Source organism: Nicotiana tomentosiformis, chromosome 11 (assembly GCF_000390325.3).
Source record: "Nicotiana tomentosiformis chromosome 11, ASM39032v3, whole genome shotgun sequence".
Lineage (NCBI taxonomy): Eukaryota > Viridiplantae > Streptophyta > Magnoliopsida > Solanales > Solanaceae > Nicotiana > Nicotiana tomentosiformis.
Genome location: NC_090822.1, coordinates 36018282 through 36090370, shown reverse-complemented (window position 1 = coordinate 36090370; position 72089 = coordinate 36018282). Strand labels below are relative to the sequence as shown.

General features: G+C 37.2%; 1 protein-coding gene and 2 long non-coding RNA genes across 4 annotated transcripts; 1 reads left to right on the top strand and 2 right to left on the bottom strand.

Annotated features, from left to right (window-relative positions):
- Positions 1 to 19463: 19463 nt before the first annotated feature.
- LOC117280743 (uncharacterized) lies at positions 19464 to 22261 on the bottom strand. The gene is made up of 2 exons (XR_004511318.2): positions 21142 to 22261; positions 19464 to 21058 (listed from the first exon to the last, which is right to left on the bottom strand). It is a non-coding gene; the product is annotated as an uncharacterized lncRNA (long non-coding RNA).
- Positions 22262 to 34985: 12724 nt separating this feature from the next.
- Positions 34986 to 37488, top strand: LOC138900959 (uncharacterized). Its single transcript, XR_011412351.1, has 3 exons — positions 34986 to 35245; positions 35313 to 35449; positions 37272 to 37488. It is a non-coding gene; the product is annotated as an uncharacterized lncRNA (long non-coding RNA).
- A 100-nt stretch (positions 37489 to 37588) lies between these two features.
- Positions 37589 to 57900, bottom strand: LOC104113048 (homogentisate phytyltransferase 1, chloroplastic). Of its 2 annotated transcripts, none has more exons than XM_009623131.4 (12): positions 57586 to 57900; positions 56299 to 56585; positions 55808 to 55891; positions 55652 to 55726; positions 54987 to 55070; positions 53947 to 54036; positions 51790 to 51891; positions 51252 to 51347; positions 40217 to 40288; positions 40026 to 40121; positions 38873 to 38977; positions 37589 to 37807 (listed from the first exon to the last, which is right to left on the bottom strand). In XM_009623131.4, the coding sequence occupies exons 1-12, from the start codon at positions 57668 to 57670 to the stop codon at positions 37766 to 37768; spliced, it is 1218 nt and encodes a 405-aa protein (XP_009621426.1). In that variant the 5' UTR covers positions 57671 to 57900; the 3' UTR covers positions 37589 to 37765. The 2 variants fall into 2 exon arrangements, with proteins under 2 accessions (XP_009621426.1, XP_009621427.1); XM_009623132.4 differs by having other exon boundaries at positions 57595 to 57896.
- Between the last annotated feature and the right edge of the window lie 14189 nt (positions 57901 to 72089).

Here is a 72089-nt window from a genome sequence, read left to right as displayed (position 1 = left end):
ATACCACAATTGTAGTATTATTATATCACACATTGAGGGTGTGATAAAATACTAAAATAAGAAAAATACCCTTTATATTAGCAAAATTTACCCTTTCCACATGGTAAGAAGGACCCCGGAATGGATATGGATGACGGACAATGTTACAGAGTTCGATAACCCTTTCTGTTCCGGAACCTCTGGTTATTGGAGGAACGAGTATTCGAAAAATAAATGTGTGCACTCATAGACTCAGTCAAATGTGCTCGGAGATCGTGGACATTGGGTTTTATGCTGATGCGGTTACCACTATTGAGGATTTCGCTGCCCGCTACCTAATTCACTGGCATCATGCCCCAAAACTCGAAGCGGCAATGCTCTCCCCTGCTTCTATAAAAGCTATCATCCTATTTTGAGAAGGGATCATCGAAAAACATAGAGAAAAAAGTATTCATTAGCAAATTATCAGCGACCTTCTTTATTTAATTGCCTTCAAGCTTTGCTCAACCATTGCAAAGTTAACTTACATTGTAGTCGATACGGCCCATTGAAGCTCGTTTATAATAAGATTTTTCTTATTATTTCTTTTATTTATTTTTTAAATATTAGTTTCCTCGCTTGAAATCTGGATCGAACATATTGCTTAATGCCCTAGAATATAAATTTAATTAATTTTTCCAAAATTGGATCTTGGGTCAAATAATTTGGCACCCATCGCGGGACCCTGACAATTAAGCTTTTGACTCCTTGAAATTTTTGATAATCGTCTGTTTAGATGAAATAATCATGTTTGGAGTCCAGGAACAACTCAATGTAAACGTCATTGTATAAGAGTTGAACGATCTGAGGGGACTCAAACCCCTGACAATCGATCTACCAGATCCACACCGCCTCGTGGTCAAAATGAATCTCCGACTAGATCCAGCAATAGCCACTCTGATGTCCGATGGCTGAAGAAAAAGGTGGACAATTTCATGTCAAGGCAGCAGAAGTTGAATGCCCAAATCAAAGAAACCCTGAAAGTCTGGACCAACAGAGCAACAGTGATGATGCCAACTCCACCTACGAGAACCGATGCTGCTGACGGGACCCCATCTATAAAACGGCACACATGGCAGATCGAGATCTTCTCGGGGATTCCAAAGCTGGATGATCATGTATGACCTTGAATGTTTAATGGAAAAATAAAAATCTAACCCTATAGAGGCAGATTAAGGAGCAAAATGAGAGAATTGAACAAATTCTGGGAGTGCCACCAATCGTGAAAGGGATCAATGCTAATAAGTATTCGCAACAGGCATAGAAGCCTAGCCCTGCCCCGATGCCAATCCTGAAGAAGTTCAAGATGCCCAACATTCTAAAGTATGAAGACACATGGGATCTTCGTCACCACATCATGGCATATAGGACTTAAATCAAAGGGAACGACCTCAAGAAAGAAGAGATCGGATCGGTTCTAGTTAAAAGGTTTGGAGAAACACTGACGAAAGGAGCCCTAACTTGGTATTCTCACTTACCCGAGCATTCTATTAGTTCTTTAGTTGAACTTACAAATGCTTTCATCAAAGCCTATTCCGAAGCAAAAAAAATGGAGAAGCAGGTGGAAGATATTTTCAAAATCATACAGAAGAGGAAGAAGATGTAATCGCTTCGAAACTTCATCAATCGATTTCAGAGGGAAAGGATGCTACTACCAGAAGTGGAAGACAATTGGAAGGACATGGCTTTCACCAGGAACTTGAACCTGAAGAGTTCGAAAGTTTCGAGGAGGCTGAAGGAGAGATTGGGAGAATTTTCTGTAAAAACATAGAATGAAGTGTACCACTGATATAGCATGAAACTCATAATAGAGGAAGACATCTTGGTGCTTCCTGGATTCAAAGTAAGAGACACTACCGAATATTGATTGACGACCAGACACACCTCATAGACGATATGAACCTAGATGTCGGGATCCTAGAGCACAACAAGAGCCATATCCCAGACCCATGTGGCGAGACATCGATCAGTGGCCCAGACCTTCTCGAGACAAGAAGACTCATGGAAAAAGAGATGAAGTAACCACATGCCGAGCCGACAAGGAAACTAAAACATCCAAAAGTAGTGTCTACCAACTTTGGCCGACGCTTGCCCACTACAGCTTCTGCGTGAACGTGATAGAATTAGTAGCAGCACTCAAAGACATGAGAGACAAAGTAAGATGGCCAAAGGAGATGCGAACGGATCCGAGTAAGAAGAGCCAGGAATTCTGGTGTGAATTCCACAATGACCATGGACACAAGACCTATGAATGTAGGCTTCTTCAAGGAGAAGTTGATTGTCTACTTAGACAAGAATACTTGACGAACTTTTCATTAAAAAGTCAAAGTTGTCTTATATGAATGAAAGAAGCAAGTAGGAGCCGCCAAAGGTTTCGACCCCCAAGCGAATAGTGAATGTCATCTTCGGAGGGGAAGAAACGAACAGAATAACGTTTACTATAGCAAAGAAATTCACCAAGATGTCCATTTCCCATGAGAAGTAGACGCATCAAACATTTATTGGAGAAAGCACAATATTCTACGACGAGGATGCTGATGGCTTTAACATGCCTCATACCGACATACTTGTAAACACTTTACAAATTTTTGACACTGCTATAAGAGGGTTTTTGATTGATCCAGGTAGCTCAACAAATATTTTCCAACTGAGAGTGATCAAATAGATGGAGATCACTGGTCAAGTTATCCCTAAGGTATGGCTACTCTCGGGGTTCAATAATTCCAGTGAGATGACCGGGGGAGAAGTGATCTTGACGACCAATACTGAAGGAGTGGTCAAAGATATCCCATTCCAGGTGATATCAAGAGACATATCTTACAACGCCATCCTAGGAAGGCCTTGGATTCATGAGATGGACGTGATTCCCTTAACCTTACATTAAGTGATAAAGTTCCCATCCAAATAGGGAATACGAATAAACTCCGAGGAGAGCAACAGGCATCCAAAGAAATCAACACTATAGCAGTAGAAAGGAGCATCCCAAAGAGGAGCCGCCTAAATAGAAACTAAAGCAAGATGAACCGCGTGGTACCGAGAACACGCTAGAAGAATTCAAGGCAGGCAACTTCGAATCAGATATCGACGCATATGCGGACAAAATCTTCAAACCATAAAAAACCAATGCTACAGAATGAACCACCGAAAAATAAGAAGAAGTAACTCTCTTTATACATTGTCCAAAAAAGAAGGTTTACATTGGGTCAGGGATAACCCCTGATCAAAAGTATGAGTTGATTGAGTTCTTGCGTAACAACGTTGACTGCTTTACGTGGTCACACACGGATATGACGAGAATTCCTCCAGAAGTGATGACTCACAAGCTTAATATGTATCCCAATTATTGTCCAGTAAAATAGAAGAAGAAAAAGCAGGGGTTGTATCGATACCCAATCATCAATGATTAGGTAGCTAAGCTGTTGAAGATCGGTTTGATAAGGAGGTCAAATACCCAGAATGGATGACAAATGTTGTGGTTGTGCTGAAAAAGAATGGAAAATGGAGGATGTGTATTGATTATTTGGACCTGAACAAGGTGTGTCTAAAGGATTCCTTTCCGTTTCCACATACTGATCAGCTCATATATACAACGATTGGTCACAAGCTATTATGTTTTTATGCTTACTCCGAATACAATCAGATCTGCATGGACCAAGAACATCAAGAGAAAATTTTCATCATAATGGAAAAAGAACCTACTTTTATAATGTTTTGTCATTAGATTTAAAGAATGCAGGGGCTACCTATCAGAGACTGGTTAAAAAAAATTTAAAGACCTTATTGGAATGACTATAGAAGTTTACATCGATGATATGCTCGTTATGTCCTTGCAAGTGAAATATTACTTGCATAGGAATATATTTTCTATACTCCAAAAACACAACATGAAACCAAATCCATAAAAATGCGTCTTTGGAATGGCCTTAGGTAAGTTTCTCGGTTTTTTGGTGTCTAACAGGGGAATTGAAGTCAACATAGTGTAAATCAAGACATACCAAATATATTGATCAGCAAAAAGGAGGTGCAACAGTTAACCGGCCGAATAGCAGCTCTAGGACGGGTCATAGCCTGATCCTCGGAATGGTGTCACAAATATTTCTTGATTCTTAAAAAGTAATGAAACTTCGAATAGCCACTAGAATGTCAGCAAGCATTAAAGGAATTAAATAACTACTTGACAAACCCACCATTTCTAGCTAAACCACGGGAAGAGGAATGACTGATGAATTACGGTATCCAAAGTCGCGGTAAGTGTGGTATTATTCCGAGAAGACAAAGGCTTGCAATCTTCTATTTATTATGTAAGTAAAACAGTACTAGACACTGAAATCAGGTACCCACAATTGGAGAAGTTAGCATTAACACTCATAGTAGCTGTATGAAAACTAAGACCTTACTTTCAATGTCATCCTATTTTTATAGTCACTACTATCCCTTTACGAAATATTTTGCACAAACCAGAGCTCTAAGTGTGGCTCACCAATTGGACGGTTAAACTGAGTGCTTCTTATATTTCATATCAACCCCGTTGTGCCATCAAGTCATAATTCCTAGTAGACTTTTGTCACTGACTTCAGTACGGGTATACTCCTCAAAACCAAAAAGGAAGCGATCGTCGCTTCGCTTTCGGAATGATTTCGGGAACTTGGACCCTCTTTATAGATGGATCATCTAATGTGAAAGGGTCTGGGCATGGCATTTTTTTATCACACCCACAAGGTAAGCGGTAAGACAAACCATCAAATGTCCCTCTATAACTAACAATGAAGTCGAGTATAAGGTTATTGCTGCAAGACTTGAATTGGCTTGAGGATTAAAGGAAGATCATATTGAGCTAAGAAGTGATTCTCAGTTGGTGGTGAACCAAATTCAGGGGACTTAAATAGCATGAGAGATCCACATGCAACTATACCTATCCAAGGTTACGGGACTCTTAAGCTATTTCAAGGAATAGAAAGCAATGCAAATACCCTAAGAGGAGAATGTTACAGTCGATGCTTTGGCCAATCTTGGATCTGTTATCTACATCATTGAGTCTGGGACTAACTGGGTCGTACACTTGCTTCATTCCTCCATTGACAAAACCTAAGATGAGGTAAACACTACGAACATAGTTTGGGATCGGTATAACGAGGGATTCTAGTAGAGCGATATTTCCTCATTAACAGGAACTTGTATCGAAGAATGTTTGGAGCTCCATTCGCTAAGTGTCTGGGACCTGCTGACATAGACTATGTAACGCGGGAAATTCATGAGGGGTATTACAGTAACCACTCTAGGATAGATCAATTGTACGAATGCTACTAAGGGTCGGGTACTATTGGCTTAGAATGGGTGACAAATGCAAGTGGTTTTCCCATCAATTGTACCAGCCAGACGAACCGCTTCACTCTGTTATTACCTCATGGCCTTTTATGAAATAGGAGATGGACATTGTGGACCCTTTACCGCAGGTGCCCCGTCGAGTAAAATTCTTGCTTGAGTTAACTGATTATTTCTCTAAATGGGTAAAAGCATGCGCATTCTAATAAATGAGGGAAAAGATGTTATAGACTTTGTGTGGAGGCACATCATCTGCAGATTTGGAGCACTAAAGGGAATCGAGTGTGACAATGGCCCACTATTTCTCGAAGCCAAAGTGACTAAATTCTTTGAAGAGTGGCAGATTAAAAGAATTACTTATATCCCGTATCATCATAAAGGAAATGGACAAGATGAGTTATCGAATAAGGTCATACTCTACAATTTAAATAAGACACTTGAAGCTGCTAATAGGAGGTGGCCAAAATAACTGCCCGAAGTTTTATGGGCCTACCGGACGATAGCAAAATCGAGTACGAGAGAGACCCCTTTCTCCCTATTGTATGGGTCAGAAGCACTCATCCCAGTTGAGGTAGGAGAACCCAACTTTAAGTTCACCCATGCTATCGGAGAGTCGAAAAACGAAGCTTTAAATCATGACTTGAACTCAATGGAAGGACATATAGAGCTGGCCTTAATACAAATAGCGGCACAAAGCGTAAAGGCTGGAGAAATACTACAATAAAAAGATGAATCTTTGGTAGTTCAAAGTACGGGACTATGTGTTGCAAAGCATATTTTCAGCGTTTCAAGAACCGAATGTTGGAAAACTCGGGCTTAAATGTGAAGGACCCTACCGAATCACTAAAATAACTGGGAAGGGGTTATACAAGCGCGAGGAAATGGATGGAAAGCATGTGAAGGAAAACTGGAACGTGGCACACCTTAAACGTTTGTACTTCTGAAGCACATGCAGTTCTATTTCTTTCCCTCCTTGCAAGTTTTTAATTATTATTATTAGCACTAATATTTTTAGATGATAGGAAATGACTACATAGGATCTTGGAAAATATAAATGAACTACTGTAGTTTACAGCCAAGGCCAAAATGTCATATCAGAAAAGGGTTCCAGGATAGACTTTATCTAGAAATACTTCCCCTGTCCCCTTTGTTTTCTTTGTAGAGTGTAGGACCAACGAGAAGAGCTGCACAAGCCATGTACCATGTCACACCAGTGTCCAAGCCTTTATTCCTCAAGCCCAAACGCAGGGGTGACCGACACCCCTTATCGAGTTCATACGCGAACACTCGAGAAGTGGAAGCCAAAGTAAGAACATCTCAAAAGATCAAAAGACCTGTGAACGGAAGATCTAAGGGGAAAGTGGAAGATTCATCATTAGAAGAAATATTTCAAAAGACCGGGATGTCTTGATGAAATCCTACAGAGGTCTTTAGAAAAGAATTTATCACGCCCCAACCTACGAAGGCGTGGCTGACACCCGGTATTGTACTGGCCCGAGTGAACCACTTTATAACTCATAATTGTTGGACAGAAACTAGAACATACATAGGCCGACTTGGTTGAACTCATTCTTTCTGTAACTATCATGGGACAACATAGCCACAACTTGTACTCTGTAACTATAAGTGGGAAAATGTTGTTTCAGTGAGCCATCATATTCAGAACATGAATACACATGGGATGTCAAGGCCTCTGACATATTGTACATACTAAACCTGTGTCTACAAAGCCTCTAAGAGTATCTAACATCAAAATATGGCCAGGACAGGACGCTAACCTACCCATAGGTACATATATACATAGAAGAGTTTGATAACCTCTAGATTCGGCTGTACTCCGGATGAAATGGAGCTTTGCCAATCCTCAACTAGATATTAACTCCGTCTACGATAAGAGCCCGTCAAACTGGATACTTGAACCTGCAGGCATGATTGCAGTGCCTGATGATGGGACATTAGTACAAAGAAATGTACTAAGTATGTAAGGCAGATAACATATGAATAACTTAATTGATACTTAACTGACATGTATATATGATATACTGAAAGAAATTTGGAGGGTCAATAAGGCTCGGGAATCATACTTACCTTATTCGGACTTGTAACATATCTAAGTATTGAATTATCCAACTTACCTTACAAAGGATGTAGACCGAAAATGGAAGGCTTTATTGGCCGAGAACATCCAATGTCGTATATACGTCTAATTCGTGTCATGTTATACCTGAACCTGTCCCATATTGTAAAGATCTGACTTGTCGTTTTAAGAATTAACACCCCATTCAGTGACTTAAGGTCTCGAGCAGCTTTGTAATATGTATTATGACCCGCGGGTGTGGTCGCGTTCGATTTTCGGAAGATTCGAAATTTAATTAAAAGAACAATTCTCATTTTTGAAGCTTAAATGAAAAGAGTTTACCGGAGATTGACTTATGTATAAACGACCTCGGATTCGAATTCTGATAATTCTAATAGCTCTGTATGGTTATTTTGGACGTAGGAGCATGTCCGAAAAATTATTTGAAAGTCCGTAGTGGAATTTGGCTTGAAATAGCGAAAATGGAAAATTTGGAAAGTTTGGCCGGGGAGTTGACTTTTTGATATCGGGGTCGGAATCTAGTTCTGAAAATTTGTATAGGTCCGTTATATCATTTATGACTTGTGTGCAAAATTTGAGGTCAATCGGACGTGATTTGATAGGTTTCGACATTGAATGTAGAAGTTGAAATTTTCTTTAGTTTTATTAATCTTGAATTGGGGTATGATTCGTGGTTCTAACATTGTTCTCTATAATTTGATATTTCGACTAAGTTCGTATGATGTTTTAGGAATTGTTGGTATGATTTGACGGGTCCCGAGGGACTTGGGTGTATTTTTTGTTCATTGGTTAAGAGACTAGTAAAGTTAAAAAATTTGAGAGTTTGACCATGGTAAATATCGGGTCAAGACGACCTCTTTTCAGTGTTTTAAGTGTGCGAGCAAGTCAGTAGTATATTTTATGATTGAAATTCATATATGGTTTGTGTCCGGGAGGTTCCGGATGAGTTGGTTTCAGATCTGTTCATTCGCAATTGCGACCTATTTATCGCAATTGCGAAAACACTGTTCACACGCAATTGCTAACTATTTGTCTCAATTGCGAAAACATTGTTCATGGGAAGTACTGTTCATTCATAAATGTGAAGTTTTTGTCCGCAAATATGAACCTCGGCAGAAACTTAAGGATTGAATATCTGTCATTTCTTCATTTTCGATTGAGATTTTTTGGAGCTCGGTTTTTTGGACGATTTTGACGATTTATTCACGACTTCGACTGGGATAAGTGTTCTATATCCTAAAGTGATTATATTTCATGAATCTATGGTTATATTCATCGTTTAATTCGGATTTAAATGGAAAAATTAAGATTTTTGAAAAATCTTCCAAAAACAAAAATTCAAGATTTGGAGGACGATTTATTGTTGGAATTTGATAAAAATGGTATGGTTGAACTCGTATCAGAATGGGTGTTCGGATTTCGTAAAAATTATGTCGGGTTCCGAGAGGCGAGCCCCACGTTGACTTTTGTTGACTTTTTAGGATAAATTTCTAAGTCGACGTTTTATTATCCGGAATTATTTTTGATGAATTTTAATGAAGTTATACAATTAATTTAGATAGATTTGAGCGGTCCAGAGGTCAATTCAAGCAAGAAGACGATTTTGGAATATAAGCATAACTTCAAAAAGGTAAGTATCTTGCCTAACCTTGAGTGGGGAATTACCCCTTAGGCATCGAGTCTTATGTGCCATTTGTGAAATGTGAAAAGCCGTGTACGCGAGGTGACGAGTACGTACTCGGGATTATATGTGCAAAATTTATTGAGTTAAAGTTTCGGGCATATTGTGTAGTAAATTGGATAATTATTTGTATTTATTTAATCATCTATTTGCCATGCCTCAAATCACATTTATTGAATTTATTTTTATATGACAATTTGATGTAATTATTACTTGTATATTTATGTGAATTCCGTGAGTTTGATACTTTGATATTTCTTGGAATTTAATTTCATTGTGTATTTTCCCTATGCAAATAATTAATTAAGCAAGCTTAAGAAGAAGTGTTAATATAATTATCAAAATTTGGATTAATGAAAGTGTTTCCCTATGCTGATTATTTTATATCTTTGTTGATTGTTTTTGAGGTTTTATATACATTGTGTGGAGCCTTGGGTTATTTGTTGTGTAATTAATTAATTTTGTTATATCCTTGGAATTGGTTGTGGCCATTGGGCAAATTGTGATATGAATTGATTTTGTTACGTTGTCATGATAATATTCCGTGTAAATTATTGTGTTAATTGAGTTATTATTTTGAGGATATAAGGGTGGCATTTCACTGTTGATATTATGTGGGCATAAGGGAGGCATTTCACTGTTGTTATGTGTGTTGGGATATGGTCTGGGCGGAGCGATAAGGGTGGCTATATGAGAGATAAGGGTGGCTATAGGAGCGATAAGGGTGTCTATAGGAGAGATAAGGGTGGCTATATAAGCAATAAGGGTGGCTATTGATATTGTCAGGGCGGAGGGATAAGAGAGGCTATTATAGGAGTGATAAGGGTGGCTATGGGAGAGATAAGGGTGGTTATTGTCAGGGATGCTATGTGATGATGTGAAGTTATTGTGTTGGTAATTTTCATGTGATATTGGGGTATTCCTTGTGTTTATTTTTATATCTTGTGCAACTTGTCTTGTTGTTTCAGTAAACTTGATAATAGCCTAATTTATGTTGAAAATGTGAGCTTGTGGCTATTGCCGAGCAGGTAATGTTATATGGGATCGGGTTGCATGCCGCAACGAATATGAAACGTGGGCACAAGGTGCCGAAAAAAATATGATGGTTTTATTATTAGCACGTGAAATGTCCGAGTAACTGAGATATGAAAATTGGGCATGAGGTTCCGGAAAAATATGATGATTTAATTATGGGCACTAAGTGCCGTGGAAATATGAAAGTGGGCTGAGACCCGTATTTACGAAAAATATAAAAATGTGCAGAAGTGTAGTATGAGTACACCACGGTCAGTACCCAGTAAATATCAAGACTAACCTCAGTGGAGTAGTGACGAGGTACAGTCAAGACACTCACTAGTCTAATAACCTGTTCAATATAGTATACAAAATAATAGGAAACAAATAACAATATGGGCAACACAAATCAACCAGTGATATGCACAGCAGGGCAACAAGAACACCATTAATATCGCTCAACAAATAATAAATACAAGTACACCCAATTAAATCAAGTCCTTCAAATAAATATCTTTCACATATAATTCTATCAATAAATCTCTTTCAAATATAATTTCCTCAAATAAATATCTTTCCGATATAATCCTTTCAAATAATATTTTTTTGAATAAAAATCATTCCAAATAAATATTTTGAATATAATTTTTTTAATTAAAAGTCACCATGTGACACCCCATTTCATAATCCTTCCAAATAAATATCTCTCAAATATAATCCTTTCAAATTAGCACGTCATGCACCAATCTTGGTTCCTACAGTTAGAGAGTGAGTCTGTAGATTCATTAAGGGGCTCGATTATGATCTTAAAATATGCATGGCTCATGAGTTGCAAACTGATACTCCATTTCAGCAAGTATTGGAGATTTCGAGGAGGATTGAGGGTGTTGTAAGTGAGGAAAGAAAGTCTAAGGAGACCAAAACTTTCTCGAAACTCTGGAGGGTTCAATGGATTTTACTCTTCATCTATGACCCATTATGGCGGAGGCTCGAGCAGTCGGCCAGCTCAGTCCGCACATCAGATTACTCGGGTTGCTCCAGTAAGTTCTTATAGTGTACCACCGACACGAGATTCTTACAATAGTTATTCCAGTTATCCGGTACAGACTCAATACGAGCAGTCGTGACCTCAGAGGGGTTGTTATGAGTGTGGTGATACTAGGCACATTATGAGAGATTGTCCTAGACTTAGGAGGGGTGGCTTTCATCAGAACACTCAGGCTACGGGCCCCAATGCAGTTACTACCCCACGTGCACAGCCAGTTAGAGATAGAGGACGGGCGGGTAGAGGGCGCCCTAAAGGGGGAAACCCAGCCCGTTGATATATTTTATATGGTATGGCTGAGGCCACTACACCAGAGAGTGTCGTTACAGGTATGATCCTAATTTGTTATAAAAAGGGTATTTTCCCTTAATTTTATTCGGTTCTGAATATTGAGGTGAGTCCTCCTGTTATGCTCCGCTTATGGGTAAATTTCGTAATTTTGTGACCCACTTACATTTTTATCCCTGTTGGGAGGTTTGATGATGTTAGCCCATGTCTATCATTTTTATTTTTGTATACCATTGAGGGCTATAAGTCCAAACGTGACTTTGTATTACTCACTACAGTGGGTTTTGATGTGATTTCGGAATAATTGATTTTAGTTTTATGAATTATATGCCTTACCGGGATGAGGGTTCATTATGTGTTGTAAAAACTGTTTACGAAATATATTGAAAAGAAGAAAGAAAGGAAATTGAAAATTTCAATTGGCACAATGTGCAAAATACTTGTGATTCGGAGTTGAGGATGAGATCCTCGCATTTTTATATATGTTGTGAAATATTTAAACTGGGCTACAAGCCACGGTAGAAGTTATATAGGGATGAGGTCCTTGTGGTGAAAATTTTTATGAGTTTAAATTCTCCCTTTGTGAAACTAAATTTGTACTATAGTAATAATAGGGAGTCATACCTGTTAGGCTTATTTGATAATTCTTGTATATTTTTCTGTGCATATTTAGCCATATTCGTGCTGTAAACATTGAGGTTTAGCCTATAAGGTGGGTGCCCAGGTGGCGTTAAATGTGACTCGTTAATTCGGGTAAATAATTATGAGGTATTCATGCCTCGCGTGTTGCTGTTAGTGTTACGAAAAGTTGAAATGAGATTTTGTTGAATATGAGATTAATTGAAAATGCTGAAAATTAATTATAAATAATTATTATGACCAGAGATGTGGTTATAGACATACATATGTCGTGTGTTGATATGAAGAATTTGAAATTTGATTGGAGTGTAAGGAATTGGCTTTAAAGCTTATAAGTGTGAATAAAAGAAATAATCTCTACTGAGATGATATTGTCGGATCCCTGTTAAATTTACGGTGACGTAGAATCACCCGTGAGCATGTGTGAAATAATGCACTCAGTAATCTAATGTCATCGGAATAGTTCTTGGCACGTTCGAGGACGAACGTATGTTTAAAAGGGGGAGAATGTAACGACACGACTTTTTATTTTAAGAATTATCGTCTCGTTCAGTGACTTAAGGTCTCAAGCATCTTTGTAATATGTATTATGACCCGCGGGTGTGGTCGAGTTCGATTTTTGAAAGATTCGGAATTTAATTAAAAGAACAATTCTCATTTTTGAAGCTTAAATGAAAAGAGTTTACCGGAGATTGACTTATGTGTAAACGACCTCGGATTTGAATTCTGATAATTCCAATAGCTTCGTATGGTGATTTTGGACGTAGGAGCATATCCGAAAAATTATTTGGAAGTCCGTAGTGGAATTTGGCCTGAAATGGCGAAAATAAAATATTTGGAAAGTTTGACTGGGGAGTTGACTTTTTGATATCAGGGTCAGAATCGAGTTCTGAAAATTTGTAAAGCTCTGTTATGTCAGTTATGACTTGTGTGCAAAATTTGAGATCAATCGGACCTGATTTGATAGGTTTCGGCATTGAATGTAGAAGTTGGAATGTTTTTTAGTTTTATTAAGCTTGAATTGGGGTATGATTCCTGGTTCTAGGATTATTCGATGTAATTTAAAGTTTCGACTAAGTTCATATGATGTTTTAGAAATTATTTGTATGATTTGACGGGTCCCGGGGGACTTGGGTGTATGTTTGGATCATTGGTTGAGAGACCAGTAAAGTTAAGAAATTTGAGAGTTTGACCATGGTCAATATTGGGTGAAGACAACTTCTTTTCAGTTTTTTCAGTGTGCAAGCAGGTCCGTAGCATGTGTTATGATTGAAATTCATATATGGTTTCTATCCGGGAGGTTCCGGATGAGTTTAGGGTGATTTTGGATCATTTCGGAGAAGTTTGAGTTTGCTGGTTTATTTTGAGGTACTAGTCATTCGCAAATGCGAACCATTTATCGCAATTGCGAAAATACTGTTCACTCACAATTGTGAAAACACTGTTCAAGAGAGGTACTGTTCATTCGTAAATGCGAAGTTTTCGTCCGCAAATGCGAACCTGGGCAGAAACTTAAGGATTGAAAATCTGTCAGTTCTTCATTTTCGATTGGGATTTTTTGGAGCTCTGTTTTTGGGCGATTTTGACGATTTATTCATGACTTTGACTGGGGTAAGTGTTCTATATCCTAAAGTGATTATATTTCATGAATCTATGGTTATATTCATCGTTTAATTCGGACTTAAATGGAAGAAATCAAGATTTTTGAAAAATCTTCCAAAAATAAAAATTCAAAATTTGGAGGATGATTTGTTGTTGGAATTTGATAAAATTGGTATGGTTGAACTCGTATCGAAATGGGTGTTCGAAATTTCGTAAAAATTATGTCAGGTTCCGAGGCGGGCCCCGTGTTGACTTTTGTTGACTTTTTAGGATAAATTTCTAAGTCGACATTTTATTATCCGGAATTATTTCCGATGAATTTTAATGAAGTTATACAATTAATTTGGATGGATTTGAGCGGTCCGGAGGTCAATTCAAGCAAAAAGGCGATTTTGGAATATCAACATAACTTCAAAAAGGTAAGTATCTTGCCTAACCTTGAGTGGAGGAATTACCCCTTAGGCATCGAGTCTTATGTGCCATTTGTGAAATGTGAAAAGCCGTGTACTCGAGGTGACGAGTACGTACTCGGGCTTATATGTGTAAAATTTATTGAGTTAAAGTCTTGGGCATATTGTGTAGTAAATTGGATAATTGTTTGCATTTATCTAATCATCTATTTTTCATGCCTTAAATCACATTTATTGAATTTGTTTTTATATGATAATTTGATGTAATTATTACTTGTATATTTATGTGAATTCCGTGAGTTTGATGCTTTGATATTTCTTGGAATTTAATTTCATTATGGATTTTTTCTATGCAAATAATTAATTAAGCAAGCTTAAGAAGAAGTGTTAATATAACTATCAAAATTTGGATTAATGAAGGCGTTTCCCTATGCTGATTAATTTCTATCTCTGTTGATTGTTTTTGAGGTTTTATATACATTGTGTGGAGCCTTGGGCTATTTGTTGTGAAATTAATTGATCTTGTTATATCCTTGGAATTGGTTGTGGCCATTGGGCAAATTGTGATATGAATTGATTTTGTTACGTTGCCGTGATAATATTTCGTGTAAATTATTGTATTAATTGAGTTATTATTTTGAGGATATAAGGGTGGCATTTCACTGTTGATATTATGTGGGCATAAGGGAGGCATTTCACTGCTGTTATGTGTGTTAGGATATTGGCTGGGCGGAGCGATAAGGGTGGCTATATGAGAGATAAGGGTGGCTATAGGAGTGATAAGGGTTGCTATAGGAGAGATAAGGGTGGTTATATGAGCGATAAGGGTGGCTATTGATATTGCCAGGGCGGAGGGATAAGGGAGGCTATTATAAGAGTGATAAGGGTGGTTATGGGAGAGATAAGGGTGGCTATTATCGTGGATGATATGTGATGATGTAGAGTTATTGTGTTAGTAATTTGCATGTGATGTTGGGGTATTCCTTGTGTTTATTTTTATATCTTGTGCAACTTGTCTTGTTGTTTCGGTAAACTTGATAATAGCCTGATTTATGTTGAAATTGTGTGGCTATTGCCGGGCAGGTAATGTTATATGGGATCGGGTTGCACGCCGCAACGGATATGAAACGTGGGCACGAGGTACCAGGAAAATATGATGGTTTTATTATTGGCACGTGAACTGTCCGTACTACTGTGATATGAAAGTGGGCACGAGATCCCGGAAAAATATGATGATTTAATTATGGGCACGAAGTGCCGTAGAAATATGAAAGTGGGTTGAGGCTCGTGTTTATAAAAAAAATAAAAATGGGCTGAGACCCGTATTTTTATGATTATGAAATGGGGTGTCACATTGTGACTTTTAATTGAAAGAATTATATTCAAAATATTTATTTTGAGGGATTTTTATTCCAAAAAATATTATGTGAAAGATATTTATTTGAGGAAATTATATTTAAAAGAGATTTATTGATAGAATTATATGTGAAAGATATTTATTTGAAGGACTTGATTTAATTGGGTGTACTTGTATTTATTATTTGTTGAGCGATATTAATGGTGTTCTTGTTGCCCTGCTGTGCATATCACTGGTTGATTTGTGTTGCCCTTACTGTTATTTGTTTCCTATTATTTTGTATATTATATTGCACAGGTTATTAGACTAGTGAGTATCTTGACTGTACCTCATCACTACTCCACTAAGGTTAGTCTTGATACTTACTGGGTACCGGTCGTGGTGTACTCATACTACACTTCTGCATATTTTTTGTGCAGAGCCAGGTATTGGGGATATCGGACTCGGATAAAGTTAGAGGGTAATCTCAAGGACTTAAGGTAGAGTTGATTGGTCGTCGCAGTCCCTTGGAGTCCTTCTATTTCTATTGTACTGTTAATTTCTTATTTGAACAGTATTGTATATTCTGTCCTCTTGATCATTCTATGTATTCAGTTAGAGTTCGTGACTCAGTATTACCAGTCTTGGGAGGTTTCATATATATTTGTTTCCGCTGTTGGTTTTGATTACCTATTTAATTCATATTCAAAAAAAAAATGGCTTGAAATGTAATTGTAATCGACTTACCTAGTCTTAGAGACTGAGTGCCATCACGACGCCTATGGTAGAATTTTGGGTCATGACACATATGCTATCTGTAATGGAAACCATCATATTATAGAACTTCATCTATAACATTCTTCTAGCCATCATACCTTATATCTGAATACTTACCTCAAACATTCTAGGGTTACATTGAAACATAAAAGTGGCACTTACGCGTTTCATAAGAGACCGTCTGTAAGGCTCGCTCGTAAACATGAATAACCAATGGCTCATACGCCATCTGTACAGCTCATAATACTAAGGTCTGGCTATGCGTTCAACTGAGATGTCCATAACCAACCTTCATTATAAACCTATGCGTTCATAGACCGTCCATAGGGCTTCACTGTACATCTATGCGTTCATAGACCGTCCGTAGCGATCATGTCCTATGCATATTCATTTCATATCACTCATGCAGACATCATTCAATCATCAATAGATACACTCATATTCATAAATATATAAGTTCGTAAGTAACGTCATTGTAGTAACCAATCCTTATTCCTTAGCCGCTTGTTGCGTCATCCTTCGTATTTTATATTATTTAGTCATAAAGAACGTTGTAACTAATTTGAAATAGCACATCTATCCTTATTTCACATCACGACTCATTGCTGGGGATTACATGATTCTTTATATTTATAGCTATGTAATATTCTTAGCTTGTGAGGTTACTCGTAATACATATATATATATCCATTCATCAATACATAATAAGAGTTGCGGGATTTATGCTCTATCAACTTATATTCTTATTGCTAAACTTATCATATTATGTAGTGTACGACTCCTTATGTAACGTATATCGTCTCTTAACATCACCCTCATATATAATCAACCTTACTTAACTTGACAGCAACGTAACTACCTTCATGAGTCCTTACCAGTTTTGTGAACACAAACGTGTAAGTATTGGAAGTCATAGAATTCTTTAGGTCGAGTCATTCTTATCTTTCTACAAAATATACATTATGCTACCTTATTGAACTATTCGTGCATAGCTATCCCTCATTATACGGACACTATATTGCTCCTAATTCATTAGACCATTCGTGTGTAATCTTTAATTGACATCTGGACGTTTTGTTACATATAAAAGGAAAAGATCTTTTGGAAGGCTCTATTTACTCATTAAGAATACATGAAACTACGACCAGCACAATCCAATTCAACATTTATATGACTATGCTCGTGAACGGACCTTAATCGTCAGAATAGTACGTATACAAAGACTCGCCCCCTAGAATCCCTTATAAGGGCAGCGTAACTTACAGAATCATGCCAAAGAAAATAAATGAAGACCTTACGTACCTCATAATATCCAGTCTAATCCTCAACCTAACTTAACCTGCAACTCCTTTCTCTACAAGTAATGAACAATATTGTCGTCACAAATAAATGTCATAACTTATCGTATTTGAATGACATACTTTATTCTACAATTAAACAGACAGCATATACCCTAATTATATGGCTTCCCACAAGTTACAACAGCCAACAATAGCCCAAACAATATCAACAAATACTCATAATAAGCCTTTCAAAACAGTTTAACAATTCCGACGAGCGACAAGCTCGGTTTGTGACTAAACAACTATAGTTTTAAACCCCTTCCTCCTTCCAAAATTTATCAACAACATTAACCTCCACTTATAAATAATCTCTACTAATTTCAGCCATAATACAACTTTAAAATGACCCCATAATAGTCCAACAAATTCAGCAACTCAAAATTGATCTTTCATATTACTATACATGTTTCTGACATGTTTCTTTTCTTTCAAATCGATCTAACACAACCAAAAGTATATAATTAAGAATCTTATAATATAAACCATCCATGCATTCAACTTAAATATAATTTTACAACCAGCCAATAGTTACGCAACAACAAACAACATACTACTCTTTCGAAACTCGCAAGTTCTAGTCTTTATGATCGAGATACAACTCGTAGAATCTTAGATAAGGAAAAGAGAAGCATAAACTGACCTTGGGCTGAGTAGAACCTACGAAAAATAGTCCATCTTCATCCAAAATTAGTCCCCCAATACAGTTACAAGAAGAAGAAAGGAAAACTAACAAGCTATCTAGACTTTTCGGCACTAGAATCCTTCGTATCACCCGAAATCACTTAGGGTTTGTGTGGGATTTTTGGGGGAGGGATTGCAGGGTTTCAATCTGATATTATTAGTCTGAGAAATGAATGAAATAAATGGGTTAATTCATCCTTTAAAAGGCCCCTTGGCCGCCCCTTTTGGGGGATTTATTTGGTCCCTTCATTTGAGCAAGTAGGTGATGCACTTACTTGTGACCTAGCAGTCTCGCCAAAATATAAATATCTCTCTACTCCGATGTCACATTAATGAACTATATAGTGCGTTGGAAACTAGACTCATAAAACTTAAATTTTTTGGGTGGATCACTCCATAACTCTAAGTATAATGAGAGCAAATCTCATATACATTTGGCCTAAATTCCAGCACATTTCTGAATGTAACCTGTGATGACTTTTGCTAACCTTTGATCCACAACTCGCTTGACATCAAAACATAACACATGACTATCATACCACTAAAATAACTCATAACATAACCTCCTTATCATGTTAATAATCTTAGTCTCACCCCAAAAGTACATGTTATAATATTCCCAACTTGTCGACTTTCGGCGAAACTTATTTTCTTCAATTCGTTTAGCTTCTAAGCCTTTCAACCATCTTGGTACATGTTATTCATGATCATAAATATTTGTAACCTCCATGGTAACATTATTAACTTATTTTTATGTACTTTAAAAGAGGATCTCATTCCCAAGCTTACATCAATTGACTTACGACGTACTTTTACGTACAAAAATATTGGGTGTAACAAAATTGCCTCAAAGAAGGGCACAAATAAAAAGAAACCCTACAGTGGTCTTTAGAAAAATATGCCCCAAACAAAGGCGTGAATGTAAATGCAAGTCATATTGGCCATATGACTTCAATTGAATTCTATATAACAAGTGTGTTAGGATAAGAAATAAAATTTTGTTTGTCTTCTTATTTATGAATAAACACTTTTCAGTGATTGGCTTTGAAACTGATCCTCCATCAATTACGCACCTGAATGGAGATGAGACTTCACCTCCGCTAGCGCCAAATTAGCAAAGAAACATCTTTTTTTTTTTGTATAACTTGATGCTAAACTGCGAAAGCACATAAATTCATTCGAACTTCAAAAAATAAAGAAGATGCAAACTGCACAGAAATATTAATGGATTTGTATTTACATATTTATAAAAAAGGGGGGGGAGGGGGAGGTAAGTACAAGATAACTTTTAAGGAGAACTACGGGGAACTGAACTATGGCCTAGGGCTTGGAAGGGGAAGTAGAAAATGCGTTCGGTTCAATATTGGTTTTTGCCGAAGGGGCAGAGGAATCAGGTTTAACCTCTTCCCTCGTCTAAATTCCTACTTATCCCCTGAGTATCAAGATAAGGAAGACCAAGTAGTCCCAGAAGCTCCCTTTTCTCGGGCTCAAGTTTAGAAATCACAAAGGGAATGTCTAGCTCGCGGATATGTTCCTCGTGAAGGGTGATGAGAAGAGTCTCCACAGCTGCCCAGGCTTGGTCGAAAACCATCATCTTATGTAAGTCCACGAAGGCCTCTTGAACACACTTCTGATCTTGTTTATTGGCTAAAGCCCTCACCTCAATTGCCTCCCATTTAGATCTTAGGCCCCGAATCTCAGACTCTAACCGAGAGCAATACTCCCTCGGTCGTGCCTCTGTGCTCGTCTTCGAGGATAGATCTACTTCAAGGGTTAGAATTCTTTTGGAAGACTTGTTCCGCTCAGCTCGGAGGGTAGCCTCGCTGGCTAAGACTTCTTGATCCTCGAATCGGCACTTCTCTCTATTGCTTCCGTTCGCACTCGAAGGGCCTCCTCAGCTTTGTGCTCCCCGTTCTCTTTTGTGGAGCTTCTCATTTTCAATCTTAAACAACTTATCATTGTCACCACCTTCTTGGCCATGGTCATATCGACTCGAACCTTTTTCAGGTTCCCCGAGGATAGAGCAGTGAGTTGTTTCAAAATATAAAAAGTAATTAAGATATCTCTAACATCCCAAGTACAAAAAGAGGATCGGTATAACTAACCTTAGCAGTCTCATAAGATATCTGATTCATCGGCGCCTCGACACTCATAAGCTCCACTTGAGCCCACTGCTGATAGTTCAGTAACTTTGCAAGTTGTGCGGCTATGGGCCTAGGGTTCACGAAGATCCCCCCTCCCCCGCTGGGTAAAGAAAAATTAGTGACCCTTTGATTGCCAGTTTGTAGGCACGTAGAACTCCCGGGGACCCGAGCCTCGGAACCATTCGTCGAAGGGACCCTATAATCTGCAGGTGGGTTGGTAGGGGTTGATCGATCCTCTGAACTTTAGGAAAGCGTAGCTGCCATCCCCACTTCAATATGAGTGGGCTCTCCAACAATCAATCCCTCTCATGGGATCAACACCACTACCTCTTCGGGCCTTAAAACCACGAGACAAGAAGCATCCTCATCAAAATCGACCACGATGGGCTCGGATCGAACCGGCCTATCGGTAACTTCCTTTTGAGCAACTTGGGGCTGACATGGGGAACCTCCACTTCAGCCCTAGCATGTATTATTCCCCTTTGGAAGACTCACCTATTTCAGGTGATAAAAGAAAGGGGAGGTACCGTGGAAGTGTCGGCACCATCCCCCCAGTTACTTAGGGAAGAAGTTCCCAAATTAACCTTGAGGCATTGGCCACATAGGGGAGGCTAGCTGGGGTATGTAATTGAAAAGGGACTCTCTTATCGAGTCCCATCCCTGCGAGGATTATGTTCATGTCAATAGAAACAATAAGGGATAAAATAAAGATTCCACAGGGACATAGTTAAACTCATGATTACCGTAGTACAACGCTCGAATACCACCGAGCTTGCTAGCAATGGATTTCCAAGTCCTCGAGAAGTTGGTTGAAACTTGTAGGATCGCAAATGCCCATCCTTCAATGTTGGGAACTCTTTCGAGAGGCACCACGATGGATGCAAAAATATCAAAAATATAAATAATTCAAGGTATAATACTAAATCATGATGACTTGAATACAATTAAGATTCCACTTTTCTGGGAATTGGATCTTATTGTTTGTGTAAAAAAACTTAGTCCGAACTACCAAGTATCGTTTGAAACACAAACAGTAAAAGTCGTCCCCATAGTCTGATATCAGAGCCTTCGAGCCCCACTACGACATGTTAATTACACCCCCTCAATAAATCTTGGAGGGAGGGTAAAGGTGAAGGAGATGTTGAAAAGTGAGGCTAACGCCAACTTTTTCAACTAGATAGCGGAGACACATGACCAACCTCCAAATCTAAGGGCCGACTTGTGCCACACATAACCTGCACCAAACACAAGAGTTCGTCAACCATGTCATCGATGGGAAGAGGGAACTCCATAGTGAACGCGTACGTGGGGATGAACGAGTATCCAAGGTGATAGCTGGTGAGTCTCTCGCCCTCCCATAGAAGTTCGAGAATAAGGTCTTTCCGGTCCACCCATCCATAGTTCGTCCAAATCCTAGGCAGGACGTCGGTGTTGATAAGAGTGGGATAGATGAAAATAGGAGAGTTTCGGTCCCCCACCAACTTCTCTTTAACGTTGAAGTCGTTATCGTCAATTCTTTAGGCACTATGTTGGAAAATGTTCTTTCCGATTTGGATGCTAAGTCCGGCTTCTTGGTGGTCCTCCTCCTCTTCATCGGTGAAGGAGAAATGCACACCACCTTTCCTTTCTATATTGGCGTTTGTCGGAACTTTCTCATGTGCATCAGAAGGGGAGGAAGATGGTGACCGTTCTAAGAGATGTTGATCCTCGGAATCCATTGGACAAAGATAGAGCTTGATTTGTTGATAAACAAGACCTTTTCAAGAAAAGTGAGGAAGATGACTAAAACTCGAAAAAATTTAAAACTTGAAAGCTCGAAAGAGATAAGTAGACAAGAAATGGGACCTACCCTCTCTTTTCATATTTGTCCAAACAGTGTAACCTTTAGATCCACTTGCAACCGGATTTGACCACGTGTTGAAAGCATTAAACGGAGGCGACGTCAAATGTAAGGTACTTAAAAGGACGTCTGACAGGAATGGTGTACCTTTTCACTTCATCTTTTCAAAAATCATTGAATGTGATTTGAAAGGAACCGAGTCCAGACACGTGTTGTTCGGGTGTGTCGAGCAGACATAGTGACCCAATGGCTTTAAGGAGTTGACATTATTCGAATACCAACTTTTGCTTCATGGATAAGCTCTCGGGGACGATGATAAGTCCCTTCAAGATTCGGAGAGGCATAGCCGATACAATTCAAATTTATAATTTATTGAAAAAGGAATAAAAAGATGGAAGGAAAGATGTTTTTCATATACTTAACGAGGTTCATAATAAAATGAGGAATGACCTCAAAAAAAAAATACAAGAGAAGAAAAGAAGCAAATTGGACAATGCTAATAAAACAATGAATGTACTTAAACTCCTACATACCATATTGGTACCCACTCGGCGAATGCGACTCTTGAGATGAGGGCCCAAGTGAAGGAGGGCAGCAAGTTGATGGACTACTCCAAGGGGTCGAAGGACTAGGGCCCAAGCTGGGAGATTCTTCATCGTTGTCTTCCTCAGAGGGGACATCATGTTTTTCATTCCCTATGAGTCCTCCTTCGGGGGAGACCGCATTAAGAATAAGTTTAACTTCTTCCACCGCCTATCTTGTGTTCTCTATTTCTTCCCCCATACCGGGGATCCCTGCACGAGCACCCTCCAATGTAGACAACTTGGACTCAAGGAAAATGACATTCTATGCCAGTTCTGATTGCAACTTCAACCTATCAAGCACTCGGGCCATGTTATCTCTTTCCCTTTGTAGCCTCATCACTTCAGCCTATTGAGTAGCGCATGAATCCCTCCATGACTCAATAGTTTTCTCAATGTACGATGCACGCAACTTTGCCCGAACTAAATCATAAGATGGAGTAGTGTTCATATCGGCCAATTGGTTCTCTTGCACTTCTTTCTCATCCAGAGATGCCTCCAGGTTCTCAAACCTACTATTGTGCATAGTGCTAATCATCTCAATCTCCTTTAACTCATCCTTGACCAAATGGGCTAACAGTTCGTAGTTCTATTTGTCCGAAAGTGCATCAAAACAGCGAGTTTCCCAGAACTTGCCATGTTGCTTCAACTCTTCTATGGTTCTTTCATAAAATGAGAACCTTTCTTCGATCCGGATCGAAATCAATTTTTCTTGCGCATAATTAATTTAACCTTATATACAAGTTAAATAAAGAGGTCAAAAATATAAAATATCAAAGACATTACCCGAAAGGCGCAATTAAGCACATCATTTGCTAGTGTGGTTCCGGATTGGGCAGATAACTCCTACCTCTCCGAGGGTCCTATCAGTCCTTCCATCCATACTATCCCCTCTCCCGAGCGGTCCAGAAAATTAACCTCCACTGGTACGTTGATCAAAATTGAACGAATATCGAAGCTCGTTGAAGAACTGTTAAAGGGAGGGGGCGTGGAGCAAAAGGATGCAGTAGGTGTGGGAAAGCAGGTCTTTTGACAAGCTCATCCATGGCAACCCCTTTTCCACAATCCAAGTGGGGAATTTCGTTTCTCGTTAGCTCCAAACCTGGGGACTCTAAACCCTAGTCCTCAACAACTCCTCTCACTAGCTCAAAACTAGGGGACTCCAAGCCCTCATCCTCTAACACAATGTGGTTTGTGTCTCAAGGATGCTCGGTTCGAGGGGAGGCTCGGGGAAAGCCTTGGACACCGTCGGGTCTTATCAAAAAGTTAAACATCGTTCTTTTCTATGGAAGGCTTGCCAAAGTGGAAAATAGTGAGTCTGTACTTCTTTTCAAAATAGACAATTGCCAGACTCTTTCCCTGGCAGAGTCAACAGAAGTTGGGAGCTTGATCAGCATTTGTGAAGCCGCCTTCCTCAAAGGAATACCTAGAGACGAAACAAGTAAAACCACATCAAGAAGTAAGATCCTACGAGCCCGACACTCGAGGAGAAGTTAGTTTAGATACTCACCATGATCCTTGGCTTGCCACCGCGAAACTTCTAACACAAACCTCCAAGATCTCCCCATTATTAGAGAGGTCGCCAAGATTTTTCCAACCCGCTCCTCGATATTCGGGATACTCTCCGGAGCTATCAACGTGGCTACAAAGAAGGGAGAAGGTAAATTTAAACAATGGATTTCAAAAAAAAGAGGGGAGGGGAAGGAAACTATAATCTGATCAGAAGGAAGTATCCTTGCGTTTGTCATTCTACTTCTCCAAGATAGGCCTATCCTCGGGCAGAATTAACTCATGATTGGGGACTGCGACGAATCGATCGAACTAACCCCTATCGTGGTCATCCTATGAGTCCACAAGAGTTTGAGTATCCCGACTAACCATCAAAATAATGCTTCCCGTGAACGGCTTGGAGGCAAAAAGGTGTGAAAGAGAGAACTAGGCGTTAGCCACACTCACAGAAACAGAAGCATGCCATAAACCTCCATGCGTTCGGCCCTACTTGGACCTAGCACAAGCTAAAATAGAAACATAAGTCTAGAATCACGGGGTCTATCGGAGGTTAAAGCCCAAAGGTGAATGGGTAACTATAGACGAAAGAGAAACAAGGCCTAAGGCTGGAAATTCTTTCGTTCACGTAAAGAAGGTGAAAGGTGATAGTCACCCCAATGATAGTCACGAAAGATTATGGGAATATGTTCTTCACTAACAAGGGAGTCTATGTTGTTGACATGAGAACTCCTGAATTATCCCGACATCTTGTTACATGCCTCAACCCCCCTCATAATGCAAGATTTTGGGAAGAACCTCTAGGACCGAGGGCTTAGAGCTTTGCTTCCCCTTCCTGTCTTTGTGGGGTTTAGAAGCTTTCTTCTCAGAAGTGGCAGCAGATGAAGCTCTCACAGAAATAGCAGGAATAAAAGTATGATTTTTTTTGTAAGGATAAATAAGCGTCTCTAGCTATAGTACTGAAGGTTGGTCAGCTGCTGAAGAAGGGTCAAAATCTTGAGAATCCATGAGATTAACGAAAGAGGAGATAAGAAACGAAGGATCAAGGGGAAAGTTAGAAATGCAAGAAGATAAACAAAAAAGAAAACCAGTAGAGGAATTTAAGTTAATGAGGAGGCCCATAGCTGGGTATATATAGGCGAAAAACTTTTTCTTTCATAACCGCTAAAATCAGAAAGGATTCCTATCATAGGTGATTGTCATTACCTGGGGACTCTAAGAGATGAAGAATTCAATGAGAGGCAGCCACGTGTCCTAATGCATTAAATATGGACTGAGCATTGGGGGTTACATCAATCTTAATGACAAAGTCCTGCTGAAATTTATTTCTTGCTAGAGAAGGATTCTAAGTAAGACTGACTCCCACCAAAAGATTAACACTTATCGAGCATTCGCTGTCGAATTACTTGACAAGTGGGGAAGACTATCAGTATTGGTATAATCTATCCTTTTCACGTGACAAAAGGGACCCAAGAATGGATATGGATGGAGGAACCTGTTACCGAGTTCGATAACCTGTTTTAGAACCTCTTACTATTGGAGGAATGGGTATTCGAAGAATGAATGTGCGCACTCGGAGACTCAGTCAGTTGCGCTCGGAGATTGTGGATATCAGGCGTTACACTGATGCGATTACCCTATCGAGGATTTTGCTGCTCACTACCTAATTTTTGGGCATGATAGCCCAAAACTCGGAGTGGAAATGCTCTCCCCCACTGCTATAAAATCCATCCTCCTGCTTCGAGAATGGATCATTGAAAAACAAAGAGAAAAAAATATTCATTAGAAAATTATCAACAATCTTCTTTATTTAACGTTGCCATCAAGCTTTGCTCAACCATTGCAAAGTTCACTCACATTGTAGCCGATACGGCCCATTGAAGCTCGTCTATAATAAGATTTTTCTTTTATTGCTTTTATTTAATTTCGTTCATTATCAGTTTTCTTACTCGAAATCTGGATCGAACTGAATGGTTAATGCCCTAAAATACAAATTTAATTATTTTTTCTAAATCAAAATTTTGGCTCAAACACCTTTCTCTAAGGCTCTTCTTCTAAAGTCTTTTAAAAATACAAGGTTCAAATTGAAAAGAAAAGTTTATCATCTTATCTAATATAAACCAAATATATGTTTTATGTTGTACCCGTATATCCCTTTTTAGTCTAATGAATGAAACATCAAGCCATAAAAGTACATTCACTAAATAATCTCATTACTATTTAATTCCCATATTATAATCCCGTCACTAAAGTTTCAGTATAGCTTGTTCCCTAACCAAACGACCCCTTAGGTTTTTAACCATTATGAGAATACCCCTTGGAAATAAAATTGGAATATGTAGCTATTAAATAAATAAAAGATCCTTTTAAATCTAAGATTACATAGTATTAAGCGAATTACGGTCTATTTGGTTTGAATCAATTAAACTACCTCGGATTATTTAAGATACTGATTATGATAATTGGTTAAAATTATGTATTGATGAAGATATATTTAAAGGCAAACTTGATTTGTTTTAGGCAAACATAAGATGAAACATGCAAACTAAACAACATTAATAGTTGGACATTCAGAAACTTTTGGATCGGTAGCTGAAAAGAAGCCACAATTTCACAAGTAGTAATTGAAATGTAACCACTTTATATTAAGTTTAACAAAAACACCCCTATACTACAAATGAAAACCTATCTTCTTCGTCACTCATGCTCATTATTGAAAGGTGCAAGCATCATGAAGAACGAGTCAGCAAGCTATTAATATGGATTACAACATCATAAGCAAAAGTAAAAGTTAATTATTACAGTAAGACCTTCAGCAAGATATACATGACACTGGATAAACAAAATCGCATGTGGGTTCAAAGTCTAGGACAGTATCCTGGAGTTTACACTCTATAAGTTCGAATTTTAGGATATTATTGGGGAATTTTTACCGTCGAAGTTCAAAATCTAGAACAATAGACTGAAATTCGAACAAAACGAATTCACTCACAATCTGAAATTTTCCAGCATTATTCTGTTGGAATTTAATTTAGAGAAGCTTTAATTCTAACATTTTATGTTGGGACCTTAACTTGGAGATGCTTGTACTCCAGCATTGTTTGCCGTAAAATGGTACAGTTGAATTTGTAACGTGGTTTACAAGTGAATTAAATTGATCCGAGAAAATAAAATGATAAAGAACAAAATTCAATAAAGTAAGAAATAATTGAAGAAGAGACGAGCCTGGGCCTCGAATTTTGTTTTTCCTGTAGCAAAAGCAATATCAAGAACAAGGTGCTTGGCTAAGTAATGTTAATAGAGTAAGAGAATAAGTTTAGCCTTTTTTCATATAAGTATTTCGTGTTCTTACAATGAGTACAAATATCTCTATTTATAGCTAGATTAAGGAAGACAAGATCCCCAAATCAAGCTCCTCTTTAATGTGAATAAAGACCCCTCTTGATAGCTGCATAATGGTTAAGTATAAATACTAAAAAAATTTATAACGATTGCTCCTTTAATGTTGCATTCTTCAACGGGTAACTGGTTTTAAAATTCTTCTCTTCGGTCTTGATGTCACCGGGACTCACACAACACCGGCCACATACTTGGATTCAGTATTAGTTATTTGCTGACTCGTCTCCTATGTGTCTTTGCTGTCACATGTTCACTTAACGAACATCCACCTGTCACATGCTAATTTTACCATATACAGATTGTCCCTCTACTTTCCGGTGACTCAATTTAAGTGACCGAAAAGTAGATAAGACCCTTTTTCTTGGCGGAAAAGTTCTTGAATGATTTCTGACACTTGAAAGGATGCATGTATCTTTGTATTTAATGAGCCGAAAACGTGTTTCCCTGTTATTCGATAAATATTTTTGTCAGTTACCTAGGTAATGATGGCCTTACATTCTGTCACCTATAAACTTCTCCCCTTCACACCACTTTCATCTTCCACTTTACAAACCACATTTTTCGAGTTTTCTTAAAGCTTTTTTGTATCTCCCCATTTCTCAGAGTAAACTTTCAAATTTATACTTTCCATCACCATGTCTTCTGCTATTCCTTCCTCCAGTTATACAGGCACTTACATCGGTGGCAGCCCGTCTAAGAAGAGCAAGTCTAAGATACCCGATGTCGATCCTCCTTCTGCTAACACGATCATCCCTTCTCAGGTAAGTTGTGAGATAGATCTCTATGTTCAAAAGGAATCCTCTAACCTCAAAAATGACAGAAATTGAGCTATTGGCAAATACCCTTCTAATATTCCCATTGTAAAAGAGGATTGTAGCTAGAACAATATTGAGGTTTCAACCACTAATAATGTGGAATAATCAATTTTAGTAAACCATGATTCATGTACGTTTACACGTACCCTTTCACTTTAAGGATGGGCAAGAAAATTGATCCCATCATCTTGGAATTCTGTCATACCTACCAGGTTTACTTAGCTCAAGTAGGACGTCAATATAGCGAACAGTGGATTGTCTTCGGTTTATGTGCTCCTGGGCCGGTGAAACCCTTACTCTTGCTCATATGATCAACCTCTATGCCCCTAAGATTTTTCATGGAGGTATGATCAAACTCAGCACACGCGGTCACCATTCCATCGTCACCATTGTTCATGATAACAATGATCGTGGGTGGATGGAGAGATTCATTGTCGTCGCTTCCGAGAATACTTTACCGACATCAGAATCTCCTATTCCTGAATTATGGAACTATACTTGTAAGTTTTTGAATATCCCTCAAATATTTTTGTTGAAGGAAATTCTCCCTTCTACTGAATTCCATTCTCTTGTTTCAGCCACATGTTGGGTTCCTTTAGTGTAACCTAACCCAATGGGTGCAAATATTTTTAGACATTTTCACACCTGACTCCTGTAAGTGGAAGGTAATATCAAACAGGTTTAATTGGAAGGCCAAGAACCATGGTGAATAAAACTTCTTTTTTCCTTCTTTAATCTTCAACTTTATGCAGCATAAATTTTTTGACTTCTTTCAACAACATGTAGGTCTTTTGAAGGGATCTTTTGTTTGTCCCACCGTTGAGGTCTCACATGACATGAAGATGGATCAGCAGCAGATTCAATAAACCCTTGACTGGAACAGGGGTCGTGATGCCGCTCTTGCTTTCGGTGAAAGAACATTTTCCCTGAGTCCCTAGCCCAAGGGTCAAAAACCAAAAAACAAATATATCTCCCCAGCTGAGGTTCAGGAGAAACCTTAAGCTGCAGAAGAAATCCTAGCAGGACCAACCATAGTGGTACTTGACAAAAAAGAAATCTAGAACGATGTGAAGCAGTTTCTCTTCAAAGAAGAACAAAAAGAAGAACTCCCCTAGCTCAACCGGAGAGCATAGAATGACTCTTTATAGAGTTAGAGTGGGTAGAGAATGCTGAGTCTCACTTTCAGGCTCCAATTGTTGCCTCCGGCCAGAAGGGTTCCACTTCTGAGGTTCCTCTATCTTCTATTCCAACACCATCTGATGCATCAATAGTTGTTGCCTCGCCACTAGCCCCAACCGAACAAGAAGAAGATGTGTTTTTTCCTCGGTCACCCTATCAAGGGAACATAGAAAATGCCTTTCTGGCACCTATTCGAAAACCCAAAGTTAAACGTAGTGTTACCTTCTCGATTTTGAATGAGTGCCACTTGCTTTCCAAGTCGGTGGAAGTTGCCAATTACTTGAAGCCATTGGCTTCGTATAAGGACTGGAGAAAGATGGAAGGTCTCTCCGTGGAGTGCTTAATCAATAACATCATGTATTTTTCTACTCGGGTACCACTTCATTTTTCTCTTTTCCCTTTTTACTTGCTAACCAATATCTTTGGTAACTCTAACCTTTTAACTTTACAGGACAACCTCCTCGCCTCTGAGGGCATACAGAAGATGATCCTGGAAAAAGAGACACTTGCTGCTGAATGGGATGAACTTGCTGAGAGCCTCCCGGCTTTAGAGGCAAGGCTTGCTCATATAGGCAAACTTGAGGCCCGATTGGAGCAAACTAAGCAAGAAAAAATGACCCATATCCAAGAGGCCACTCAGTTCCATGCTAAGCTTGCTGAGTTGAAGACCAAGTAGGTTGAGCTTCAAGATGTTGTAACTTCGGCAGCCGAACGCGAATCTACTTTCGTGGAACAAATCAACAACTTGGAAGCAAACTTGAGTTCCAAAATCGAGGAAGTTGTTGCAGCCTAGGAGAAGAGGGCAAGAATGAAGGAAAAGTTCAAAAAGGTCATGGAGCAAAATCGCAAACACGCAAAGACCAATACTGACCTTTGCCGGACTTATGATATCTTGAGGGTTGACAATGATCGGCTGCAATCTAAAATCAAAAAGCTCCAATCCAAACTCCAGGATCAAGAGGATTCTTTCCTGCATGATAAAACTCATGCAGTTTATCATATGAGGAGGAAAACTTTAGAGGATGCTAGAAAAGGTATTTCAAATATAGACCACTACATTGTTGAAGCTATTAACTTAGAAACAACCACCTTCGAGAATATTTCTGCCCGGCCCAGTGCTTCAAGCTCCTCGAGAACTTGCTCTGAGTCCTTGGAAACCGAGGGAGAAGCTGAAGAAGAAGAAAAAGAAGAAGAAGAAGAAGAAGATAAGGATAAGGATGAAGGTGTTGAACCGGATGTTAGCAGCCTTCACTTTCAAAAGATGCAGTAGAGACTTCTTATCCTCCGGACTCTGATAACAAAACAAATTAATGTATATTGCTTTTTTTTCCTTTTATAATTATTCCGGAATCTCTATTGGGTTCGATATTTTTGAAATAAAAGACATATTTTACTTATCTTTCGTGCGATAGACATCTTTTTATTTTTCCATTGATAAAATTCGAGAATTTTCACATCCAATTAACTTTAACATGGGGCATTCACAGTTTCGATTTCTGCCTTTTAATTATGAGGGTTTCATAAGAGTGGGCCCTTATATTTATGATACTCTTAAAAAGGACGTCTCTTGTTTATTTCGGCACTAGCATTTAAAGTTTAAGTAACATTCAAATGAAAAATACCATATCGTATTATTTGGACAAGAAATAAGATAAAATAAAAGGACTTTAATTTATTCCTTCCATTTTCAAAAGTACATTTACATGAGTAGAAATTTTTACATTCGCTTAAGTAAATAAAGTTGCGGTACAAGTGGCTAACTTGTATAGATTATTTCTATGGGGTTGATCATTCAATCTCCGGTCTTGACTCGAGGTCTTTTTTAAACAACTAAACTTTTAAACTTTTTAAGTTCAAGATACAGGTTCTGATTCTAGCAGTCCTCAATTTCATTGACATTTTTAGTGCTCTGATATACAGTAGTTCCCCCCTCCCCCAGTGTTCTGATGCAAAGTATGAAAATCTGAACACTGGAGTCCTTGTTGTTGTCGACGATCCTTCTTCGGAGTATGCTTTACATTGCTGCCTCATTAAAAATCTTACCAAAAAAATTTAATTGGGACAAAAACTGAATGAAGGGAAAAAGAGTGCAGCACATACATTCAATATCATCAAGGATCTTCAACAATAATACCTTTGAGGTGAGTCACGTTCTAGTTGCTCGGTAATTTCACTCTATCTTGATTTTTCAGTTGATATGAACCTTTAACGGTTATAGCTGAAACCTGGTAAGGTCCTTCCTAGGTTGGTCCTAACTTTCCAGTATTGACTTCTCGGGTATTATGAGTTACCTTCCATAAAATCAAGTCGCCGACTTTGATATAATGAAGATTTTCTCTTCGACTATAATATCGTTCCATCCTTTGCTTTTGTGTCACCATCCTTACATATGCTTAATTCCTACGCTCCTCACGAAAGTCCAACTTAATAAACATTGCTTCATTATTTTTCTGCTCGGTTGCTTGGTAAAACCTTATGGTCGGTTCCCCAACCTCCATTAGAATCAAAGCTTATGCACCATACATAAGGAAAAATGGTGTTTCTCCTGTGCTCGACTTTGCCTTCGTTCGATATGCTTATAATACTCTCGGCAAATCTTCTGGCCATCTGCCTTTAGTATCCTCTAATTTCTTTTTGATATTTTGAATTATTACCTTGTTGGTTGACTCCGCTTGGCCGTTAGCACTTGGGTGGTATGGGAGGATGTGATCCTTTTAATCTTCAAACCCACAAAAAATATTGTAATCTTGGAACCTATAAATTGTGGCTCATTGTTACAAGCAATTTCTTTTGGTATTCCAAATCGAAAAATGATATGATACCAAAGAAAATCAATCACTTCTCGCTCTCCAATCTTCTTAAAAGCATCTGCTTCAAACTATTTAATAAAATAATCAGTTAAAACTAAAAGAAAGTTTACATGCCCCGGCCCTAGAGGCAAGGGACTGATTATATCTATTTTCTAATTCATAAATGGCCATGGTGATACCACTAAATGCAAAAGCTCTGCCGGCTGATGCACCTATTGCGTATGATGCTGGCACTTGTCATATTTTTGTATAAATGCCTTTGCACCTTGCTCCATCTGGGGCCAATAGTAATCGGCCCTCATTAATTTGAGCACCAATGAATTTGCACCGGAGTAATTTCTACAAACCCCTTCGTGAACTTCTCTCAGGACATAATCATCCTCTGATGTTCCTAAACGCCGAGCCAACTGTCCTTGAAAATACCTTCGGTACAATTGTCTATCAATAAGACAATACCAAGCAGCTTTTATTTGTAATGCCCGGGAGGCTTAAGAATCTTTAGGCAGTTTTTGTACCTTAAATATTCAATGAACTCGTTTCTCCAATCCCATATTAGGTTGGTTAAGTTAATTTCGGAATATCCATCCACGTCTAGAACCAAATGCAACAGCCGAACAACTGCACCAGAATCAGTTCCTTTCACTTTCGTGGACGAATCTAAATTGGCCAATGCATCTGCTTCTACATTTTCTTCTCTTGGGATATGAATCACTAACCACTCCGTGAACCAAAAAAGTAAAACTTAAATTTTATTCAAGTAATACTGCATGCACTCTTCTTTGGTATCAAATATTTCATATATATTATTTACTACCAGCTGGGAATCGTATTTTACTTCAACCACCTCGGAGCCTAGTCTCCCGGCTAATTCAAGTCCTACAACCAAAGCTTCATACTCAGCTTCAATGTTAGTTAATAGAACAGTTCTAATGGCATGTCTCAGGGTTTCTCCCGAAGGAGTGATTAGTACTATCCCAAGATCGGAACCTTTTACGTTGGAGGCTTCATCCGTAAATAAGGTCCATACACTGAAGACAGTTTTCGATACCAGACCTACTTCTTTAGCAGCTAAAGTGATCATTCCCCGAATAAAATCAGCCATAAAGTCGGCCAAAACGTGTGACTTAATTTCAGTCCAAGGTTTATATTCAATATCAAATTCACTAACTTCAACTTCCCATTTAGCCAATCGACCCGATAATTCAGGCTTATGAAGGACGTTCCTCGGGCAAAAGTCATCACAACGGCTATTGGGTGACATTGAAAGTAGGGTCTAAGCTTTCGAGAGACGACTACGAAATCTAGAGATAACTTTTTCAGGTGTGGATAACGTGTTTTCGCTCCTGATAGTATTTTACTAACATAATATATAGGGAATTGCGTATATTCTTCCTCCCGGACTAGGACTACACTCATCGCAACTTCTGATACCGCTAAATAAATTAATAATTATTCTCCCTCCTTCGGTTTAGACATTAATGGAGGACTAGACAAATAACTCTTCAAGTTTCTCAATGCTTGCTGACATTTTGGATTCCACGAGAAGTCATTCTTCTTCTTCAACAGTGAAAAGAAATGGTGACATTTCTCCGATGGCCTTGATATGAATCTACTAAGGGTTGCCAACCTGCCGGTCAATCTTTACACCTCCTTTACACTTTTCAGTTGGTCAGGGATATCTTCTATGGCCTCAGTTTTGTCGATATTTACTTTAATTACCCTTTGAGAAACCAAAAGGCCAAGTAATTCCCGGATCCAACTCCAAAAGCGCACTTATCCGGATTGGACTTCGTGTTGTATTTCCTCAAGATGTCGAATATTTCTTGAAGGTGAGTCAAATAATCCCCTGCACTAAAAGACTTAACCAACATATCGTCAATATTAATTTACATGATTTTACCAATTTGACGCTCAAATATCTTATTAAGGAGTCTCTGATAAGTGGCTCCGTCATTTTTAAGCCCAAAAAGGCATCACATTATAGCAATATGTGCCAAAATTTATAATAAACAAGGTCTTTTCTTTATCCTCCAAGTGCATACTAATTTATTTATACTCGGAGTATGCATCAAGAGAACTCATCAACTCATGCCCAGTCGTAGCATCGAACATTTGGTCAATATTTGGCAACGAAAAAGAATCCTTAAGGTAAGCCATATTTAGATTTTTATAGTCTATACACATTCTAAACTTATTATTCTCTTTAGGTACAATGACTATGTTAGCTAACCAATCAGGATAACTTACTTCATGAATTGAACCTATATTTAGTAACTTGGTTACCTCTCCTTTAACAAACATGTTCCTGACCTCGGCTATCGGCCGCTTATTCTGCTTTACCAGAGGGAAATTAGGGTCCAAACTTAACTTGTGGACAACCACTTCCAATGGAATACATGTCATATCTGAATGAGACCATGCAAAACAATTAATGTTAGCTTTAAGAAATTCAATCATTCCAAGACTTAGTTCGGGGCTTAACCCGTTCCTAAATAAAACTTCCTTTTTAAGAATTCCGTGAACAAAGCAATTTATTCAAGTTTTTCCGCGGTTGACTTCGTTGCATCCGTTTCTTCCGGTACCTGGAAAGATCTGGGCACCTGGTAAATGTTTGATGCCTCTTCTTCTCCAACGTCCTCTGCCGGTAGCGGAACAAATGTTGACACCGGTTCCTGTAATGCTATTTATTGATTCCCTCGGTCTTGCTGCTAGATAAGGTGACAACATTAATTTTTTTTGCGGCAGGTTGATCACCTCTAATCTGCTTGATCCCATCTGGTGTAGGAAAATTCAATAATTAATGATAAGTTGATGGCACGGCCTTCACTTCGTGGATCCATAGCCTACCAAGAATCACATTGCAACCCATATCGCCATCCACAACTTCGAATAAGGTGGATTTAATCATGCCTCCGGCATAGGTAGGCAACACGATATCTCCTCGGGTCATTACGCTTGGTAAATTGAACCCGGCTAGAAGCTTTGTCGCCGGAACTATGTTTCCAGTTAACTTTGCTTGTTCTAATACTATCGATTGGATGATATTAGCTGGACTAGCTGAATCAACCAGCATACGTTTAATTATAAAATCTAAGACATTTAAAGAAATTATCAAAGCATCATTGTGCGGTAAAATAAGGTCGTCAACATCTTCCTCCGTGAAGGTGATTTCATCATCTTCTGATGCTTCAGATTTTCTTGCCATGAGTCACCGATATCTTCGTCTTTTTTGCTGCCGAAAATATCACCCCATTTACTTCAACCCCACCAAAAATTATATTTATTGTTAGGCGGGGAGACCCTGTGGCTGGTTTTGCTGATTCCGTTCACCTGCTAATTTTACTCTATACAAGCATATTATGTTAGAGTTAACATATATAAACTCAATCTCCAGTATATTACTTAAAAATGTTTTGGAGCTTGAATTCCAGCATATTATGCTGAAGTTTAACATATATAAGTTTAAACTTAGCATATTATACTAAAAAAAAAATCGGATTTTAGCTAAGGGTATTTTTGTCCAAATTTTATTTTTACATGGAAACGTAGCTATTTTTCAATAACATTTAAATCCGGAGATTTTTTTTAATTACTGATCCAAAAAATGACTAACCCATGTTATTTTTACTTAATAATTTCTTAGGTATTTATGATTTTAAAAAGAAAAAAGAAAAAAGAGAGAACTGTCCAATCTGACCTTTCAGACCAAAAATGCTACCAAGATTAGCCAATTACTTATAAAATACTATCAATATTAACTCAATTGTCTATTTATATGCTTCTCTGGGTTCAGTTGAATCCAATACTTTCGACGCGAAACATAAATTTATATGTAAAAAATCACTAAAATTACAATAAATGATAAAAATGAACCCATAACTTTAAATGTTGAACCCATAGAACTAAAATCCTAGATCCGCCTTTGGATCCATAATAAAGTATCGCTAATTGTATTTTTTTCATATTATTGACACTTGAAATTAATTGTAATCCACTACTTTTTGTTTTGAAAATTGTAAATGCCACTTCATATGAACCAGAATCTTTTTAGGTAATTACCAATAGTAGTCTTACATGATGCGTTATACCCATAATTAGAGTAACGTCTATCAACAATTTAATTAGCATATAAGAATATTATAATATAGACATATCAGTTTTTAGAAAGAGGATTATTTGTAAATTAAGAATGCATTTGTCGTTGGATTTCTTTTCTTGAACTCTTGCAACGGATTTTTTAAATTTGTGATCTAATAATGCATTTGTGTTATTTTCTTGATAATCTTTCATGCATTTTTGTTCAACGTAAGTTTCACAGGTACTAACACAAGTGCTTACCAAAAAACAAATCCTAAAAAGTACTCCAAATCCAAATACACATTTGGGTAGATGTGAGTTTGAATTTCAATTTAAGACGATTTGATAGAAATTCGAGGTCCCCTGCGTATATCTATATATATGCATATGAGATACATGTGTGGCAGAGAAAATTTTAAATTCAATTTTAACTATAAATTTTAACTCCAAACCAGTCCAAATCATCTCGAATCTTCCTTAAATTTTGCATCTTGCCTCATCTACGTGTTTTCAACAAATTCCAATCATACCCATGGAAAAAAAAAATCAAATTTGCCAAACTTTTGTGATAGTTTTATAACACTGATAACTTTTTCTAGTTATTTTTGGTAGATGACTTATTATCCAGTTGGTAAGTAATGTCTATTTTTTGACTTATTAATGTAGTTCTCCCAAACAAAATTGCCAGAACAAGGCCCAAATGACTCAAGTAAAGTACTTGGCCTAGAGGATGAATGATTAATGTACATCCTTTTTACAAAATTTTGTAACCTGTGAAGATGTGGGAGTACAGAAACCGTCATAGATCTAGATTAGAGTTTCAGGAAGAGTATGTGTACGTAGTCGATCGCATTAGAGATTAAAATTCATCATATAATGGTTCCAAGTGTGGGTGCAACTTCCACTGTCTTATTCTCCTTTTTTTTCTTAACCATTAAGGTTAAATTACTTGGTTTGGTAGTAAATATCTAATGCGAATAATGTGCTTCTTAAAAGAAATATAAAAATGCAATAAAACGATGGTATTCCAGGAATGCGCAGAATTAGTTGCTAGAGTTACATTAACCAGAATTAGAATAATTTCGACAAAGCTGCCAGATAATTTACCACATTATCATCCATCAGAAGAATAAGGCAGCATTACTCATGTTCTTAGTTATTCACCTCACAAGTGGTATGAGCAAATACTCTGCATAGAAAAGCTGCCAGCCGAAAAAGAAAAAGTTAATGTATCGAATATACACAAACGAAGATGAACTAAATGACCAAGGTTCAAGCCACATTGAGGATTGAAATTAAGGTGCAAAACTCTGAAGGCAGACTTCAAGCCTAAACTTATAGTGATATTGACAAACTACTCTTCACTATTGTAGTTCAATATATGCATTATTAATGTTAACAGTATGTGCTATTTTCTTTATGCATGATGACAATTACTTTGACACTATCTATTGCTAGTGTCTCCCCTTCGATACACGTTACAACTCTTTCAAAGTTTAAAACAAACAAATATTTGCTGCCGCAGCAAATTTCTTTTCCACCATCAATGCAAATGTTCTTCCCTTTCCTCGGTCGAGATTGGGGAGACTACTTATTAGTTATTACCTAGACTTGATCTTGAGAATAAGGCTGGTCAATATCCAATACTATACAATTCTGACCACCTCATGTTGCTCCAAATTTTCATTTGGCTAACAGCATCAGATGGTTCTAATTAGCATTACTCCCCAAGAACAAGTTTGGATAAGACGTCATATGAAAGGCTCTGCAGGTCGGTATTTGACAGCCAGCTACACTAATGACACTAGTAATTAACGCCAAATCATTTTCGATTTACGACATTTACAAAAACTCAACATGACAATATATCGAGCTTCAGTTTAATGTAAAAGAGATAGAACAAGAATATAATTATCATATTAAAATTGCAAAAAACTAATATGCAGTTCAATCACAGGATCCTCTGGTGGATGTCATGTGAAACACCAAGTCAAGCGACTAAATAAGTGCATACATATTTGTACTTGTCACATGTGTTTAAGCATGTTGCAACGAGAGATTAGCGTTTGATATTTTTATTAAACTCGAGCAAGTGCAGGCAAATCAAAGGTAAACTGGTTTTACAACCAAACATCTGGCATATGCAACAATACAGCTAGATAAGATTTTATTGTCTTGCTTTACATGCTGAATTTGCCACAGTTTTGAGCTAATATGCATTTTGCATGACTTTGTTGCAATATCCACAAAGCTGGAAGAGGTCTTACCTTCCATATGAACATGTAAAAAGATGTTATTGCCGCTTTTCTACTGAAGTCAATTGATTTGGCTCGAGTCCAAAGTAAAAGAGCCAAAGCAGCATGACCAACAACCTGATCATCGCAAAATAAGCATATGCATGTCAGTGCAGGTCATTTGGAAAGTCAAATGTTGAACAAGACAAACCTATAAAATTGTAATCAAACGTTGGTAAATCTCACTATTGCTTCAGTAATTTTGAAAAACTTTCTGATTTTCCTATTTTGATTAAATTATTTTTGGTGATAACTTCTACTCTGATATCTCAGACAAAAACAGGAGCAAGGAACTGAGGCCCCAATCCACTGCCTTATTGAGGTTATCTGGAAGATGTAAATTCAGAGCTAAGAAAATGAAAGCAAGTAGTAAAGTGGAAATTAGGAATAATAGCAGCATGGAGGAAAAAATGGAAGAAAAAGCTATAACAGAGAAAAGACTAGATCTACCTTTTCTTTGCTCTCCTTGAAAATGGTGTCGAGGTTTACAACCCACACTCCACGAAGGCAGGAGAACAAAAAGGGAAGATGCCCACACAGGATATTGGAAAGGGGTAAGACGGAAATAGAGAAATGGAGTGGTGATGATGTAATAAGAACAGAAGGGTGAAATTTCACTATATTCTGTCGGAAGGATCTGGCAATAATCGTCTTTTTTTAATGAAGAAATGTAGAAATAATCGTCATTAATTGCTAGACCTTTATTTCTTTTTCAAGTAAACAAATGAAATAACAGACTTCAGCCATTGCCGATAAATATGTGCTGAGAATGAGAGAAACTTTTCCTTTTCAACCCAACTAATAATCTATTTTCCCCTGCTTTTTCTGAAAGTTAAAAATCCAAAAGCTGAAAATTCTTGATAGTGAATTGAAAATGCAGACAGATGAATGAAATGACTTCTAATTTGGGTATGCTAACTCTTTTATTTGGACTTTTGTGCAATATATGCCACAGAAGGCAGAGCAGATGTACCATCTTGCTGGCAGGTAGGAAGTCTTTATGTATATTGAGTCATTACTGTTTCATTAACAGCTTGTCTTTAGCGATTTGCCTACTTACAAAATTTCTTTTTCGATAACTAACAATCTCTCTATTAAGCAATTATACGAGTTCAAGGTGCATTACAGTAAAATATTTGCTCCAGATGTTGGAAGAAGTTGCACCCACTACGATGGCAACAAGATAAGCCATTTCGAGAAGAGAAATACAAATCCAAAAGACCTGCCAAAAAGTGTAATAAGTATAGTCAGGTAAAAAGGACTCAGAATAAAATAAAATAAATTCCTTAAGACCTTGGCCATACTTTTGGTACTTACCTTCTCTTGACCCAAGCGAACAGTAAAAGATTGAATTCCGAAAATCTTGTCACCAACAATATCAGGTATGTCCTACAGTATCATGTAAAAATTGGATAAGACTTTCTGTAGCTTCGATGTTTTGTAGATATCTATAAATGATCACATTTCAGGCTATGAAGCTAGAGAGAAATTAGTTTCTTAAATTTGTTATGTGTTTTACATTTTTGCCTTACTTTGATCTATACTTATAAAAAGAAATTTCAGTTTTCCATTTATGATCTCTTTGAGTACCACCACATTATTCAGCAACAACAACAACAACAACAATGTCAGTGTAATCTCAAAAGTGGGTTCTGGGGAGGGTAGTGTGTACGCAGACCTTACCCCTACCTTGTGAAGGTAGAGAGACCATTTCTGAGAGACCCTTGGCTTAGAAAAAGCATAGTCACAATATAATTGGAAAGAAATACATCAATGGAGAAGCCGTGTAAGAAGAAGCAGTAACAAGACAACCAAAGCGAAAAAAGGAAGAAAAAAAAAGGATAATGTGTACAGGTAAATACTGGACTCATGATACACTCCGGCCTCCAACAGGGTAAAACGAGCTCGAGATATGATTGTGAAAGATCGGAATCGAAGCAAGGATATCCTCGAGTCAGAGTACGGGGGCCGACCATCTACCCTCGATAATATCAGGGTCATGATTCGAGACCGACCTAAAACTTGAAGGACTATGGAGGGCGTCGCCGGGTAATCAAGCGCGGCCAACAGGAGGCCGTAATATCCGTGACCGGCCGGATATCACGGCGTGGATCTCGGCACGTATCGATGTAGAACCAGCAACCAATTAAACAGAAGATTTTTTACTTTTTATAGAGTTATACTTAGAGTAGAATTCCCCTACTATATAAAGGGGGTATGATAATTCATTAAACATGTTGTAACACGCATTCAAAAGCAACATACTATTATTTTCACTGTTATTCTAAGCTTTTCTTTCATTCATCAATATTGACCATTGTGAGCCCGGATCGAGGGCAAATAGCTCACTAAGGCTGAAGACATCTTCCCCGCGTGGTTTGAATTTACAGTATTTCTATTTGTTCGTTTTAATCCGATTTATCATTTTGTATCAAATTAATCCGCGTATCCTTAAACCACTTACAAATTTAATTGTTGTCCGATTTTGAGGGTAAACAGATAATATTCAGCATTGTGACAGAAATCAGTTCTTTAGTGATGGAAGCAGCTCTCTTTTGTCAAAAGGGGAGTATCCAATAAGGATAATAAGTTCAACCAAGAAAGTAGCTGATGTCTGCATGTCATTAATGCAGTGTTCTAGCCAGTTCTCAAGAGTTCCATGCATTACCAGATGACTCAACTTGTGATCAAGCTGAATATGTACAGCAACGCAATACAAATCGTTTTCAAGTTAACCGCTAGATACTAGGTAGTTCGAAGGAAGAATTGCTCCCACAATTTTAATTAGTTTCAACTTTCATCCCATTAACCCGATACAAGGATGTCATGTCCTTGAGATTCTGCCAGTTTTAAATAACTTGAGCTCAGATTACTTTTGTTGGAGGAGGTAGATTCTTGATTTTTACCCATATTGTTAATAAGTTGGTAGAGGATATAGGCGCTGCAGTGCTGATCTGAAGCTGTACACAAAACCTATGAGATGATAGTGGAGTTTACAAGCTCCTGATTAAGACAGGTATTAGGAGTCCCTCGTTCTTGTATTTGATAACAATTGAAATGCCCTGTACTATTTTGAAAATGTTTTCATGTGAATATTTACTATTTACAAAGAAAAGTATAAATGAGAGGAGACTTTGAAGGATCCCGTAGCTAACGACGGGTTCGTTAGACCTGGTGCACCTTGTATTTACAGATTACCGATTACAGTTATAGCCCTCGCTAGTGGGAAGGTAGAACTAGCATACAGTTACAGTTTTCCCTCGAGTAGGGACCTACACTTATATTTGACTCATTTTTTAAGAAGGATCCACACAGTGATACAGTGTAACGACCCGGCCAGTCGTTTTGAGAATTAGCGTTCTGTTTGGTGGCTTAAGGTCTCAAGCAACTTCGTTTTGTGTATCATGACTTGCATGTGTGACCGGGTTCGGTTTTCGGATGATTCGGGATTGATTTGGAAGAATGATTCTTGTTTTAAAAGCTTGAGTGGCAAGAGTTGACCGGAGATTGACTTTTGTGTAGTTGACTGCGGAATGGTGTTTTGATGATTCCAATAGTTTCGTATGATGATTTTGGACCTAGGCGTGTGTCCGTATTTGGATTCGGAGGTCCGTAGGTTGATTTGATGCATTTTGGCGAAAATTGGGAAGCTAAGGTTTGGAAGGCTGAGAGGTTTGACCGGGAGTTGACTTTGTTGATATCGGGTCCGGATTTTAATTTCGGGAGTTGGTATAGCTTTGTTGTGTCATTTAGAACTTGCATGCAAAATTTGATGTCATTCCGAGTTGATTTGACATGATTCGGCGCGAGTTGTAGAAGTTGAAAGTTCATAAGTTCATTATGTTCGATTTGAGGCGTGATTCGTAGTTTCGATATTGTTTGATGTGATTTGAGGCCTCGAGCAAGTCCGCGTTATGTTTTGGGACTGATTGGTATGTTCGGACGGGGTCCCGAGGGTCTCGGGTGAGTTTCGAATAGATTTGGGTTGTGTTGCGCTCGTTTTTTATGTTTCGACGTCGTTTCTTCAAGCATAAATGGTACCACATTAAGCAAATGAGCTCCAATTTCTGCTTTGATTGAAGCATTAGATCTGTATCGTAATTACGGAGCCATAGCAAAAAGAATCGTCGAATTTGGACATCATATGACGAAGTTATGCTCATTTTAGTGTCGGAGAAGAGAGCTGGTGTTGGTGCTTCGCAGATGCGAAGTTAGGTCCGCATCTGCGACCCCACAGGTGTGAAAAATGGTCCGCAAAAGCGGAAATGACAGCTGGAAATGCGCAGGTGAGAATTTTTTTGTCGCAAAAGCGAAAATCCCTGTGTATAAAAAAATCAGACCGCGTTCTTTTGGTATTTTGAGCATATCTTGAATTCTAGAGCTCCGATTGAGGTGATTTTCGCGGCGTTTTTCTCGTCTTTTCATGGGGGTCAATATCTAACTATAATTTTTGTATTTTAATATGATTATAGAAGTTCATTTTTGAATTAATCCATGTTTTGATTGGTGGATTGGGGGGTTTTATCAAAAACTTTTCTAATGAGAATAATTGGGTTTTGAACATCGATTCGGAGTCGGAATTGGATGAAATTAGTATATGGTTGAACTCGTAATTGAATGGGTGTTCGGATTTTGTAAATTTTCGGTTCACTTTTAGTTGTCATTAAAGATCGAAGCTTTATCACTCGGAATTGTTTCCTATGGTTTTTATTTATGATATTAAGTTATTTTGGCTAGATTTGAGCCGTTCGGAGATTGTTTCACACGAGAAGGTCATTTTAGAGTATCAGTTTAGCTTCTTTGAGGTAAGTATCTTGCCTAACTTTGTGTGAGGGAACTACTCCTTAGGATTCGAGTCGTTTGTGCTATTTGTGTCATGTGAAAGCCGTGTACGCGAGGTGACGAGTACATACTCAGGCTTATATGTGGAAATTGATCGGTTTAGACTCTTAGGCTTCTTTCATGTATTCATTTGGAATTGTTAGCATATGTTGTATCTTTTATTCGTCATGTATTAGCACATGTTTTATTTGAAGTTGTCGTTACATGTCACATTCTTTACTTGTCGATTTTGCTCTTATATGTTTTATATTGAGTTGTTATCACTTTTATCATTATAAGATTTCTTTTATTGTGGAGTTATTCTTAGTTGAAGTTGTTGTACATGATAACCCTTTTGTTGCCGGGTTATTCTCATGCATTTAGACGTAGTACTAGTTCGTGCCATCTCTTTCAATGTCAGCCTGATTCATACACTAGGAGCCGGAGTTTGCCATTTCATGGAAATACTTTCACTATTGAGTTTATCCTTAAACAATTAATTGGAATTGAGGTTATCGAAAGTCATTAATCGATTTTAATTGAAGTTGTGTAAAAAGTGGGTGTCGTTCCTTGTTGAGTTACTTTCCCATTCTCGTTGTTATTGAGATTTTATACACATTGTGTTTGAGCCGTGGGCTATTTGTTGTGGAAATATTGATATTGTTGGATCTTTAAAAAAGTTGTGGCCTATGTGCACTTGTGTTACGAGTTGATACGTCGTGTTGTTGTGATGTTAGCATTTGTGAATTGTTGTGTGGTTTTGTTTGTTGTTATGCGGAGTATAAGGGTGGTATTTCACCGTTGTTATGCATTTCACTGTTGTTGTTATGGGGAGTATAAGGGTGGCATTTTACCGTTGTTATGCGGAGTATAAGGGTGACATTTCACCGTTGTTATGCGAAGTATAAAGGTAACATTTCACCGTTGTTGAATGTACGGAGTGATACGGGTGGCTATCAGAGAGATAAGGGTGAAAAATGTTATTGTTAGGGGGAGTGATAAGAGTGGCTATTACACGGAGTGATACGGGTGGCTATCGGAGAGATAAGGATGGCAATGTCAGGGATGATGTGTGATGGTTTGGAGACATTGTGTTGATGATTTTCGTGTAATGGTGTGCTTTTCCTTGTGTTTGTCATACCCCTTACGTGACTTGCTTTGTTGTTTCGATGAGCTACTCGATGTCTTTGATATTACTTGTTGACTTGGGCTGCAGTAGTACACTCGCACAAGCATACACCGTAGCATGCCACTTATAATAGCTCAGGAGTATGAAACTTGACATTTATTGATCAGGCCCATGTGTTCTTGTATTATCTGTTTCCATGTTCATATTGAGCCTGCAACTATGCCGGGCGGATTGTGATTGTGAGCCTGCGACCATGCCTGGTGGATTGTGATTGTGAGCCTATGACCATGCCGGGCGGATTGTGAATGTGAGCCTGTGATCATGCCAGGCGGATTGAGATATTGGCATATGAGTTGTACGTACGGTTGTGATTCGAGATGTGGGCACGAGGTGCCGTGAGTACATGATGGTGGGTTGAGACCCGTGACGTATGACTATGAGATGAGGTATCACGGGGTGATTTCGTTGTGAATCTTGTGTTAGCACAACTTGATTAATTGATTGTCCTCTGTGTTCCTTATTTGGTTTCAATGATACTTGTCGGTGTTCTTGTTGCCTTACTGTTTATATCACATGTTGATTTTGTCGTCATTTATTGATTTCTGCCTTCCATTATTAGCTTTATACTTCTATACTACACATGTTACTTTGTCTAGTTAGTGTCTTGACTTGTACCTCGTCACTACTCCACCGAGGTTAGTCTTGATACTTACGGGGTACCGACCGTGGTGTACTCATACTACACTTCTGCACAAATTTGTGCAGATTCAAGTACTTCGGAGTCTGGATTGTTAGATAGCGGATCAGATATTGCTGTGGAAACTTTAAGGTATACCTGCCGTCGCGTTCGCAGGCCTCGAAGTCACCTTCGGAAGTTATTTGTGCAGTTTATTTCTATTCCGGAATAGTTGTACTTAGAGATTTTAGTAAAGCTTATGACTTGTACTACCGGTTTTGGGATTGTTGGCTTTGTATAGAAATTTCTGTTTCATATTTAATAGTTGTTGGTTGAATTTTGCCATTTATTCAGTAAGTGTTAGGCTTACCTAGTCTTAAAGATTAGGTGTCATCACGTCATCTTACGGAAGGAAATTGGGGTCGTAACATACAGATTACATGATCCTTTCTTGGAAACCTCCCAAACATAAAGACTTGCTATGAGACAGTGTTTACCGAATTTATTACCGATTTGTTAAATTGATTTCTGTTACAGGAAGCACATGAATAGACTTATTATATTTACCGTTTTTGAGAGGGCATTTTATTTTTATGATAGTTCTGATTATTATTATTATTATACAAGCATGTTTTCTGACTTGTCCCCAATTAAAAACGGTTGTGGTTAAGTGTTATTACTCACTGAGCTAGCGATTCACTCCCCGCTATTTATTTTTACAGACACAGCAGTTGACGCAGGCGAGGATTTCGTTAGTTAGAGTGTACAGGTTGATAGTTCTTGGTGAGCCCCGTATTTGTTCGCGTGGGCAAGGAGTTTAATTAATTGTTATGGTCTTTTCTTTGAACTCTTAGAGTCGCTCCCTAGTCATTCTTTTAGTGTCATGAGTATTCTTTCGTTATTATAGACTCATGTTGAGTATTGCACTTTCTTATCGAATTTGGAGATAAATTAGTATTTCTGGCTGTTAGTGGGTGGACTATTAATGGTTGGGACTTGTTTTGGTTTATTGATAAAGTTATTGTTGTTTGGATTGATATTAGGATGTTTGGTTGTTGATTTTGAGACAGAAAAATTTTTGGATAGTCCAAAAACCGGGGAAACTCTGTCCGATTTTCTGTAAAATACCGATAAGGCTTACTTGGGGGCACTTTCTTCTAAGTGCCGGTCGTGATCCTAAATTGGGTCGTGACAAGGTAGATTCTTGATTTTTACCCAAATTGTTAATAAGCTGGTAGAGGATATAGGCGCTGCAGTGAAGCTGTACACAAAATCTATGCCATGATAGTGGAGTTTACAAGCTCCTGATTATGACAGGTATTAGGAGTCACTCATTCTTGTATTTAACAGTTTTCTTCCCCTTTTCTTTGATTAGCAAAGATTTAAACTTCCCCACATAACTCCTATGCAAAAGCTATTTTTTGACTTATGGAATTGATAAATCCTTCCTGGGTGAGTGTAGTACCTGGAATTGTTGAATGATAAGGATTTATGTAGCTATACTAAATTTAAATCTTAGAAGCAAAAGTCCTACTACAAAGAATTGGCTTGCATAGCTCACAACGGCACTCTTGCCAACTTGGGCTTAACTTTTAACTCAAAAAACTTATACACTATAATAAATACATCTACTATAAATATTTAACACTCTACACTCATATAAGGATCAGCCTCCAATATTTTGAAGGAAAACAATAAAGATTTTAGCTAGAACACATTTTAATACAAATCAAGTTTTACAAGAGTTACTAGATGATCTTCCAACTATTATAGAAGCTCCGTTATATAGGGAATGAAAAACTCCTACAACTTACACTAGTAAATTTACATAACAGTGGAATTAAAATACATGACAAGTTGTTTTCCACAATCCAAGTTGCGATCACACATAAAGGGCATTTTCACATAAAAACTTAATGCTAGAAAAGTAGTAGTGAGGAATCTCTTATATTATAGAGATATATTAGGTAATGGACCATAGGATAGAGTGTGAAATCTTTTCATGAGCTAGAGAACAAGACATGGGATAGATGTTTTTTATGGAAAGCTAGTGGACAAGGTATGTGATACTGGGATTTTTATGGAAAAGAAAACCAAGAGAGTGGAAAAACATGGAATAGTGGGAAGTTTTGTCAAGACATGGTAAGACAAGAGATAGTGGTCTTATACGAAATACTTCGGATTTTAGTGGGAAAAGATAGGATTTTAATGGATAATTTTGGTGAGGTTCAAATGGCTTAAGGTTGTAATTTCCTTCAATCCACCACTCTTCGCCATGCTTTTGTTTGAATTTTGCTTTATATATCTATCTTATCTTTTCTGATCTTGTGAAATACCTTTTGCTATGTGATGATTCCATATGATATACTTTTTTCTCTTTCCCCTTTTATTGGGGAACATTCGATGGTACATTTAATGTACCACCAAAACTTAAGGGTAAGTTCTACGGAGTGGTCGTTAGACCGACTATGTTGTATGGGGAGGAATATTAGCCAGTCAAGAACTTCCATGTTCAGAAGATGAAAGCAGTAGAGATGAGGAGGGTTGGATGGATGTGTGGGCATACGAGGAGAGATTTGATTAGGAATGAAAGTATTTGAGACAAGGTAGGAATGGACTTCGTGATGGATAAGATGCGGGAAGCGAGGCTGAGATGGTTTGCGCATGTGAAAGGGAGAAGCACAAATACACCAGTAAGGAGGTGTGAGAGGCTGGCAATGGTGGGCTGAAGTGAAGTAAAGGCGGGCTGAAGAGAGGTAGAGGCAGGCTGAAGAAGTATTAGGGAGAGGTGATTAGGCAGGATATGTCACATCTTTAGCTTGCTGAGGACATGACCCTTGATAGAAAGATGTGGAGGTCGAGGATTAGGGTAGAAGGCTAGGAGGTAGTCAAGCGTACTACTTTCTACTATCTTGCAATTGTCACCACTTTTCAGTCCTGTAGTTGTAGTATCATTCTCGTATATTCTTATTCTTAGATTTCTATTATCACCTATTGTTTCTCTTGCTTCGATTTATTAACTTGTGATAAGTTGGTATTTTTCCTAACTTCTCTTATGCCTTTTAATAGAGTTATGCCCTGATTAATGCTGATGTGATTAATGGATTAATTATGTTTTGAATGATATAATTGCAGGTCGTGGAGTTGTGTGAGAGCTAAGAGATTGAAAATCATCAAATACCCGCAAGAAAACATAAACTTCGGGCCAAAACTGAATAAGAAAACTAAAGAAGCAAAAGTCCATCTTGTGTGGCCCACACAAGTCACCCACGCAGTTGGAAAACTTGGAGGCTGAAAGTTACAGTTCTGGAAGTGGCCACGCATCCTGCATGGGCCACGCAGCTTGGCCGCACACTGAGAGCTGAAGAAATAGAGCACTGAGCCACGCATCCTACGTGGGCCACGCAACTTGGCCACGCAGGACCCGACGAGGATAATTTTGTCCAGCTTTTCGAACGAGTATAAATAGTACTTTTTAGGTCGTTTTTGAGTAACTTTGACAGAGAAGAATATTGTACGAGTTTTCCTGAGGGTTAACGAGTGACATCACAGTTTCTCAATCTTCTTCTCCATTAGCATCAATGACAGGATTTGAAGATAATTTGATTATTTCTTCTATTGTCATGTCTAGCTAAACTCATTAGCTAGGTTTGTGAATCCGGAGTGGTGTTATGACTATGGGTTAATAATATAAATTTGTTTTTGATTAAATATTGTGTTATCTAATTGCTCCATGCTTTCTTGCATGATTTGGTGGTTGCAAACACTAGATTAACACCTATCACACTTAATTCTAACTTGGAAAAGTGGAACCGAGTTTACGTATAAGGAATTGGGTGGATTAAGGAATTAATCTCATCTCAATTAATAGAACCAAACTAGGAATAGGGGATTCTTACTTGGGCATTAACAATTGTATTGCATAGAACTCTAAATAGCTTGGAAAGGCATTTGTGAGTAAAAACCTCCTAGTGTTGGAAAATACTAAGTTGGAATTATAGATATGGTTGTCATAACACATGTTTGACATTATCATGCACAGTAAAATCACCTCCAGAATATAGCTTGACATGACTTCAAGATCAGTGACCTGACAAAGTTGTCATGACTTTAGCAGGAGTAATACTCCTGCTCCACATTTGACATGTACTTACGTCAGTGTTTTTCAAGCTTGGACAGATCAATAGTTGGCAGCTTAGCATTAAGCTTCTAGATGAAGATGAAAATCGTTTATGGCTAGTAGTCCTTACAAACTTAATGTATAATTCTGAGCAACGATTACATAGCTTTTGGCGAAAATTTACTGAAAGTGGCATTTATCAAAATGTATGGATGTACATCTAAGATCACATAAAATTGTTACTTGTTCAAGGCCATCATAACTTTTAAACCTTTGGATTAATCTTCTATCTTCCAGCTGTGTCTTAAGAGTGGATCAAGGTGTCACATTCATTTTCTTAGGATTAGTGATAGATGTCAATCACTATCGCTTGTCTCATATCTTGCTATACATGGCGCTCCCATTTCAGAACTCTGTTCTAGACATACATTCACTTTGATTTCTTACTTGTGTCAAGAATCTTCATGCAAGGGTGGTTAGTGTTGTTTGAGTTTTGGATGGGTTAAGGTACCTAACAGTTTTACCTGACTCTTTCAAAACAGCAGTTTTAAAACAAATCTTTTTGCATGGTTCATGTATGGGTCAAAATCCGCTCTTATAATATTTGAGGCAAGATAATACTAAAAAAGGAATTCTCGAGTCGTCGTTAGTCGAGATGGGCCAAGAAGCAGCAAAGTCCATGGCTGAAGTGGCGACATGAGCCGTAGTCGAGATGTCGACGAGAGTCGTAGTCGAGATGACAACAAGGGTCGAGGTCGAGGTTGAATATCGTTGATGAGAGCTGTAACAGCTAGTTTGTCAGTATAGGGTATTAAAAGAGAATATTCTAGTGGATATTCTCTGCACTTGTACTATTAGAGTTTCCTAAGAACATGTCTCATATATATATATAATATAAAAGAGGTAATGATAGGGGCATGTAATATTCACTTGTAAGAACTCACTTTGACAAAAAGATTCTCTCTTACTAAGATACAAACACCACCTTTTCACTAAGATTCTTGCTTATACTATTCCATACTTTTCCATCAGATCCGAGAATAACTCGAATATTCAAGGATTTGTCTATCATTCATTATTATCAGGAGGAACAACCATCTATTTCATCCTTTATTGGGTGAATCATTCCTCCTATTTACTTAAATGCCATTTATTGATATTCATTGCTATTGAATGCCACATTATTGCTCATGCTTTTTAGCACAGTTATTGCATGTTGTCATTGCTATTTGACCGAACTCATCTATTGATTATTGCACCATTGAAAGTTTTATCTAGAAATATTATTGTTAACTAAGTTTAACCCCTAATTACATAAATTTAATTATTTGAACCAAGATACATATTTTTTGGTCAAACAGTTCACACTATATAGTTGGCTATACACTAGTTGGATACATGAGAGAGAAGTGAATTTGTCCATGTAGTTTTTACTGTGAAAGCAAAGTAACAAATTTGACTCACTTTGTTTCTTCTAATCAAAGAACATCCAGTCATCCATAGCAGCTATTTTCTTCTTTAAGTCATATAAAATAAGTCTCTTTCTCATAGATATTAAAACAAGAACGACCTTCTATCTAATCAGGTTTAGAGAGCATATATTTACCTTGAATAATGCTATAACAACGGAGAAAAAGCTCATGAATGCTGTTGCAAATATCAAAGGTCTTGAAAGGACAGCTGGTCTTCTGTACACATAAGTCTGAAAATTGAAATTACTTTTATCAACAAATGAGAGAAGAGCACTATAAAGTTAAAGTCGATCCTGGTAGTCTACGACTTGAGCATATTTGATCTAGTTATTAGTTGACGCAAATATATATCTATAACAGACTAATAACTATAAATTGCTAATATTGAGCAGCTATAAATCTGACGATTAAGAACAATACCAACGACAAAGATATAAGTTTTTCACATGACCTGGATCCTTTTCTTTTCCTCCTTTTTTTTATTAAATGAAGTCGAACAATTACATAACAGATACAAGGTATTTGGTCCTTACCAATAACATCAAGCATGTTCTGACAGCCATACTAGTTGAAATTTTAGTTCTTCATATGGTACAGTAAGCACTTTAATCTATGCATTCTCTTTGAAGATAAAACAAAAAGATAACTGTAAAAAATAGAAATAGTAAAGACCTGAATATGCAAATAAAAGGCTATCTGAACTATCACTGCTCGTACAGCAAAGATGCACATTGCAGCAACCAAGGCAAATCTCTTCCATCTCAAAAGTGGCAGCTGAAAATGTAGAAGCATTTTGAAAAGCAACAATTAGAAACACTTCCTGAGAAATCATACACAATTTACTGATCTTACAGCCATTCATACCATGGAAGTGAGATTATCCAAGTTAGAGAACTCTCTGGACAGCATCTAATTCACCACCCTCTCCTAAGCTTCATTTCTTACATATAACATTTATTGCAACCCACTTACTGCCATGCACTCTGGGAAAGCAATTGTAATTACATGTGGTGATGAGGAGATGAATTTTCTCCCTTATTATTGCTTTCCCCTTTTTACCAGATTGTAACAATACAGCACCAGCTAATGAAACAAGTGACAAAACTACAGATCTGATATAATAGTTCAAAGCAAAACTATAGAGGAGAGACCGGATTATACTTGTAGAGTCTAAGCAATAATATGCAGGAGGAATCTTCTAACACTCTTTGAAGGTAAAATATGATGGTAGAATCTACAATAATTTTGCTATAAACTGGTTGCATGAGATATTATGCTGTAACATTTGACTCCCTTTGTCCAAGATTATATAACATTCTTTTCGTTTTGAAATGTCCCAAATAATTTGACACCATCCACTACTTTAACAGTTCTACAATTCTCAACATTACTTAAAACGATTAAAATTTTAAACGTCAATGTGATGTTTCCTCTATCGGACTAACTACTCAACCACTATTTTATTAGCTTCTTCCACTACTACTAATATAGTAGAAGTTATATTAACATTTAAACTTCATGTCCAGTCAAGTACTGTTATATAAAATGGGATAGAGGGAGTATTAACTAGAAGATACTTTTTCTATTGGTAAAGACAGACTCGGATGAACTAATTAAAAATATAACAGATGCCTGATGACCCAGTCACTTGTTTATATCATCAAATGCGTTCACAAAAAGTAGTAATGGATGTGAAGTAAAGATACACATTATGTGTTCAGTCTCAGGAAGCAAACTAAAGAGAAAAGATATTCTCTATTTGACTATAAACAAGATAATAGAGATGCACTATTTCCTACAGAATCAGGGCCACAACATAGCTGATCATTTCTTTGACAAGGAGCATATTTAGCTGATCATTATCCAAAGCTTTGTGGAAGTTATAGAATTCTCGACAAGTTATCTGGTTTCAAATTTACCTGCTAAAGAATCACTAAGAGGTAAAGAATTTATCAGTTATACAAGTCTGACTGTGAGGACCAAATTACTACTGTGAAATGAAACTTCAAAGGCAATCAAATTGACCCTCCAAAAATGTAGAAGGAAGAAAGGTCAATCACAGAACTATAGGACTATACAAGTTCACCAAGCAAAAAAATACAAAGACTTAAGAACAAGCAGAAAACTTATTTTGTCACTGATACCAGAAGCCCAGCTTTACCCCTCATGAAAACACAAGCTCTTGGAACCATTACATGCTAATCAAATTCAAAGAGGAGAACTGTTAATCAGCAGTTCGGGAGGTCAATAAGATAATAAGTGGATAATAATATGAAGGCGTACGAAAGGTATTGTAATACGGGATATCTACAGTGCATAATAGGAAATGCCACCATTCCTATCGTGTTATTTTTCCCCTATTTGTGGGATAATACAATAGAACCAGATCGTAATAAGGTGTTAAGTGGGCAACCCAATCTGCTACATTATGTATAGTTTAATACAATCATCTTCCTCGCAACTCGATGTCAACCATGGTAGGAAGTTTAAAAAAATTGCTTACTGTGGAAAAGAACTTTTGACCATTAAGATGGAATATACTAGAGCCTTTTATCTGCCATAAAACAACTCTTAACTTTTTAATTTACCTGCAACATAGATAATTGCAAGGTCTTTCTAACTTAAGTTACCTGCTAAAATCATGACAAGGAAAAACGAAAGTGAAACAGAAGAAAAAGAAATGCTGCAACAATATTTTCTTTTCCTTTTAGATTAAAATGAGTATTCATGATGTCAAGCTACTCTAAAAAGAACAGTCTATATGAGAGAATAAATAAACTCATAATTTTGGAAACCAGTAATTAGCTGCCACAATGAGATGCAACTCACATTGATTGAGTAGGCCGTTCCCAGTACAAAACTGATGAATAGAGCCCAAAATAAAGGCCAGGAACCAACGATCCATCCAAGCCAAAAACTCTGGAAAGGAGGAGTACGAGGTATTTCTGTAGTCAGGATGTGTACAGGAATATCCTTTGATGAAATTTAATGCTTTGGAAAACAGAAACTGGAAAAATAATAGAATTCTTGCAAGTTCACATGATATGCCATGACTCCTGAAATTAAAATAAGACGATTGTAGAGCAGTAGCATAACATCAGCCAATGAAGAATAATTACCCAAGTCCCAAGAATTGAGCAACCAATATTTTTTAAAATTTTTATATTTTCACACATTGCAACCAATACTTTGGTCTCAGTGACTAAGGATGATACATATCTAATAATGCAGATACATGAATAAGCTTCAAGCTTCATATTTAGAACCCCTTCTTCCTTTAGGCTCAAAAATTATACTCATCACTTACGATTTCGTAACAGAAAAAGAGGAACACAAGATGACAATAGAAACCTGAAGTTTTCCGAGTTTTACAATTCTAATAAAGGGTAGAAATGAGGTCCATCAAAAAAGTACTCTGCATTTAATCTATTTTACTTCTTATCTTCTCAGAAACTTCAAATAGAATGATAGAAATGCTGCTTTTAAGTATTCTATGACAGTAAAGCACATAAACATACAGCTAAAAGTAAAACCAATAGAACAAAACGTGAAGCTTACATGCCTAAAACAAACATTTGACCATTATGTTAAGCGGGATATTTAAATTCTGATACTGCTTTAACAGCGAATCCCGTACCCGAACCCCAAAAGATTCTGAGGGACAATAGGGATTGCAATATTCACCAACCCTTACATCGTACTACTTTCTAACTTTTCTTCTAATTCCATGAAGATTAGGCTGGGGAATCCTGAAGATAAATGTTTACCAAACATATGAAAGACAGCAAATAAGAGCCAGAATACATATTATTTGCAGTTCGAGACGACAATTTTCTCCATGGTGGTTAAGTAAAGATCTTTAAACTCACCAGAATGGCGAAAGACAACACGATAATTACTCCAGTCTGCAAAGAGTATTCCCCTGATGCCAATGGAAGATATGGCTTGTTTACCTGGAAAATAAAACATATTAAAATTTCACATGCAGAAGCAGAAAAAGTTGCTGGAAAATTTTATATCAACAAAGAAAGAAAAACTAAATATACTCCCAGGAACTTTTCCTAGGAGAAAAAAACATAAACTGCAATCGTCCTTATCACGGACAGATTCAGGAAAGAATTTATACTGCGTGAGGATTATAATGAAATGACAATTGATTAAAGCAGAATTGCTGTAGGGCCTTTTTTCCAGTAGTATAACAATTACAGACTTTTGAGTGTTAGGTAGTGTATAACTACTGGTTGACAAGCTAGATACTCAAATACCTTCATAAACATTGAGTAAAAAGAGCAGTATTCAGTGAGTTCTAAATGGCTTCTCATGTATCAATATGCTGCCAAAGATGAATCCAGGAATTACAATTAGTGTTAGCCTAGATAAACCCATGTACCCAGCTCCCTCCATAGCCCAAATATAAAATGACAAAACATAAACATGAAATGTGGCTTCTCGAATTAGGCCTTCATATTGATATCCGAAGCCTGCATGTTCTGCATTCATAAATTAAATTCATGGACACTTAATATAAAAATACCTTGTCTATTTCGATATCAGACAACTGGTTTAAACCAACTATGTAAATATTCATGAATAGGGCAGCAACAATGGCCTGCAACAATATAGTGGATATCAAAATTCTTGTCATCCCAGATCACATCGTCCGTTGGACTTAAGAATGGCCTTTACCCACCTCTAACATCCCGGTAAAAAATAATGGAGAGAAATCAGAGAACTTCTCAACTGCAAGGAGAGAAACTGAAATTATGCTCAATGCCTGCTCAGAGAAAAGTAATGTAAGTCACTGTTCTAATACTTTCAAATTATCAAAATTCAAAAACAACTATATTTGATCGCATGCGTGTTTGCGTAATTATGCCATGAAATTTTAAGCTTTATCCATTAGGCAGATTCTCTGAAATTAACATCTTTCGACACCTTCTGAAATTAAAAACCTATTCCTCTAGCTACATCTAATGAAATTCATAGTAGTCAAAGTCCAAATACGCATTAATAAAAAATTCATTTCTTGGCAAGTCATTACTGGCTCCACAAATTAAAAGTGGTTAAGAATTATAATGACATAAATAAACACAAATGAATGATGGAGTTTACACAGATAGATAACGAAATAGTATGGCATATCAGATGACATGAAAACAATATAGGAGTTGTGGACCTAACTGTTCCTATTACGGTATGGGGCCGCGAGAACCTGTAGAAAGCATCCACTGCATCATGCACTGAGTTCCATGGACTCTTTGAAGGTTGAGATTCAAGAGGATGTTCAGAGGATGCATGCACCAAAAACCTCTTTGTAAGTTTTCGATCAGTGGGAATAATGCTTCCATCACTGCCTCCAACAAGCTCTTGCGTCATATACTGCCTTTGCAACTTCATAGAAGTGGAATCACACTTTCCTGGTCTCTTCCATGCTTTACACTTCAAAACTCGTACTATTGTGCGTGAACCTATTATGTCGCCATGTCGTAGGCATAGAGAGAAACATATCTCAGGGTATTAACAGAATCCAATCTATTTCTCCACTTGGTACTGCATACACATTACAGAAATTTCCTACTTCGTAGATTCAAGCTTTTTCAAATCATAAGTGAACACTATACAGTGGAAACAATATACAAAAGCACATTGCATCATCCAAGAGCATAAGTCTTTTCCCAGTATCATCCCAGCAACCACTATCATCATTGCTTGTCTTGTCAAAAAAACAGCACCATATTACTGTTCTCTTGATTTACTATCACTTTTTCTGCCAGAGCTATGACTCCAGCACATAGAATGAACTCAAGATTGAACATATAATCAAATTAAAAGCAAAACTAGGTGATTTCTTCCCGGCGGAGGCCAAAAACACTAGGTAAATTCTTCTCATCTGCCTAACCTTGATGGGCAAAGTTACCTGGTACTAGCGGGAGGTAGCAGGTACCGGTGGAATAGTCGAGGTGCGCGCAAGCTAACCCAGACACCACCATCATTAAAAAAAATAAAAGGAAAACTGCAAGAAACCCACCTCCATCTGAAGTTGCAACACCAAAAAATTACTGGAATTAATGAACACACAAAGGGCAGGTCCTTAATTAGAAATTGCAATGAAGACATAGACAAATTAATTAGCTATTGAGCCAGGAAAGAGATTCAAATTTTACATGCTTCGAGAAAATACAGATTTCCAACCACACAAAATCATCAAGAAGACTAAAAGACATTAAAAGAAATTCAACACTCAATGTGGAACTAAGAACTTCCAGAGCTTAGAGTCCAGCACTTAGAAACAAACTCAAGAATGAACATATTTTCCAATTAAGAAGCAAAATATATAAGAATACTACATCATGCAAAGCTGAAACACTCAAAAAGTCCAGAAATTCAAGAACCGAGTAAAAAATGAGAATGGAGACATAAATAAATAAATTAGCTAAAAACCCAGCAAAAGGATTCAAGTTTTAGTACTGTGCATACTGGTTTTGAGTGGAGAGAACTCTGCTGCAAGTGGAACGGATGGTCTCTGAAACGACCCAATAAGCAAAGATTCCATTTTTTGATTTCTCAATCAGTACCAAAGGTACTCTACTTTTAACTACCTAAATCCTTATTATCTTTAGCTTATTAGAAATCAAATTAATTTGAACTAGAACCTAGCCAGCACGTTTAATGCATGTATTCTGCTAGTTTAGTTCGGTACACCTAATTTTCTCAGATGGGTGCCTCGATATAAGCTTCTGAAAATGTGATGCTGGTAGCCATTCCTGTTTTGTCAGTCCAAAAATAAGTGGTGAAACCAAAAAAATAAAAGAAATATAAAAATAAAAATGAGAGTCTTGTCGCTTAGGTATTATTAGGAGGTAAGTACATTTTTGGGACTCAAAATGACTTTGGAGCTCAATCCTAAAGCCAAAAAGTTAAAAGTTGAATTATTAAATTACCCATTAAAAATTGAGTTACCAATTTACCCTTCAATTTAATACTATTTCTATAATTTTTGGCACTAAAAAATAAATCTACCTTTCAATAAAATATAATGTAATTAAAATAAAATAAGAATCAATTCATACTTTGCATGCTACAACACTCACTTACTGCATCTTATTCAAGGCGTTGGAATTTCTTTCATATTCCAACAGTTATTGCAACCTTCTAGAATACCAATTTAATGTTTTGAAGTTCTTTTCTTAGCATATTTACTCAACATCTGCAATACGTGCCAAATCAGATAATTTGATTTTTTTCAGTTACTTTCTATGAGTGTTTTGCTAATTATATAGATATTTAACGATATTTTTCCTTGTTATGCTTCTGTGTAAAAGTTCTTGGATAATTTAATTTATAAAAGAAAGTTTTGAGAAACCCATGAAAGAGTCTCCATCAAAAAATTTAATCTGTTTGTGGTGCATTCTATTGCTTTTCTTCTATTTTTTCCGTTGGTTCTTTGAAGTTTGAACCTTATTAAATAATTTAATTACTATAATATCATTCAAATTCTTTTTCTTTCTCTTTCCTTTTTTTGTCTTTTTATTTTCATTATATGATTTGATGTCTATAGCTTTGTTTTGTTACTCTTTGAGATGCATGGATACATCACTTATTAGCATGAATTTGCATTTCATTAATTTTTCGTAAAGTTATACATATGGTATATTTCATCTGAATATATATGTCATTATGCTCTATTGCTCTTAGGGAAAAAGTTGGTGATTGGCTTGACATTTTAGTCGATAATAACCTTGAGTAAGCTCTTTTTTGAAGTAATATTCTAATAATGTGTTAATTAATGTTTATTATGCATTCTAAATTAATGGTATGGTTCTTTATTTTAATACTTCACCTTATTCTTTCATTTTACAGATATTTTTATGAATTATCTTAGACAAATGGGAGAATAATAAGTCATTCACCGAGCAAAATTTCAATAGTCAAATTACCAAATATTCAGAATGTTTATGGCGTTGAACAGTCACCCTTTCTTTCTTTTTCTCTCTTAAACTTTTTTTTTTTAGCATTACAAGAAAGGTGCAAAATCCATGAAAACTTTCATGGGGGCTATACAAAAATATTCATTGGTAATTAGTTTTTTCGCGAATTTTCCTACCAAAAGATAAATTTCGATGAAGAAATCTTCGTACCTAATTATTACCTATGAATTTTCAAATGTTTTAACCTTTTATGTAATCATATGATTATTAACTTATTCCATTTTATAGTCATCTTTATAAATTCACTTTAGACAAAAAGAAGAAAAATAAATCAATTTCAAGTGAATTTCAACAAACAATATACCAAGTATTCATAATGTTTTAAGGTTAACAATTCTCATTCTCATAATTGAATTGAAACCTTATTCCTTCTTTGATAGATTATTATATCCGTCGAATAGGTTCGACGTTGATCAATTTGAGCTTATATTCTTCCTTTTAAAAATGTCATGTTACTAATTTGAGCTTATTTCTTTTTTCGTATATTAAATCGGCTTAATAAGTTCATCATTAATCAAATTGAGCATACATTCTTTCTTTTTAAGTTTTCTATCACACACATTTTTTAATTTTATCTATTTTACTTTAATAAAATTTGTACTAATTGATATGGATATACGTGCAACGCACGTGTTCAGAAATTAGTTGGCTAAAATTGTCGCTGAACTATTCAAAATTGAACCATTACCATTTTACCCCTCCATTGAAACGTGGCATCTATGTGTTGTTACAAAGTGGCTCAAAATTACAATTTCGGACTAACAGACCTCATTTTTTGCAATTTTTTATATTTTAGCCCAAAGTCAAATTCTTGGTCATCTTCTTGCCAGAAATCTTGCACACCTATGGACCTTGTTGTGGACCCTTAACATGATAGGAGGTCTCAAACTCTTATCTATCCATATACATAATGAATAGGAATAAGTACTTTCCAACCGACCAAATCTTGAGAAGTGGAGATCTCTCTCAAGCCATGGCCAATACTTGCAAGGATCAGAACTACCAAGAAAAACTTCTCACCATGAGCCACCAAAGTCGCAATTTTAACGATACTAGCACAAATGTAGTTGATCCTCTTGTTGGGCTAAACCAACATGCAAGGAAAGCCGTCAAATAAGTCTCAGCTCTAAGTGACTCCTCCACGTCAAGCTCAACAAATGGGGCATTCTCCTCGTTGGTACATTGTTGATTTTTCAGTTTAGTTGTAATTAATGTTATTTAGCTTACCTAGCGGGTTGGGTTATGTCACGATCCAAAATCCACCATTGGCGTCGTGATGGCACCTAGTCTCTAAGACTAGGTAAGCCGATTACTTACAATAGTTAAGCTAGTTTAACAATGATATTTTAACAGCAGAGTTTAATATAAATACCGAAATAAAGGTGAAAAAAGCCTACGCTGCAATAATCACAACAACCTCCCAAGACTAGGTAATCCAGAGTCACGAACCCCAGAAGAATACATAGAAATATCTCAAAATTTAAAAATACAATAATGTTCAGATAACAAGTTGACAGTGCAATAAAAAGGAAAAGGACTCCAACGGACTACGACGACCAAGCAGCTCTACCTTGAATCCTCGTGGTTCAGAAGCTAACCCCGACTCAGTCTGTTATCTCCAATACCTGGATCTGCACAAAAAAGTACAAAAGTAAAGTACGAGTACACCACGATCGGTACCCAGTAAGTATCAAGACTAACCTCGGTGGAGTAGTGATGAGGTACAAGTCAAGATACTCACTAGTCATAAAATTTGTGCAGTATATAAGTATAAAGCTAATAAAGGAAGCAAGAATCAATAATTGGCAACAAGGAATAAACATGTGATATAAACAGTTAAGTAATCTGAACACTATTTAAGTACTAGATTGACAAATGACAACCAACTAATCAAGTCATTCTAACACAATCTCACAACAACATTACTCCGGGATTCCTCATCTCAAAATCACATGTCATGAGTTCCCAAGCCACAAATTATATGCTCATAGCACCTAGTGCCCACATTATTAATCACAACCGCACGAACAACTCACGTGCCTATATCTCAATCCGCCCGGCATGATCACATGCTCACAATCACAATGCGCCCGACGTGGTCACAAGTTCAATGTTACAGTGAAAACAAATATACAAGAATACATGTGCATGTTCAATGAATGCCAAGTTTTATGCTTCTAAGCTGGTATACTAACATGCTATGGTGTATGCATGTGCAAGTGTACTATTACAATATGAATCAACAAGTAATATCAAAGATATCGAGTAGCTCCTTGGAAACAACACAACAAGTTACGTAAGGTGCATGACACACCCAAGGAAAATCATACCATCACACGAACATCATCAACATTATGCCCCCAGAACGACACATATCATCCCCGACATAGTCATCCTTATCTCTCTGTATTAACAACATCATAATAGCCACCCTTATCGTTCCACCCACACAATAAATTACAATAGTCACCTGTATCACTCCGTATAATAGCCACCCTTATCGCTCCGTCCAGACAATAAACACAATAGCCATATGTATCACTCCACACAATCACCAATAGTGAGATTCCACCCTTATGCTCCACATGACAACAATAGTGGAATGACACCCTTATGCTCCGCATAACATTAATCAATCCACACAACGAATTTCACATGTGCTAACATCATAACAACATGACATATCAACTCGTACCATAAGTGCCCATAGGCCACAATCTTTCCAAAATAATAATACCAATATCACCACCATACATAGACCATGGCTCAATCATGATGTGTACAAGAATCTCAATAACAAAAAAATAAAACAGAAAAAAATAACCCAACAATGAACAATACTCTATTAAACGATAACTTCAACTAAAACTAGTTAATGGCTTTCAATAACTTCCACTTCAATTAATTTCTTAAGAATAAACTCAATAATGAAGGTATTTTCATGGAATGGCAACTTTGAATAAGAATAATTCAATAATGAAAGAGGTAACGTGACAACAAAAGGTAACAAATTCAAATAAAGCTTGTAAAAGTAAACTTGACAAATAAAATTATTCCACTTCAATTAATTGCTTAAGAATAAACTCAATAATGAAGGTATTTTCATGAAATGGCAACTTTGAATAAGAATAATTCAATAACGAAAGAGGTAACGTGACAACAAAAGGTAACAAATTCAAATAAAGCTTGTAAAAGTAAACTTGACAAATAAAAAATGGAACATGTGCTAACAACTTCAAATAAAACATGTAAGTATAAACTTGGCAAATAAAAGATGGAACATGTGCTAGCAACTTCAAATAAGGTATGTAAGAATAAATTTGACAGTGGGATATAGAACATGATATGACAAATTCAATTAAAGCATATAAGAATAAATTTAACAAAGGAATGTAGAACATGTAATGACAACTTCAATTAAATACATATAAGAAGCCTAAGAGTCTAATCCAGTCAATTTCTACGTATAAGTTCGAGTACGCACTCACCATCTCGCGTACATGTCTTTTACATAATTAAAATAATACAATCAACCCAAATCCTAAAGGGGTAGTTCCCCCCACATAAAGTTAGGCATGATACTTACCTCAAATAAGCTAAATCAATACTCTAAATAGACCTTCCCATATGAAACAAACTCCGAACGACTCAAATATATCCAAAATAACTTAATATCATAAATAAAATTCATAGGAAAACATTGCGGATAATAAAGTTTCGATCTTTAATAAAAATCAAAAAGTCAATCCAAAAAGTCAACCCCGAGCTCGCACCTCAGAATCTAACAAAATTTATAAATTACGAACACCCATTACGATATGAGTCCAACTATACCAAAATCATTTAATTCCGACCTCAAATCGACCTTCAAATCATCAATTTATATTTTAGAAAGTTTTTACTAAAATCCCTAATTTCTCCAATTCAAATCATTAATCAAACACTAAATTCGAGATTGGAATCATGAAATAATAACAAATCCGAGTCAAAATTACTTACGCAAATCCAAGTAGTAAAAATTCTCTCCAAAATCGCCCAAAATCGAGTTCCAAAACCTTATGAGAAAAAGTAACTAAATTTCGAAATAAGAAAAAAAAAATGCAACAATTGTCCTAGCACGAATCAGGTCCTAGATGATAATAAAACTCATGTTTGATAAGTTCAACATGATCCTAGTGAGATTACACCCAAGATAGCCTCTTTAATCACCCAATTTGGCCTTAAAATGAGGGAGATATGATATCACGGACATAAATGGTATTTTTGTAATTATTTACACCAGAAAAAACCACCAATAAGAAAATCTTCGTTTTAACACCCAAAACTCATTTGGAACCTCGTGGACACAAACCATATATGCATTTAAATCATAAAATACACTACAAACCTGCTCGCGCACTCAAAACACCGAAAAAAGGTCATCTTTACCCGATATTGACAATGGTCAAACTTCAAATCCTTAACTAGTTTCTCAATGAATGATCCAAAATATATCCGAGCCTCTCGAGACCCCATCCAATCATGCCAAAAAGTACAAATATATCATTTAAACTTATCCAAAGCCCCAAAATACCCACAAAAATATCACAATAAAGAATCGAGGCTCAAACCGAATAGAATTTCTATTAAGGTGTTAAATCTTCATTCTTTCAAAAACGTGTCTAAAACATACTTAAACACTTCAGATTACTTTCAAACTTTACACACAAGTTTAATTCAACTATATAGACCTATCCAAAGTCTCGGAACATCAACTGGAGTCCAATAACATCAAAGTAAACTCTTGGTCAAACTTCTGAACTCTTAAATTCTTCAAATTGCTATCTTTCGACAAATAGTGTCGAATTCTTCTGAACATACGTACAAGTCCTAAATCACCATACCAAGCTATTGGAATCATTAAAATATCATTTCAGAGTCGTCTACATAAAAGTCAAACTCCGGTCAACTCTTACCACTTAAGCATCTAAAACAAGAATCATTCTTTCAAATCAATCCCGAATTACCCAAAAATCGAAACCGGCCATAAACGCAAGTCCTAATACATAATATGAAGCTTCTCAAGACCTTAAACTACCGAACGGAATGCTAAAGCTCAAAACAACCGGTCGATCATTACAGGTTAGGTGTCATCACGACTAGGTAGATTTTGGATCGTGACATTCAAACTGTAATACTTTATTTATTTTTATTTATTATTCATAAACTTAGCCACTAACCACCCTGCTTAATAGTATATTATCTAAGGGTTACAATCTCTAAAATATCTCATGTCTAAGAAAATGCAGTCTTCTAATTCTTTTCCTCACGAATATCAGTTCAAGGGATCGAGAGTTTGATCTTGAACTTGATAAATTTTGAATTTGTAGTACCTCACAAACGACTTGGTGACCATCACAAAACAAGGTTTGAGATATCACGAACGTAAGATTTTAAGCTGCCCGCCTAGGATTTGACTTGATTTTGCCTTTGGGGTTTGATCACGAACGAAGATTGTAGACCTAGAAGGAGACCTTGATGCCATTCTTCAGAGCTTCTTTAGCATTCCTTCTGCTTGCTTGATGTACTTTTTTTGCCTTCTGATTTCTTCTTCTGTGACCCTTTTGATATAGGTGTGGAGTGGAGTAGCCTCCAAGAAAACCCTAGTAAGCCGTTGGACCTGACACTCATATTGGGTCAATTAATTTGATAGAAGACCAATTGATGAGCTAGCACAATGATATATTGAACTTTTGTTTAAATCAATTTGACTTATATTTAAATCCCATATTATTATTTAGACTAATATATATTTAATACATAGTAAAATCTAAATTTCTTGTGGATTTAAATTTAATTATTGTGTTTTTAATTTTAATAAAATTTTAACTGTCTATAAATGCCTCTTGCTTCAAAACTTGTTGGGTGTAGACTTACTAAAACTCAAGGCGAGCTTGAAGTATCTATTTAGACAACATGCATTTATTTGTTCTTTCACAAAAATGCTTGTTTATGTTCATTTGAGAGTGGCTAGTCATCAATGTTTCCTTTTTTTTTTACTTTTTTAGATAACATGAATTTCAAGTCGAGCTACTTAATCAAGGTAATAAACAGTGATAAAAAGCTCCTTGTAGCAAATGAATCTTAAACAAGAAGAGTAGCTAGTAATTTCTTCCGTCGAATATGAACTAATGTGAAGCAACTCAGACTTTATCAATATTACTAAAGTGACAATTTTAAGTGATATCATCTTAGCACATTTTGACAATTCAAGTAATCATTAAATTCATATTTGACCAACACAAGTTTGCTCTACGTGGTTCGATTAAGACAAAATTCATTTTGTATAAGCCAAAATCGAAACTATCAAATTTGGTAAAGATTTCCTTAAACCTATTCCATGTAGGACAATGTTAGTTAGTTCCCCTTTAGTTCAAACAAACTCCTCAAATGTTGGTCTTTCTAATTTAGCAGCTCCCTCAAAACTGGGGTGAGTATCGGTCGGTTCGGTTCGGTTATGAATATTATCGGTTCGACATATCGGTCATCGGCTTATAAATATGTAAAATCGACAATCGAACCGATAAGAAATCGGTTATCGGTTTTGGTTAACCGGTTATCAACTCTTATCGGTTCGGTTATCGGTTTACCCGATAAAATAACTCGATCTAGATCAAAATTGTTCTTTTCACCCTTTGGTTTGACAAACAAAAAACATTCAAAATGGCAAAACTTATCAGCAGCTTGCAACTGAGAAGATTTTCTTACTGTTTTAGTCTTTTAGACATAACACGAGGTCAAAATGTAGCTAATTAGGAGCGGAAAGCAGCATGTATAGGCTGTCAATTGAGATTTGAGAAGTGAGAAGAGAAACTAGTCGTAGGTATAGGCCGCACAACATGTGCTCAAAATATTAAGAATCAAAAATAAAAATCATAAAACATGAGCACAAAATAAAGAATCTTTAACAATCAAAAATCCCTAGATGAAGATGAATTTTGTTATAAAAATCTACTGAGTAAGACATGCTAGGAGTAGGGTCTCTGCAGATAAAGACTTGAAGACAATAAAGAGTGCGGTTGAGAGGGAATATGAGAGAATGAAGCCCCGATGTATTTATATACTTAAGGGTAAAATTATAAATTTCTAAAGCTTATTGGGTTATCGGTTAAACAGTTAATAAAATTGACAAATCGAGACCCGAACCGATAGTCCACTAGTAAAATAATACAAAACCATTACTGAATCGGTAACCCAATAACCCGATACCGATTACCTAATAAACTTTATTAGGTTCGGGCTATCGATTTTACCCGATATATGTCCAGCCCTACCCAAAACATCCATATAAGACTTCCTTGGTCAACTAGGACTCTTCTTTTCCTTAAAATATTTGTTTGCACAATAAGCCATAATCAACCCCTTAATAACTCTAATATAAGAAACAAGTTATACAACCATGTTAATCATATATTCTTGAAACTTCTTAGCTCTTGGCTTCCTATGAAGGTCTTAATGGAGAAGTCCTTGACAGTCTTTATCCCTTCTCTTATACTCTCTTTTACACCCTTCTTTTCTTTTCTCTTATTTAACACTACCTTTGAAACCCGCTCTCGAGTCATCCCTTTTTATTTGACTAACTTTGTTTTCCCTTTCTTGCAGAAGCTGCCAGGAATTATCAACTTTGCGCATTTTGCAGAAAACGTTCATATCTCTTTGTAGGAATCTCGAAAATACAAGCCGCTGGATTCTTTTGAAACTAGCTTCGGAGTACTGCAATATATTAAAAATTTTAAGCTAAATTCGCTTTGTACCATCCCAAGTGAATTTTTTAAACTTGGTTCATATTTTGTCGCGCTCAACTTTTCTGTTTTATGAGCCTTCATCGAAATATTTATATCTTATTATATGAATACCAAAATCATGAGTGATTTATGGTACCGAAAACTAGACTTCCAGAGCTACAAAATATATAAAATTCATAATCCGAATATTCCTAAATCTTCCCAGAAAGTTTCTTGAAGCTAGGCAATAAATTCTGACATGCTGGCCCCATCAGTTTTGCCTGTTTTTATGGATACTCCCTTTTTGTTTGCAGACTCCCAAAGCAATGTATAGGACAGTGAATCCCATCAGCAAAGATTCATTTTATTGGCAATGATGTTCCATACCTATATGTTGAGATCGTTAGCAACAAATAGAATCAGCGTGCCTAAGTTTTTGCTTTAAAAGTTCATCCTCCGGTGATAGATATTTTTTCCCTTATTAGAAAAATGCTTGACACCTCTCTTGACCTTGAAAAATAGTCGACTAAAGAAACGAAGGATGTATTAGCCTACAAATTTTCGGGTAAAGCCACGAGTATGAAGGTCCTACTTTTGAAGTCCTCTATCTATCAGAATATCGCGTCTGCTAGTCTTCCTCATTATGATCATGATGGACGTCTCAACACTTAGAGTGTTCCTCCTCCAACTTTGGTGAAGTTCGCTATGGTCCAAATATTAGGAGTGGGTAGAAGATGTTCTCGCCCGCAACAAGGAGACTCTGGATTTTATCAAGGTGTATGACGCCATCTTTGCTTCATTGTTCACATACGACTATAACGAGAATGTCCTTCATTCCTTTTGCGAGCTTTGGCGTCCATCTAACAACACAGTTTCTACCTCTATTTGTGAACTATCCATCTCTTTGTGGGACTTGTGATCAATCAGAGGCTTCCCGGATCCTTCTATAATGAAGTTATCCCCTCAACTAAGTAATGGACACAAGCAGACGATCAAGGAAAATCCTTCCTCCTAAGAAGCTGCATGTACTTGTTCTCGGCGTTTCTACAAACTAATGAAGGATGATGTTCACGAGGTCTACATTCATGATTGGGTGGAGTTTTGATTTCAAGGTCCAGGTAGGTATACCAAGACTCCATGAAAGTCATCAAGGAATCAAACAACAAGGCCAAAGTTGAATTCCAAAAATATTGACGCGAGCTTCCTGCCATTGGTCAACTCTAGTCATTTTTAAAGTCAACAATCATATTTTCTTTAAAAATTCATGTTTAAATTTTTTTCGAAAATCGACACGAACCACACACGCAAGTCATAATCATCAAATAGATTTATGAAAAGTCTCAGAATATAAAAAGGAAAGTTATTACTCAAAACGACCGATCGAGTGGTTATATTCTTCCCCACTTAAACATACGTTTGTCCTCGAACATACTAATAGTCGCTCCAATGGCGTCAATTAGCTGAATGAACTCATCATACCCATACCCATGAGTGATCTCGTGCCACCTCGATACATATAAGTCCATGAACATGACCTCGATTGAAGATTCTTCCTTCGATCTTAGCCCCACTATATGTGGAACCAAATTCCAACATCTTGAACCTCCTATGAGATCTGATCCTTGTATGTACACACTGTATCAATCAGAACAAGCTGCATCAAGCCATCAATACACTGCCAAATTCAAACCACATGATGTACCACATAACTCATGTACTCACAGTAATAACTTCTAACCACAATAGTTGCTCATTACCAAACCCTATACCGATAATATATTTCATATCAAATAAGACCTCATTAAGGACCTTCACAACGCTGCTAATGATAAAAGAAAAATGCAGAAGCTAGTACCACCTATAAAATCAACGAGTCGAGGAGATCTTTCATCCGACAAGGACCATTGCCAAATTTTGAGCGGAAACATGGTATTATTCTCCCAAACATTCCTCATACCCAATACGATAGTGCAAAACCCAGGTCCAAAAACCTTATCTCACCAAATACAAGCAGCCCAACCGACAAGTCACACCAAAAGTCACATGGAACCTCACATAATGCGGTCCGTACACCAAACAAGTCAGTAACTCAGATATATTCAAAAATGAAAAAAAAGGTATGGGGACTATCCAACAAGTACAACTGATAAAACAACAAAAGCATAATTTCATGAACTCACCCACAAAAAGGAAAACAAAACACACAAAATAAATATAAGGAAGGGTATCCCACATAACTCCGTTGCGACGCGCAACCCGATCCTAAACATATCAATCTACATAGGGATACCCATCGATCCATAATGTCCGTACTCACTAAGCACATATGCGTCAACATCAAGCACGATAGAGTGCACACATATAATTATGGGAAGATGAATAGGTATAACACAACATGGGAGAAGGCAAGCACAACTGAGGTGCAATAAGCAATTCAACATCACAAGAGCTATCTCGCCCAAATACTGCTGCAAGGCCTAAACAGAATTACAGCATGCGTGCGCATAATCAAGTAGCCACTCAACCCATCATAGGATAAGAGAGAAACACCTATCATAGCCCAGGGCACGAACACCGTTCATTACACCCGATCATATACCCACAGTAACAATCGCGTAAGAGTAAGCAAATATGATTCGATATAAAATACACATTCTCATTAGGCTTACAAATAGCCCCCAAAGCAATTCCTATTATTCCCAAACAGGTAAATAACATTCCAAAGGTCCATAGCAACCTATCCATAACACATACCCCTAGCTATCCATTTCTTGACATATCTTCATAGTCCGTAACGAAGGAATAGTCTGCCTACGATAACATCCAGTCTCTAAACCTCAAGAATACCAGAATCTCCATATTTGATCCTAACTCCAATACTCAAATGATTGATACATCACTCTTACTCCATCATGTTATGGAAAATACTCACATAGATCTTTTGCACCACGTAGCAAAACCTGAACCTCAACAACCCAAAACTAGGCGATCACCGTAACACTAGTTAGGGATCCGCAAGTCAAAACACAATGCGTCTTCTAAACTGAGCACTATTCTCAGGTGACATCAAACAGTGTCAGCATTCTCTTAAACATATAAAGTCGTCCCTTGAAAACTAGAACTCGTGATCTGCCCTTCGAAACTAAACCGCAACCTTGTACTCGCAACTTTCAATCCCACTCTGCACACTGCCTCTATCATGCTAATTTGCGAAAATACAAAAACTTTATAATTAACTCTAAATCACCAGCAGGATGAACAACTCATCAACGAAGATCCTTCCATTTAACTCAATATGTGAGGACATCACTACACATAACACACCTTCTATACCCATAGAAGACATCAACCTCGAGCCCTGGCCATAACCATCATGAATTCTCCGAAACCCATTAACACATAATCAAGTCATCAGAACTAATTTCCTCTAACTTAATCGAGCCACACAAACTGATAAACCCAAAAGTAGATCAATCCGAAATGCTCTCTCTAAAGGGGCCTTCTGCGAATACGAAACTGTTTCTTGCATCTCTCTAATACTGCCATGTCATGTCCATATTGATATAGAAGTACCGCAATTCTAGACACCATCCGCTGCCGATCTCAAGCCCTAGCCATAAACAATTCCAAAAATCTTTAAATACCACATATGAATCTTGAAGTAAATCCTCCAGAATCTCGAGGCCTCTTGGCCTCTCTGTCCTCCCTCTCCTGCCCATGCATACGCTCCATCCTCCAAGCAATCTCGACAACCTACTGAAATGGAGTATCCATCTCCAACTCCTGTGCCATACTGAATCTAAGACTGTAACTCAGCCCCTCAATAAATCTGTGGATTCACTCTCTGACTGTAAAAACCAAAGTAGGTGCATGATGGGATAACTCACTAAACCTTATGGCATACTCCGACACCGTCATAGTTCCTTGATGCAGCTGCTCGAACTCTGTGCGCCACGCATCCCGGAGGGTCTGGGGAATAAACTCCATAAAAATAAATCTGAAAACTGAGCCCAAGTGAGTGGCGCTGCATCAACTTGCCTACCCTCCTCATAAGCCTACCACCACATATATGCCAATCATGTCAGCTGAAATACAGTAAAGGCGACTCCGCTCTCCTCCACAATGCCCATGGTGCAGAGTATACAGTAACACTAGTCTAGAAAACCAAGTGTGTCCTCATAAACTCTACTGAAATAAACTAGGGATCTCTATTACAATACTGCTCGAAAATAAAAGAAACAGTAGCATATGATCACTAGAAGGTGACTCCGAGGCTTGCGAGCGTCAAACAAGTATACCTTGAAGTCTCCGTGTTTGAATCAACTCACTAATGTCCGATACAGTCAGAGGTACCTAGATCTGCACAAAAATGTGCAGAAGCTTAGTATAAGTACACCACAACGGTACCCAGCAAGATCAAGACTAACCTCGGTAGAGTAGTGACGAGGTCAAGTCAAAACATTCAGTAGATATAGAAATCTGTACCGAATATTAATATAAAACTAACAACGGCAAGTAAAAACAATAAATGACAACAAAGCATAATATTAATATAAGGATAATAATGGAAAGTAAAAGCAATAAATGACAATATAGACTAAACATGTGATAAAAACAGCAAATAATCAAATACAGTTAAAAATACAAGTGAAATAAATTAAAGAAAATAATAACCGTTCATATCACTAAGCCGTTCTAACATAGAATGTATAACAAGAATCATCCCGAGGTACCACACCTCATATTTACATTTCACAAGTCACAAATCACAAATCTTTCTTATATCATCGCGTGAGCCTTGTTTTTATTTTAAAAAAACATTATTCTCAAAATAGTTTCACGCGCTTTAGCCCCCTTATCTCGCCATGTGTGCTTCAAATAAAGTAATTTCTCTTACTAGCAACACACGCATAAATCCTCCCTATCTCGCCGCATGCGCATCAATATCACCACCCTTATGCTCTCGCATGTGCATCTCATCACAACACAATAATCAACTCACATCACACGTGCCCATATGCCACAACATTTCCAAAACAACAATACCAATGTCATAACAATGCATTGTAATGACTAGGCTGGTTGTTTTGAGTATTTTAGCCCCGTTCCCCTATTTATTGCCTTCTCTATGTTATATTATGGTTATGTGACTTGTCGGGGTAGTTGTTTTGGTTTCATATGAGGTTCGAAGTGAATAGGACACTTAATCCCAAAGTTGGAA

What these genes read in the sequence shown, in the direction of transcription:
- LOC104113048 (XM_009623131.4), bottom strand. Translation starts at nt 57,670, where the DNA reads ATGGAATCTTTGCTTATTGGGTCGTTTCAGAGACCATCCGTTCCACTT. An exon ending in ACTCAAAACCAGTATGCACA is followed by an intron (nt 56,586 to 57,585) that starts GTACTAAAACTT and finishes GCGACATAATAG; the next exon opens with GTTCACGCACAATAGTACGA. An exon ending in TTTACATGTTCATATGGAAG is followed by an intron (nt 37,808 to 38,872) that starts GTAAGACCTCTT and finishes TTCGGCTGGCAG; the next exon opens with CTTTTCTATGCAGAGTATTT.